This window comes from Ictidomys tridecemlineatus, chromosome 12 (genome assembly GCF_052094955.1).
Source record: "Ictidomys tridecemlineatus isolate mIctTri1 chromosome 12, mIctTri1.hap1, whole genome shotgun sequence".
NCBI classification, from domain to species: Eukaryota; Metazoa; Chordata; class Mammalia; order Rodentia; family Sciuridae; genus Ictidomys; species Ictidomys tridecemlineatus.
In genome coordinates, this window is record NC_135488.1 from 40,899,229 (window position 1) to 40,971,317 (window position 72,089).

The window sequence follows — 72,089 nt, forward strand, 5'->3', positions numbered from 1 at the left end:
CAAAGTCATCTAAGTTTGAACTTGGTCCTATAACTATGGACAATCCCACATGATTAAACCAAAAAGTCAACCTAGAATTGTTAAAGAAATTAAATTATAGCTATGATTTCACATAAGATCCTTTAGTTTGATAAAGATCTCTGTGTGGCTGTACTTCATGTGAACATAAACAAGTACTCCTTGAATGCTTTGAACAAAATCTCTAAGTATAGAAATTTATGAATTCATATGTCAATTATCTTCAAGATAGAATTATACCTCTCCTGGAGTTATCATTCTGTAACTTAATATTTTCATCTTCATAGAAGGGTACATGGCCGACTGAGTAAAATCTGAATACCAACAAAAGGTTGTTTATTGGAAAAATTAACTGTATCTTAAAAGCAAGCACACAGTGGCCAAGTCTTATAGCATCGGAGATCATCATTGTTGAAATTACTAAGAAATGTGCCCAATTATATCAATAGATAGTGGCTCATCCACAATGAAATGTTGGTTTAGTATGAATGACTGGAAGTCCTGCCTTTCTAACAACCCTGTCATGATCATGTGCTACTCTGATCAGCAAGCTGTGACCCACCTCACCACCTCTTTTTATGCCCACACACTTGCTCCTTCCCCTTCCCAAAACTAATGCCCAATTCCCACTTCAATTTGTCTCGAACACATTTTGTGATTTGCACTTCATCTGAATAAACAAATGTTTTTCTTCTCCACCGTCAAATCGTAATGACTACAAAGAGGAACTGGTAAAGTTGATTACACAGTGGATTGGTTGGCTTCAGTTGGAGAAAAAAGAATCATCTATAGTGAACTTGAATAAATAGAATTTTACTCTCATACTGACAAGTACACATTTTCTACTCCAAATAATACTTGAGTCATAACTTCAAAGTCCTAACAGGAAGTCTGTGCTTTGAACTGAAAACACAACAAGAACCACTTGGGGGAGACATTGTGTGTGGAATCCACTTTAGATTTTTTTTTTTTAAAGCCATCTCTCAACAAGTATATAAAATTCTTAAATTAAAATGTGAGCTTAACTGATGCTATCTCAGAAATTTCTAATGCCCTCTGCTGGTTATTTTTGGAGTCCTTTAAAGGTCTAGGAAAAATTTAGACTATATAAAAATTTGGACTATATAAATGAAATGGTTATAATTAGCAGGTTCCCAGGTATCCTTGAAGTCTCTTCCACCATATGTTAGGTTATTCAAAGGGATTTATACGGTGGCTGGGACCCAAAGCAGTCCACATTTCATGCCAATTACAAGTGTCAGCCACAAACACAAGGTGTGATTTGATCAGTGATACACCAGGTCTCTGGCCAAATATCTACACATCTCTTCCTCCCTAGCTACTTCCTTTATGGAAGGTTTGAAAAGCCAGGTGGGTGGTTCTTGCCAACTTCTGTCACTGATAGGATCAGCTTATCTATCTCATTGCTGAGGTTTTCTTTAATCATAGGAGATACATGGTATGCTTTCGCATGGGGCTTATAAATTAATGTGCTAATTCTTTCAACAAATATGCATTGACACCCCCATTCATAATGTAATGTAGCAAACACTTCCCCAGACACAGAATGAATTCTAAACAAGACCAAACCCTTGCCCTTAGGAATCCTTCCTTCTAGGGAAGGCTGAAGAGAGATGTTATATAAATAAACCAAACAAAGAAATGTTTTAAGAAGGGTTATCTTGGAGAAAATAAAGCAGTGTTCAGTCTACAGAATCGTAGGGATGAGGTCCATCAGAGAATGTATCTCCAAGGAGGTGAACTTGAGAAACTTAAGTGAATAACAGTAGAAAAGCTAACGAATGAGGCTGAAGAAGTGGGCAGGAACACAAGGAACTTTTACATGTTTTGAGAAACATTCATAGGTTTGGGACAGGAGAATGACATCATGTGACTTGAGTTGTAAACATATCACATTGATGGCAGCATGGAAGACAAAGTGAGCAGGTGGTGTGAAAACAGATCCGTTCAGGGGGCTCTCCTAACTGTGGCTGGACTGCAGTAGTGTGCAGGGAAAGACTTAGCAGTTGGTTTCAGCAGCTATTTTAGGATTAGTCCTATATATTGTAGAGCAAGGAAAAAGACAGGAATCAAGAAGGACTCCAAGGCTTCTGGTCTGAGTGCAGTGGTTGAAGTGGCCACATTTCTGCCACTTGCCCCAGAAGACTTTGTCCCATATCTATTCCTCCTGAACCATGTACTGGCTCAGTGCAGAACACTCAGGGACAACAAGCACATTGGGTATGAAGTATGAATAAGTGTGGGTGGTGGCTGTAATTTCTGAGCTTTGGTCTAAAATTGTTTTTTCTTCATTCAGAGAAACTTTTTTCCTTGTGCAATCTGCTTGCTCTTCTCTCTTTACTCAGCTCCTCTTCACTTTCAAGGCCTGATTCAATTTTCACTTCATGCCTTCTTTATTTGCACTCCCTCAAACACAGAATAGACCCTGCACACACACACACACACACACACACACACACACACACACACACACACTGCTCTAACCATTTGAGGGGTAGCCAGGAGCTCCACTTAAGTGCACAGGTTGGCAAGGATTTTATATAAATATTTTAATGTCTGTTGGCCTCATTCAATCCCTATCATATATCATTTGGTTTTTTTACAGTCCTTTATGAATCAGAAAACCATTCTTGATTCATTAGTCATAAAAAAACAGGCCAGGGTTGACAACCCCTGGTGAAGAGTATGGTCTATGTAGACTGCTTTGGATCTTGGCTCTGGTACTTCTTCACTTGGGGCCTAAGACCATCATTCAGTCTCTCTGTGCTTCCCGTTTTCTGTTGGGAGATAATTCCGTAAGGGTCACTCTCATTTCTGTACATCTTTGCTCCACGTTATGTTTTTAAGAATATTTGTATAGAACACTTTCTTTATTTTGCTTCTAGCATAAGGAGTGGCTTTGTTTATCATCCATATGATAATGATGGTATCTCCCCTCAGGAAGACAGAAGGTGTGCTGGAGCCAATATAGAAGATTTGGTTTCCTGAGCTCAGTGTTCCTTAGCTATGGCACAAGACCATGGCATGTGTATTTGTGAATCTGAAATCTATGACACATGCTGTGCCTTGAGTAATAAAGTCCTTTGTCTCTGACGCAGAAATCTCACATCTTTTGCCAGGTTTCCTACAACTTGGTAGTTTGTAAGTAAAGCAAAATCCAGACCCTTCACAGTTCTTGACATCCTCATGAAGAGAATCTACCTCATAGGATCATGCTACAGATTAAATAAGCTAATATATTGAAGCTTTCACTGAGAATAGTTGTAGGCACAGTTTAAAATCATGTACATTGCAATTATTATTAACATTATAACTCTTTGTACTTGTACCTTATAGAAAATTATCATAATTCCATTGATATACTCATTTTGTAATGTTTTATTTCTTACTCTTTACTAAATTATACTTTTTGAGGGCAGGAGCCACTAATAAGCATTCAAAATATTTACTGAAAGAAAAAACAAATGTCTCCTAACTTCTGCTCCATAATTTTCAACAATTTGTCTTTCTGAACTAAGTGCTGGGACTTTAATTTGTAGCATATTTTGAATTTGGCCACATCTAGACTATTTATAACTCATTTAAGGTTTTTTTTTCTATTCTGTTTTAATTTTGAAGAATCATTTCTTATTATTTTAGTACTTCTTTTTCAGAGTAGCCCACAATATTTGAGGGTATTATATAGCCTCAATCATTTCTGGGAATACTAAAGAGAATTTAAGATATATGGCTTCCTATATTAGCTGTTTCCTTGGTAGTTATTTAGTGTTGTTGTTCTTAGTTCTTCCCTTACTACTAACAATGTACGATGATTTTGCATTACCTACTCAATTTTACAAATAAGAATTATTTCTAGACAGTATACTGAAGCCTCTGTGTCATCCACATTGGAAAACTGGATAAATGCAGAGCCACAGCCCTGGTAAGAGAACAGCAGAATGTAGCTAGGAACTTGCTTTCAGAATGTGAGACTCTGTGCCTGTTTTGGTAGCGAGAACTGAACTGTCTCTGGCCCCAGTATTCATACTGACGTCCCAACCTCAAAGGAGGGCCTATACCCACAATTAGTTAAAGGCAATGTGATCTCTAACTGCAGCCTGGAGGAGCACTTATTGAGCCTGATGCAGCTTCAGAAATTTTGGAATTAACCACTCCACCAATTGCCCGACAGACGACACTTACCCACTGCCTTCTCCTCCCAATTCTCCTAAAAGCTCTGATTTTGAAAGGTTTTTAAGAGGTCTTTTTCAAAAGTGCCTTCCTCTATTCTATTGTTTTTGAGGGTCTTATGAGTCCACATCTGAATATCAGAGAGAACATTCTGCCTTTGGTTTTGGGGATTGGCTTATTTCACTTAGTATGTTGGTCTCCAGTTCCATTCATTTACCATTCGTTTACTGTCTTGCACTTATTTCTAAATAATATGGAAACTTAGAGGAGTAGCAAATATAAATAGAAGTAAAAAAATTTGCTGACATATTGTCAATCGTTGAAACAGATGATGGATATACATGGATGTGGAGACGTCTGGGATAGAGAAGAGAGATGGTTGGATGTAACGACAGATACATGGATACAGAGATAGGTTAATGGAAGGTATGCCATCTCCTTGGACATGTTACCACAGTGGAACAAGGGCCTAAACAAACAAGAACATAACTTTTGGAGCCACACTTATAAGACATAAGTGAAATGAAAATATCACCTAAGAGTACCTAAAGCAGGAGTGGGTCACTTAGTGAGCCAAAGGGGATATGACAAAATGAGAAGCACTTGCTGAAGTGCAATGAACTGAGGAAAGTCTTCTCTTTACTTCCTTAGACTTGCATTTAATGTTCACACTATGGACATAATGATGATTAAGTGGCAGATTCAGAGGTTTTATAAAGAGCAGCCACAACAAACCTACAACTAACATCCCACTCAATGGTGAAAGACTGCTTCTCTCCACAGATCAGCTCAACACGAGAATATGCACTCACACTCCCATTCAGCTCAATATCAGAAGTCTAAATCTGGGATAAAAAAGAGAAAAGAAGTAAAGCATCCCCATTGGAAGGAAAAAGTACAACTGTCCCTCTTCACAGAGGACACGATTAACTATATCACTATCAGACACAGGAAAATCAATAAGGCAAAGGACACTGAGTCAACTGAAAGGATGCTCCCACAAGGTCATGGTAGACCCTTCCTGATCTGTCAGTTGGATTCGGCTTTTCCATCCCCATAAGAAACCAGGTAGAATGGAAAAACAAAACCAACAAAAAACCACCCTAAGGAAGAACCTCCGAAATAAATCCTCTTACACCTGACAAGTAAGTTTAAAATTTACTAAGGTCACAGGATACAAGTGGTTAAAAGCAATTTTTCATGGAATTCTCACCTTTCTGATCATCTTTCAAGCAGAGGAACTCTCAGGTTTTCATGTGGACAACCTTTTCAAGATGTTATACAACTGAAACACACGGTGCTAGCCATGAGCATAGTAGGGCTTTTCATAGGTCAGGAACTCAAGAAGTTCATTTGATTCTGCCTCAAGCAGTCACCACTCAGCTCTAAACGAAATGTAACATCATGCCTTGTGACCAGCATGGAGCCATTCTCTCCCTCTGCACCATGAACCCATCTTTCCTCCTCCATGTGCTCTGTTCCTCTGCTTTAAAAAGAAGATTGAGGTTTGGGGCAGAGGTTTGACTTTCTGAAGGAAGACTAGAATTCCATATGCTCCCATCTGGATATGGAAGAAAACTTGAAGAATCAAGGATTCAAATTTTCAGGACTGTTGGAAAGACATCTAAACAGCATACCTGATTTCTTGTGGGAATGGAAAACCCAAATTCTACAGTGTCAGCATGGGTTTGCAGTGGAGGAGAGAAGCTGAAGTGACCTTGTGAGAGGGCCCTAGGTTGACTTCATGTTGCTATGTTGTTTTCCTGTATCTGCATGTTATAGAGGAACCTCTAGATTATGCACTTGTACTTTTTTGTCCTATCAGTGCCAATGGGTGAGTCAGGATTCAGTGCAAATGCCTGTTTCCTCAAAAGTCCAAAACATTTGGGCTGGGGATGTGGCTCAAGCGGTAGTGCGCTCTCCTGGCATGCGTGCGGCCCGGGTTCGATCCTCAGCACCACGTACAAACAAAGCTGTTGTGTGCGCCGAAAACTAAAAATAAATAAATAAAAAAATAAAAAAATAAATAAATATTAAAAACGCTCTCTCTCTCTCTCTTAAAAAAAAAAAAAGTCCAAAACATTCACCATGGAGATGGTGTGCTGTACATTGGCAAGTCAGAAGCCCTGAATGCCACTGAGGCTGGCTGGTAAACTGCAGCAGAATCTCTAGGCCTGATACCAAGCAAAGTTTCTTGATGCTATGTTGACTAACACACTGTTTAATCACTCTAGCAGTCAAGGAAAGACTGGGGTCTATTTGCCCCTTACTACCACCAAAAGGGATCTCAAAGATGTTGTTAAGCTCTTGGGGAGCTGAAGACAATATCGATCCATCTGAGATCCCAGTTGGTCCTTTATTACTGGCCGCCCCTTAAATTAGTATCTTTGGAGTGAGGTACAATCCAACAGGCTTCACCGCAAGTGGCATAGCTCTGGCCACTCAGTACTTTGGGCTCTCCACACCCCTCACAAACACTTTGAGACATATATTTCCGTAACTGAGGATTTTGTTGATGAGGAACTCTGGTGAAGGGAGGGAGTTTCTGCCTGGTATTCCCTGGTATGGATACTAGGTCCATCACTTTAGAAAAGCAACTTCCAGTTTTCCATCGGGCTCTTATCCAAATTGAATACCTGACTTATAAAGGCCTTGTGAATCTCCACAAGGTGATTCCCATTTTGGATGGCTCCACTCAGACTCTGAGTGACAATATGTGAAACAAAATGGAATATTCAAGAACACAGCTGCCTGGCCCCACAAGCACTGTACTTAATACTAAAATGAGGCATCTCTCTGCTGAAAACCAGACATCCCAGGCAGCTAAGTGAGTCATTTCACTAACTCGAGGAGGTTCTCAAATCACACTGGACTACAGTAACTTTTCCACCTCAGTGCCAGTTCTGCCAAACCAAAACCATATGTGATACGTCTACTCAGCAGAGAGAATCCAAAGCCCTTCACAGAGCTATGGCCAGTATTCTCTGATGAACTTCCTTACCTGTTTTCTAAGTATTGAACTGGTCTAGACATTTGGTCTACAACTATGAAAACTAAAGTCTGTCAGATTAAAGACATCCCTTCATTCATACCTGTGACTACAGAAAGAAATCACAGTAATTAAACTGTCCAAGACCATCAGGTAGGAACCCATAGGAAGGGCCCACTCTCTGATGAGACTAGCCAGAATCAAGGTGCCCACTGAGTCTACACTGCCTGGCTGCTACTCTCTTGCTGCCTGGATCTATCATCAAACCCAGAAATGACAAGAAGTCTCCCAGAACAAATGGAAGGACTCCACATTTCTGCAGAGGCTGCCAATGAAGGCCAGACTATGGTGCCTGCTCAAAGTTGCTATAATTTTCTTCTGGCCGACTGTTGACTTCAGACTTTGGGCACCTTCCAGACAACTGGTGGTGTTTAATCATCACCATTACTTTTGGTGATGACCAGTACTTTTTTTATATATACTTTTTCAGGTTATGGTACAATCATTTAAGTTTAATCTGTCAACTGAAGTCTATGACCTCTAAAACTATATGTGGCATATATTTGGTATTGCAATCTGATCATGTTACACTTTTTTTTCCCCCAAATCTACTCCACATGGGCTGATAATCAAGACTTTCATGGACCTTCAATGTTCCCTGACATCTGTCAGCATCTAGTGTTATGGACCATTGATGTAACTTCCATCAAAATCAACATAAATAGGTTATTAATTGCCTCCTTCATCTCATGGTCTGTGCACCTTGTTCAAGCATTGGTAACTAAATGCAGCTGTCCCCAGAAAGAGATAATTTCCTTCTAGTAGCCTTTTGGGTAGAGATCAGGATGAACAGTTTGGCAGTTTTTCAAAAGACAAACATATACCCACCATAGAATCCAGCAAATCTCACTCTTATCTATTTATCCTAGAATTAAGAACTTATGTTCACACAAAAATCTGTACATGAATGTTTAGATGCCTCTCTTCATAATCACCCAAAACTAGAAACAACCCCAAATGTCTTTTATTTGTTGTATGAATGAACAAATTGTGATACATCCATACAACAAATACTCAGCAATAAGAAGGAACAAATTATTGATGAAGGAAACAGTTTAGATGAATCTCAAAGGCATTATGCTGAGAGAAAGAAGCCAGTCTCAAAAGTTTATATACTGTTTCAATTTATAGGATGTTCCTAAAAGTTCCAAGCTATAGTGATGAAGAAGAGATCTTGTACACCAGAATGAGGTATGAGACAGGAGTGTGGCTATAGCAGAGTAATGTGGAGGAATTTTGAGGATGAACAAAACTTTTTCTATAATCTGATTGTGCTGCTAGTTGCATGAGTCTCAATGTATATGGAAACTCAAAGAACTGCAAGCCAAAAGAAAAGTTCATTTTACTGTAAGTCAACTGAAAAAACATGAGGGCTGCACTCTTCAAATATTCATTACATAAAAGACCAAGAAAGGCTGAAGCAATGTTCCAATACGGAAACCTGAAGAGACATGTCAAAAACAATACCCAGATCCCACACTAGAAGGGAAAAATGATAAAATGTCCTTTTTATTAATAGAAAAAAATATCCTTGATGTTTTAGTTCTAATGTTTCTCAAAACCTGGAAAACATTGATTAGTGATCTTGAGTTATGGTCTCTTGATCTTTTTCTACATCAGTAGAACAAAGGGCAATTTACTTGTGAGAAGAGACAGGAGGAATTTCTCTTTCCATCTCAGGCTTTGAATACTGTCTGGAAAACCATTCATCCACTTTTATTTAATAGTATTTTCTATTATAAAAATGTTAAAAATTTTGGTGGCTCTTAGGACTTAATTTTTTTAAATAACTAAGATTATTTTTTCTAGTCCCATAGAGAAGTTGCTCATTGTACACACGGTAAAATGTACAGTTTAATAGGATTTTCTCAAGGTGTCTCACTATGGAGAGATTTTTTTTTTAAGTTGGAAAACCCTTCTTTCCCAATTATTCTGTACACTGTTAAACAGAAAATCCCAATTCTGACTCACTTACCAAAATGAATTTGGCTCACTGCTCATAGATGGACCTGGACTCCATCTTCATTCCTCTGTGGTGTCTCTGTCCTGCCTTTTTCCTCTTAGCAATTTTGTCTTCAGGCTGCCTCCTACTGTAGTGGCAAATTCTGCCAGCAGCAATCAGAGCTACTGTGTTTCTTCAACCATATTAAAGGAAAATAAACATTATAATTATACCAAACTATTAAACAGAAGTACCCAACCTCACTGACTGTACATCCTACTACATCTGTTATCCATGAACCAACCACAAACACTAGGGATGCTACATACTGTAGAAGAGCAAGACTAGATGATAGACATCTCCAGTAGTCTTTCTCTTTAAACTGACACTTTCTTTAACTGATATCATTAGCTACCATCTATTTGATGCACATCGTGTGCTGCCTCTTCGCTGAGTTATCTTTCCAGGTGACCTTAGTTATGGGATTGTATGGGGAACACTAATGGAAGGTCTGGGGTGACAGCAAACTCTTTGGGACTTCAGCTGGAAGGCTGCTTGGGGAACTGGAGGGCCCATCAGGGCACAGCGGCAGCTCCAGGGGCTCCAAGGGCAACCTCATGGGCAGCCTGGGCAGCGAGGGTCCTGGGCTTTCTTTTGGTGTGGTTTCTCTTAGGTGCTTAGTCCCAGCACCCCGGGAGAGACTGTTTTCTACCACATCGCTGACTGCACAGGGCCACCACAGGGCAGTGCTACCCTGAGTGTCGTGCCTGCTTGAAGGAAGGTCCCACTTCCAGACCTGAGGCTGGGCCAGACTCACAACATTTGCCCAGGAAAGCCCTCGTCAGCAGCTGCCAGTCCAGGAGGCCCTTGGAGGCGGTCACTCAAAGCAAGGAGAGTGGCAGGCTCCTTCCCAGGGCCCCTGTCTTCCTGGGCAGCAGTCCCGTCCCCCTGGCTGAGAAGCCATTTCCCATGGGAAACTCCAGCATCCAGGGCCCCGTCCACACGGTCCCTGGGCCACGAGGGGCAGCCGCAGGCCTCACTCCTAGGAAGTTGGGGACAGGTGAGGAGGCTAGTTAGTTGCTGTCTCACGTTAGGTCAGCAGCTGAGCTGACAGCCCGGCAGGCGGGGCGCCTAGGGTCAGGCCCTCCGCCTGCAGAGGTGGACCCGGAAGCGCAGCGGAGCCGTCGCCAGGGAGACGGGGGCGGGGCCTGTGCAGGGCGGGAACTTTGAGCCGCTGTCGCGGGGAGCTCCGAGGGGGAGGAGCCCGGAAGTAGCGCCCGCGGGACTGGAGGTCCCGGATGGAGGGTCCGGCTCCCGGGGTCCCTGACAGGAGAAGGTGCGCTGCCCGGAGCGGCCCCGTTCTAGGCGCCCACACGAGGGGGGACCCGGAGGACTCTGCCGTCGCCCTGGAGCCTCGGTCCCGGCTGCCTGTCCCCTGGAGCCGCCGGGGCGGTCCCCACAGCGCCCACCGCGGACCCCGCGTCCCGGTTCTCACCTGAGGGCCCTCCTGGGCGGAGCTGCTGGTCACAGCGGGTGGAGTGTGACCTGCAGGGTCCTGTGCAGGACGCGGTGGCCTCAGCCGTGTGGCCTGGACCTCAGAGGAGAAGAGGTGGCCTCACCGCAGGCCCCTGGAGAGGGGAGGGGGGCCCAGGTGACCTGGGGGCAGGAGGCGGTTTAGAAGACGGAATTAGAGTAGAGGGGGTAGAGAGAGAAGATGGGAGGGGAGGGGAGGGGGATAGTAGGGGATAGGAAAGGTAGCAGAATACAACAGTCACTAATAGGGCATTATGTAAAAACGTGGGTGTGTAACCGATGTGATTCTGCAATCTGCATTTGGGTAAAAATGGGAGTTCATAACCCACTTGAATCTAATGTATGAAATATGATATGTCAAGAGCTTTGTAATGTTGTGAACAACCAATTAAAAAAAAAAAACCCAAACCCACCCCCCCAAAAAAATAGCAAAAAAAAAAAATAAAAACACAGACCCCTCAAGGTATTTCAGGTTTCATTGACACACTCACATGTCTGTATCCTGGTTTTTTTCTTTCTCTTTCTTCCTTAACTTCCTGATTTACAAACCCCTTCTTGTTTTCTTCCTGGTCCTGGCTAACACTGTCAAGAAATCCTACAATTTTTCAAGCATTTAACTGAAGCAGTCTAATTTATGAAGGTTTATGTGTCGGTGCAGTGGAAAGAGCAGTGACTTAAGGTAAGGATCAAGGAACCATCCTGCGGGCTCTGGTTACTATATAAAATTAGAAACAAGAGAAGGGAATCAGATCATTGTTATGGCCCCATGCAATCAAAATGTAGCATTCAGTGAATCCAAATGGTAGTGGTTTATTACTCAAATGTAATGATTGCATGCTAAGTTTATGGCACTTGCCTAAGCATTTCATTTAGTCTTCATGGTAACCATGAGATAGTACTGTTGTTTGTCTCATTTGACAAAGGAGAAAGTAGTCCACAGGAGCTAAGTAATTTTCAAATGTGGTGAAGCCGGTTTTTTTTTTTTTTAGTTAAAGCTGAAATGTTTCCTCTTGATGCATCTTCTTGTTGTAATTGTGCTTAAATTTTCACGTGGCCAGAGACTTTTGTTCACCTTGGAATGGAATGAATTTTACAGCTCTAAGGAATTTTAAGTAGCATTAGTTTTAACCCCTCATTGTACAGTTAAATCAAAACCTAGAAAATGTCAGTTTGTAACAACAGTATGTGTAAGAGGTGGGGACAGCTTTTTGCTTAATAAATAACTGAGAGTGAGTTGAAGTTGCATTTTCTGATTGTAAAATATGGAAAAAGTATGTTGTTTGGTCAACTTCAAGATTTATTCAAGAATTTTTAAATTTTTATTAGACGTTATGCTTCTTTTTGTGGCACACTGGAAACATGAATGAGAACAGGTTGGTGACCCCTCCACCTTTTTTTTTTTTTTTTTGGTAATTGGGATTGAATCCAGGGGCACTTAACCACCACATCCCCAGTCCTTTTTTATGTTTTGTTTAGGGACAGGTTCTTGCTAAGATGCTTAGGGCTTCCCTAAGTTGCTGAGACTAGTTTTGAACTCATGATCCTCCTGCCTGGTCTTCCTGAGCAGCTGGGATTACAGGCATGTGCCTCCACACCAGACAAGTTGGTGACATCTTTCAGCCAGGAACATTGCCCAAGAAAGAGATCATCAAGTTTGCCAAGAAGCAAATGATTCTGTTACAGAAAGGGTGTTATCAGGGTGACCGGGCACAGCTTTGCATTCCTGGAGTCCTAGTCACTCTGGAGACTGACAAGGAAGGATCACTTGAGTCTAGGAATTTGAGAACAGCCTGGGCAACTTAGTGACACCCTGTGTCAAATTTGAAATAATAATTATAATGAGGATAAGTGAGAAAAGAGAGGAAGGAGGAAGTAACTACTATTTGGGCTGAAACAGTTGGACATGTGATGATAATTGCTAAAGTAAGATGATGGGTACATAGAGATTAATCATACCATTTTCTTCTACTATTTTATTTCTTCTACTATTTTATTTATTCCATAAATAAAAAAGGAAAAGAGAAGGTAATATCATTGTATAGGTCAAATTAATATTTCTCTAAGTGTCTCCTTCTTAAATATGTTCTAATTTATTGGTTTTGGAGGGTCTTTTTAGAATGTGTTTATCCATTTAGTATTTTTCATTTCTGGACTGAAATCTTTTAAAATTATTTACAATTGGAAAAAGAAATTTAAAACTGTTGCTGGAGGAAGTGATGATATTATTATGGTAATGAAACAGTTGTGAATATTGCTTTAATTTTTTTTTGCTTAGGGGAAGTATCATATGATAAATAGAATTTCCCTGAGGGCTGTCAGTTAACTAGAGACTACCTGGCTTCTGTTCTGTTCTTCTGCTTCCTCTCTGCCCTTGATTAAGTTTTTACCACTCTAGGTAACTGGAAAAAAATTAAAACGGGGTTAATGACCTCTAAAAGCCTTTCTATGTGAAATGAACATTCTTTCCCCTCTTCCTCTCACAAATCTCCCTTATTATAGAGGAGTCAAGTTGAGATGTTAAAGACACAAAGTTGCACACCCAAACATATAGTAAGAGTCCTTAAGTAAAGTTATAAAAGATGGCCATTCCAGGAAATCTGGAAATCTTAGTCTTTTTCCCATTCTTCCCTGTCCCTCTCAGAGAAGTTGAGCATGCTCAGAACTTTAGTGACCTGTAGATAATATAATCTGCACCTACATTTCCATCCCTAGATGTGACTACTAAGATCTGACCATTCTATCTCCTGCCTGGGGAAAAAAATCCTTACACATTTCACTTGTCGTCTTTTCAAACTGAACATGACCATACCCCCTCCTCTGAGTGAGTCCACAACACCACTGGGTCTTGTGCCTTTTGGCTTCAGAGCTGCTTGAACTTTCCTTTTGCCTTTATCTTCCACCTGTATCCGTCCTAAGACCCATGGTTGCATCACTGTATCCCTCAGTGCGTCCTCTCTCTCTCTCTCTCTCTCTCTCTCTCTCTCTCTCTCTCTCTCTCTCTCTCTCTCTCTCTCTCTCTCCCCATTTCTCTGTCTCCTGCCTCATGAAGCCTCTGTCACCTGTTTTCATCCACTTGTTTGGTCCGCTTGTTTCCTAGGTCTGCCGCACCATTTCCTGTGAACTGGCCTTTGGTGATGTTCTTCTAAACTTCTCCACTGCTTTCCTGCATCACCCCTGCCTCCTCCCATTTGATATAGTGTCTCATCATTCGCTTTCTGGTTTGTCTGTCTCATGTGAGTAAAGCACATCCTTCAGTGGCTTCCTAGCAGTCAGTACGTAGGAGGTAAATTATTACCTTGTTTAGTATTTATAATGCCTTTATTCTATTGTTTGAGTATGGCTCTAGGTTGATATAGAAGTCTGAAGTTTTCTACATGTGTTTTGATTTTGTTTTGTCAAGCAGTATAGTTTCTATTGTTGGAATACTTTCACATAAATGTCCAGAGGAGGGCAGTCCTAGAGCTGGTTTGGTCTCCCTGTGGTGTCCTGAGGACACAGACTTCCCTCCTTTTCTTGTTTCTGCATCTTCATCCTGTCAATCTGGGAGACCAGGGATCTTAAGTTTTAGTTTTATAGTGTCTATTCAGAAGGCGGGCAAAGAAGAAACAGTTGACCCTAGAGGTTGAAGGAAACAGGCTACAGAATATGCCACAAGACTTTTGGAAATGCTGTATAGAATTTCATTTTCATTTTCATTTTCTCTAAGAAATGTCATTGGCTTCTGATTTTTCTACCACTGTACTGAAATTTCTATTTAGTGATTTAAGTGTTTGATTTTAAAGAGCTCACTATTGTTTTTAAATTAATAAATTCTAATTAGGTGTATATGACAGCAAAATGCATTTTGATTCATTTACACAATTGCAGCACACCTTTTCATTTCTCTGGTAGAACATGATATAGTCACACTATATGTGTGGTCATATATATACCTAGGGTAATGATGTTCATCTCATTCCACCATCTTTCCTGTGCTCATACCCCCTCCTCCTGCCTCTTGTCCCCCTTTGCCCAATCACAGTTCCTCCATCTTTACCATGCTCCCCACCCCCCCACCCCATTGTGGATCAGCATCCACTTATCAGAGAGAACATTTGGCCTTTGGTTTTTTGGGATTGGCCTACTTTGCTTAGCATGATGTTCATGCTAACTTCATCCGTTTACCTGCAAATGTCATAATTTTATTCTCTTTTAATGTTGAGTAATATTCCATTGTGTGTGTGTGTGTGTATACATGCTCACACTCATATATACATACACACACACACACACATATATATATATATAATCACAGTTTCTTTATCCATTCATTTATTGAAGGGCATCTAGATTGCTTCCACGGTTTAGCTATTATGGATTGAGCTGCTATGAACATTGATATTCCTACGTTACTATAGTATGCTGATTTTAAGTCCTTTGGGTTTAGACCCTGGAGTGGGATAGCTGGTCAAATGGTGGTTCCATTCCAAGTTTTCTAAGGAATCTACATACTGTTTTCCATATTGGTTGCACCAATTTGCAGATCCACCAGCAATTTATGCGTGTGCCTTTTCCCCCACATCCTCACCAATACTTACTATTGTTTGTATTCTTGGTAACTGCCTTTCTGACAGGAATGAGATGAAATCTTAGAGTAGTTTTGATTTGCATTTATCTAATTACTAGAGATGTTGAACACTTTTTCATATATTTGTTGATTGTGTATCTTCTGTGTAGTGTCTGTTCAGCTCCTTAGCTCTTATATTGATTGTGTTGTTTGTTTTTTTGGGTGTTAAGTTTTTTGAGTTCTTTATATATCCTAGAGATATGTGCTCTATCTGATATGCGTGTGGCAAAAATTTGCTCCCAAAATGTAGGCTCTCTGTTCACTTCAATGACTGTTTCTTTTGTTGAGAAGAAGCTTTTTAGTTTGAATCCATCCCATTTCTTGATTTCTTGATTTTATTTCTTGCACTTTAGGAGTCTTGTTAAGGAAATCGAGGCCTAGTTTGATGTGATGAAGATTTGAGCCTAGTTCTTCCTCTATTAGGCGAAGGGTCTCTGGGCTAATTCCTAGGTCCTTGATCCACTTTGAGTTGAATTTTGTGCATGGTGAGAGAGGGGGGGTTTAGTTTCATTTTGCTGCATATGGATTTTTAGTTCTCCCAGCACCACTTGTTGTTTTTGGTGCCTTTGTCTAGTTTGAGATGATTATATTTATGTGGGTTTGCCTCTGTGTCCTCTATTCTGTACCCTTGGTCTACATGTCTATTTTGATGCCAATGCTGATTTTGTTACTGTAGCTCTGTAGTATAGTTTAAGGTCTGGTATTGTGATGCTTCCTGCTTCAGTTTTCTTGCTAAGGATTGCTTTGGCTATTCTGGGTCTCTTATTTTTCCAAATAAATTTCTTGATTGCTTTTTCTATTTCTATAAGGAATGACATTGGGATTTTAATTGGAATCGCAATGACTGTATAGTGCTTTGGGTAGTATGGCCATTTTGACAATGTTAATTCTGCCTACTCAGGAGCATGGGAGATCTTTTCATCTTTCAAGGTTTCTTTTATTTATTTATTTAATGTTCTGTAGTTTTTATTGTAGAGGTCTTTAACCTCTTTTGTTTATATTTTATTTTTTGTGAAGCTATTGTGAATGGGGTAGTCTTCCTAATTTCTCTTTCAGAGGATTCATCACTGATGTATAAAAATATTTTGATTTATGGGTTTTGATTTTATATCCTGCTACTTTGCTGAATTCATTTATTAATTCTAGAAGTTTAGTGGGTGGAGTTTTTTGGATTCTCTAAGTATAGAATCATGTCGTCTACAAATAATGATAGTTTGAGTTCTTTTCCTATTCATATCCCTTTAATTTCTTTTGTCTAATTGGTCTTGCTAGAGTTTCAAAGACTATGTTGAGTAGAAGTGGTAAAAGAGGGCATCCCTGTCTTGTTCCAGTTTTTAAAGGGAATGCTTCCAATTTTGCTCCATTTAGAATAAAGCTGGCCTTGGGTTTAGCTGCTTGTTAAATTTGGTTTCCTCATGTTGTCCCTGAGTTATTTTATATTCTTTTATTTCCAATATTTTGATTTGGTTCTTTTAAAATATTTCTAATTCCTTATTGAATTTCTTATTCATAGCTTTTATGATGTTGAGTATGTTCCTAGTATCCCTAGATTTTCTAGTGTTTTGAAAGTGAAACGGTGCTGTATTTTGTCAGATGCTTTCTCTGAATCATGTAAGTTTATTGATCCTGTAAGTTTATTGATGCGATGAATTATGTTTATTGATTTCCGTATGTTGAATCCTTGCATTCCTGTTATAAACCCAACTTGATCATGGCGCACTATTTTTTTAAATATGTTTTTGTATGCGATTTGCCAGAATTTGTTGAAAATTTTTGTATCTATGTGCATCAGGGATATTGGTCTGAAATTTTTTTCCTTGATGTGTCTGTGCCTAGTATCATCTATCAGGATGATACTAGCCTCATAGAATTAGTTTAGAAGAGTTCTCTCCTTTTCTATTTCATGGAATAATTTGAGGAGTATTGGTATTAATTCTTTTTTGTAGGTCTTGTAAACTCAGCTGTGAATCTGTCTGATCCCAGACTTTTCTTGGTTGGTAGGCTTTTGATGGTGTCTTCTATTTCCTTGCTTGACATTGATCTGTTTAAATTGTGTATGTCTTCCTGACTCAATTTGGGTTGATCATGTGCCTATAGAAATTCTTGTAAGATTGTTCCCTTACTGGTATGAAGTGACATTCTTTGTCTCTTCTGATTTTTTTGTTTGAAGTCTCCTTTGTCACATATCAGAGTAGCAACTCCTGTTTGTTTTGGGGTTCCATTTGCATGGTATTTCAGTTTATACGTTTTCACTTTCAACCTGTGGTTGTCTTTGTCTGTAAGGTGCTTCTCTTGCAAACATCGTATAGTTGAGTCTTGTTTTATAATCCGTTTCTGCCATCCTATGTCTTAATTGGAGAGTTGAGACAATTACAGGGAGATATTTATTAATTCCTACCATGTTGATTTGTTTATCATATTTAATTTGATCATGTTTCTCATTTATTAGCTACTTTTCAAATTAGCTTTGTTCATTTTTGAACCCCAGGTTTGTTTTTCATTTCGTCTGTGTGGAGTATTTTATTAGGTTCTGTGGTGCTGGTTTAGTTGTCATGAATTCTTTTGGTTTCTGCTTCTCTTGGAAGGCTATTATTTTGCCTTCGATTTTGAAGAATAACTTTGCTAGATATAGCACTCTTGGTTGACAATTCTTTTCTTTCACGACTTGGAACACATCATTCTAAGTCCTTTGGCTTTTGGAGTTTGTGCTGAGAAGCTGGAAGTGATTCTGATAGACTTGCCTCTATATATGACCTGTTGTTTTTCTCTTGAGGCTTTTAAAATCCTGTCCTTGTTCTGTGTGCTAGGTATTTTCATTGTAATGTTTCATGGAGGGGTTCCTTTTAGATCTTGTCTATTTGGGGTTCTGAATGCCTCTTGTATCTTGAGGTCCATCTTATTCTCAAGATTTGGAAATTTTTCTATTGTTATTTCCCTGAATAGGAAATAACAATATTTATTTATTCTGCATCTTACAACCCTTCTCCATGCCAGTGATTTTTAAATTTGGTTTCCTCATGTTGTCCCTGAGTTATTTTATATTCTGATTGTGCTTACTTATTTTTTTTTCTTTAATGCTGTCTGAATGTTCAAGACTGGCCACTTTGTCTTCTAACTCTGAGAATCTGTCTTTAGCATGGTCTACTCTATTAGACTTTCAACTGAACATTTTTTTTTTATTTATAGTGACTTTTATTTCCAATATTTCTATTTGGTTCTTTTAAAATATTTCTAACTCCTTATTGAATTTCTTATTCATACCCCATACTCACTTTTTCAATGCATTCAGTTATTTTTCTGCGTTCTCTTGGAATTCATTCATCATTTTCATAATGATTATTTTAAATACCTTATCTGATATTTCATCACCTTCAATATCTTTATGGTCAGTGCTGGTGAATTATGAACTTTAGGATGTGTCATGTTACCTTGGTTTTTCATATTTCTTGTATTCCTGTGTTGAGTTTTATTCTTCTCTTGGATGGTATTTCTCTCCCACCCTTATGTGTGGGCCATTTTAGGGTACATTCTTTAGTTGCCAAAGTATCCTAGAGTGATCTAGATTGAGACCTCTTAGTAGGTGTGGTATCCATAGCCTTTGCATTATTTCTGTATTTTTGCTGTAGCAATGGATATCCATAGGTGGGACCTGGGGGCTCAGCCATAGTTGTTTCTGCTTGGGGCCTGGTTGTTAGTTTTGGTCTCTGTCTCTTCTATTCTTTGTATTAAAGGATGCTGAAGATTGTCATTAATTTGGTGTAGGGAGCAAGGTGCACTGTCTTTTGATTCAATTGAATTCAGTATCAGAATTTCTACTCTGTGAACTTGTACTGCCCTGTGAGGTTCCCAGCACCCCTCAGAATAGAGCAAAAGTAACAATAGCCACAACTAATGTGAATGATATATAGCATTAAAATAAATAGCCAGTCCCTACTATGACAGCTACAACACTAATTACCACACACACACAAACACAAACCAAGGATGGCAGAGTCAGCAACTGTCAACAGTAAAGACAACAACCATGAACTAGACCTGACTTTAAAGCAAACATCAGGTGTCAATTATGTAATCCACAGCAGTAATAATTGTATTGGCACTAATGGTTGGGGAAGGAGTTATATAAATCAGTTCTAAAAGATGGTTAAAATATAGTTAACTAAGAGAAAAGAAAATGTTAGGAAGGTAGAAAATAATTTGCAGTTTCAAAAAATGAACAGAAACAAGGCAGAAGAGATGTAGCAGGTAATGGTTGCAAGGAAGAAGACGACAAATAGAAACAAAATGAAGGGAAAGAGTGAGTGAGTGAGACAGACAGAGTGAGTGAGAGAGAGAGAGAGAGAGAGAACAAGAACAATAGAATTAGGCTGTTAGCAGGGGAAGAAAAGAGACAACGAGCCATAAAACAAATGAAATCAAAACAAGACAAAACCCCAAAGCATACAAACCAACCCGCCCCCCTTATCCTCAAAGGACAAGGCAAGAAATAATAGGTACATTTAAAAATGGTAAAAATGAAAAAAGAAACAAGTATATATGTCCCTAAGCCAGTCAGCACAGCAAGAACACACACAGACATTAAGCAAGAAAGGAATGAAGGTAGAGGAAATTATTCTTTTATTTATTTATTTAGTTATAGTTAAAAACAATACCTTTATTTTATTTATTTATATGTGGTGCTGAGGACCAATCCCAGGGCTCGCACGTGCTAGGCAAGTGTTCTACCACTGAGCCACAACCCCAGCCTGAAAGGACATTATTCTTAATGAAAAATGAGAGAATCATCTCCACTGATGTGATCAGAATAGTCAATGAGAATGGATGGTCACTGCCTATGTCCAACTCTTTTTCTTTCTGTTTCTTTTTGAGCTATTTACTGAGAACCAAAGTAAGGTCTGGGGGTTGTTAACCTCGTTCTCTTTTGATGTTGCTCTCTGATCTGTCAGTTGGAGTAGCCTCAGACTGAATCTGGTTGAAATAAGTCTCACTTCCCTTCTTATCAGCATGAGGTAGGATGGGATGGGAATCACTATCAGTTGGAGTTTTGTCCTCACAGACCAGATCAGTGCATTCCCAGGTGGGCCTACTGCAGAGTTCTGTGAGTGAGGTGGGGTTTAGTTCTAATCAGGCCTCAGGAGCTTGGTTGGGGGTGTCTCCTCTGGAGAGATTAAACAACACACCCCTAGGGCCTGGCACTTACAGATCTCTAATGGGGGTCGAGATCTCAGAAACCTCCCAGGAGTTCATTGAGGACAAGAGAGCCAATCCTCCACACATTCTGCTGCTGGGGACCAGCCATCACAGGCTAGTCCCTGGTTATATTCACACCCACCTGTTCAGATTCCAGACTCACTTGAGCTTGTTATATTAGCTGACAGACTCACAGAAAAGGTGAGTAGGGCTCCCTTTCACTTTTCCAACTCAAATCCCCCAGGGTACAATATTCTCTGTGCCTGTTTCACTCACCTTCTGCTATGTACTTCCTAGGCCACCTGATAGGTAGGCACTGTAAGGTCAGGCAGTGGTGACCAAAAAAAGGCTGCTGATTTGGTGCCAGTACCATGCTGTTTTTGTTACTATTGCTCTGTAGTATAGTTTAAGGTCTGGTATAGCAATACCACCTGTTTCACTCTTCCTGCTTAGAATTGCTTTAGCTATTCTGGGTCTCTTCAAATTAGTGCAGCCAATTTGGAAAGCAGAATGGAGATTCCTTGGAAAGCTGGAAATGGAACCACCATTTGACCCGGCTATTCCTCTTCTCAGACTATACCCAAAGGACCTAAAAACAGCTTACTACAGGGACACAGCCACATCAATGTTAATAGCAATACAATTCACAATAGCTAAACTGTGGAGCCAACCTAGATGTCCTTCAGTAAATGAATGGATAAAAAAATGTGGCATTTATACACAATGGAATATTACTCAGCACTAAAAAAGAATAAGATCATGGCATTTGCAGGGAAATGGATGGCATTACAGAAGATTATGCTAGGTGAAATTAGCCAATCCCAAAAAAACAAATGCTGAATGTTTTCTCTGATATAAGCGGGGTGACTCAAAGTGGGGTAGGGAGGGAGAGCATGGGTGGAAAATTACCTCTAGATAGGGAATACGGGTGGGAGGGAAAGGGAGGGAAAAGGGGAATAGCAAGGATAGTGGAAGGAGACGGTCATCATTATACAAAATACATGTATGAAGATGTGAATTTGGTGTCAACATACCTTATATACAAACAGAGATATGATAAGTTGTAGTACAAAGATATATTAAGAATTGTGATACAAAAAAAAATAAGAGAGCTCATATATAATGGCAAAAAATAAAAAAAGGCTGCTGAACAAGGCTTTATTGAGATTTTGCTCCCAGGTAAGACCCTCCAGACCAACAGGGCAGGTCTGGGGAGAAGAGTGTGTGGCTCAACTGGACTGGAATTTTTATTGGGCTTAGGGCAGGAAGGGGGGGCTTGGACAGGAAAAGAGTGTTTTTAGAGTCCCTTGTCTTACTAGGGGTTGGTCGGAGGAGCTTGCTAAGATCCAGGATTGGTCTGTAGACCCTGCTGATTGACAGGCGGTTCTGTCAGTGCCTGATTGGTGGTTCTTTCTGCGAGGGTTGCTTGGTGCTTTGTTCCTCTACCACCTCAAACCAACCTAACAGGCACCTGCCAGGACAGTGTGGCAGTGTTTGCTGTGATCTCCCAGCTCCTCAGCAGCAGCTGTAGTGGGGTTGCTTCAAGATGACTCCCATCTCAGCTCTCCCAGGCCTGTTGGGAAACAGAGAGCATCTTTCAAGCACCAGTGCACAGCGCAGCCTCTGGATCAGCTAAGATTGAAACTGGTCTTAAAAATCAGGATCGGGTCCTTGTTCCGGTTCTCATTGAAGATTAAACACCTGAGAAATGCCAGGGCAAAGACAATGGCAATCAATAAAAAATGAACAATCAAGAACAAAGAAAAAAATTTTTAAAAAAAAGGTTTACTTAAAGGATAGAATAGAGAGAGAGAAAAGAGAGAGACTCCTCCGGAAATAAGGAGATCCAGAGCTGGTACCCAAGAGAATGATTTTAGGTTTCTTTTCTTCTCCTGTCCCCTCTTCCCATCCTGCCAAAAGGTGACTGAACATTGGGAAAGGAGCCATCCAGCGGGTACCTCTCCCCATATGCCCAGAAAGGCAGAAAAGAAGATGCCCATGGGGTACTCATTAACATCTCCTTGCTGGGAAGAACAGTTGCCTGGAGGCTGGTAACCTTGGCAACAGGTTTTGAGGAGGAGGAAGTGTTCTGGAAGTATTAGCATTTTGTTTCTTCTTAAATTAGCCCCCTTCTTCCCCAACCCAATCATTTATTATCTATGCTATCTGCCCTTTGCCCCAGTGAAGCAAAGGCAGTTTGTGGGGGAAATAAAACAGACTAGATATAAAATGCCAACCTACCATAGCATAAAATTTGGAGAAGGAATTCAAGGCACATGTATACTTCCTGAAGAAAACTAAGACTGGCTATTGGTTACCTGCAATTGTTGTGGAGTATAGTATTAAATACTAATCTAGACCTTGAAAAGAAGTAGAGGGGAAAGAATCATTGAGCACTGAAAATCAAAAGGGTCCAAATGAAGGAAGAGGGTGAGAAAGAAATAAGTGAAATAGGGCAAGTCAAAAGTCCCAAATGTCATGTTAGAAATAGGGGCTGTGACTGTAGCAGAGCTCAGTTGTTGAGCATGTCCATAGCTTGTTTGGGGTCCTGAGTTCAATATACAGTAAAATAAATAAGTACTCATCACAATAAATAAGTGGGTTAAATTCTACAGTTAAGGCCTTAATTGTTCTTTTAGAAACAAAACAAAATTCAGCTAATACTCATTATAACAGACATATCTAAAGCACTCAGAAAGATTAAAAGCCAAATAAAGAATAGATAGACCAGTAAAGTATTAACAAAACAGAGAGGAAAATTCAGGCCAAAAAACAAACAAACAAACAAACCATTACTCAAAATAAAGAAATTTGCTACATAATAATTCCATTCACCAGGAAAATCTATCAGTTTCAAATTTGTATACACTACACTATTATGTATCATCCCATAATATACAAAGCCAAATCAGCAGAATTAAAACAAAACATGATCAAAATCATCACCAGAGCAAGAGTTCTTAGTAAATGCTAGAATGACAGACAGAAAACACACACACACACAAAAGAAAAAAATACCGCAGTAAGGAAAAAGAAATGTGAATGGTAAAGCAATGCAGTTTGAATTGAGGGACATGACTGCATTGCATATCTGGGAAAGATATTTTTTTTTAAGCACACATGGAACAGTGCTGGCCATAATACACTTCGAAGGGTCCGCATCTGACAGACCACGTTGCTTACCATAGTGCAATTAAGTTAGTAAACAAAGAAAGATGATTAGAAAAATTCACTCACTTGGAAATTTAATAATACAATCAACTCATAGGTCAAAATATAAATTATGATCGAAATTGGGAGATTTCACCATCTAATTTTTCACATCAAACTCCTGTGGCACAATACTTGAAGTATTAAGTGCTTGTGTTGGAGGGTGGGAAGGCTCAAAATGGAATGTGAAAATAATTAAAATCAAAGACCCACAAAAATGGAAGAAAAAGAAATAAAAACAGAAATTTGTGAAATAGAGAACATAGACAAGGTGTCAGCAAGGCAAAAGCTTCATTGGGATGTGAATCATCTTTTAAGGGGGCAGAAATAAAACTGAATGGAAAAAAAGAACACAATCACACATACGAAGAAATACAGACAAGACAGAAGAGCAACACTTCACATACTTCAGAACTTTGGTATCGTGGATAACATCCTAGAAAAATAGAAGTAAATAAAACAGACTAAAAAACACAGATCAGAATAATTCTTTAAATGTAAAAGAAATGTAATCAATAGTCAAAATTTTTCCCAAAAAGAAAATACTGCATCCAAATTCCTGTATCTGAATTCAGGAAACAGATAATTTCATTCTTACCACTGTAACAAAAATATTAGCAAAAACACTCTGAAATCATTTTATAAGGCCAGCATATCCTTCACACTCAAATAGAGCAGAAAAGAATGAGAAGGAAAGCTATGGGCCAATCTTATTCATAAGTGGTGGATGCAAAAATTCTAAATCAGTGTTTCCAAACCAGATCCAGCAATGAATGGTAGCACATACCTGTAATCCCAGTGACTCGGAGGCTGAGGCAGGAGGATGGCAAGTTAAAGGCCAACCTCAGCAACTTAAAGTCTTAAAATAAAGAAAGAACTGGGGGGTATAGCTCGGTGATAGAACACCCCTGGGTCAAACCCATAGTACCCCTCATACACACACAATATGGTTAAATTACAGAAATTCAATTACTTAATTGATTAATATTAGATTTTTTATTAATGAAATTCACCATATTAACAGATTTCAAAGGAAAAGTGACATTTTCTCAACAAAGAAAACCCTTCCATAACCATATAGAACATAAATATTTTTTTCTTAGCACATTTTTAGAAGTAAATTTTCTTACCTTGGAAAGGGGAATGGCACTGGGTAGTTTTAGTGGTCGACTTGAGCAAACTGCTAGTCACCTTGGACATGGTAGAGCATGCTTGTGGGGTATATTTTTGAAAGTGTTTCCCAAGATAGGCATGTGGATCTGTGAAGTGAGTGGGGAAAACCTTTCTGAATATGGGAGGCCAGGGCCTGGATAGAACAAGAAGGCAGGAGAAAGAGGGAACACAACAACAGAAGAAAGAGAGAACTCCCTCCAACCTCTAGGCTTTTCCTTCTAGAGGGGGCTAGTTTCAGTTGCTACTGCCCTTGGACACCAGATACCGGGTTCTTTGGCTTTGAACTCTGGCACTTGTACCAGTGGCCCTCCATAGGCTCTTGGGGCTGCTGACTTATGATAGAGGCTACATTATTAGCCTTCCTGATCCTGAGTTCTGGATTCTTGGACTGAGCCATGTAAGCAGCCTCCCTGGCTCTCCAGGGTGCAGGTAGCTGGTGTGGAATGTTTCATCCTCTCTGGTCATAAGAGCCAATCTAGTGTGTATGTGTGTGTGTGTGTGTGTGTGTGTGTGTGTCCACTCACGTGTACATACAAATGTTAATTGCCTATTGGTCTGTTCTCTGGAGAATACTGAACAAAACAGACATCTACAAAAAGCAACCAGCCGACTTAGCTAAAGGAGAAGCATGGGAAGAACTTCCTTAAGATTAGAAGTAAAAGATGTCTTCCATCACCCTCCCATTCTTCTCTTGAGCGTTGCTCTGTGCTTTGGGCCAGCCCTCTCAAGAAACAAAACAAAAGCTGTAAGGATGAGAATATAAAGTGGTGGAGCTGCTGTGGAAGACCATATGGCTATTCTTACAGAAAAATTAAAATAAATTATCATAGGATTCTGCAATTCCAAAGAGAATTGAAGCAAGTTGTTTTGGTCAGCTTTTTTCCCCCTGCTGCGACTAAAAGGATCCAACCAGAACCATTGTAGGGAGGAAAAGTTCATCAGAGGGCTCACAGTTTCAGAGGTCTCCAGTCCATAGAAGTCCAGCACCATTCCTTTGGGCTCCAGGTGAGGCTGAACACCATGGTGGAAGAGTGGGGCATAGGGAAGCAGCTCACAGGATAATCAGGAAGTAGGGAGAGAGACTCCACTTGCCAGATACAAATATATACCCCAAAGCCTCGTCCCCAGTTCCCACCTCCCCCCGCCACACCAAACCACTTCAGTTATCACTCAGTAATTCCTCTCAGGGGTTTAATTTATTGATTGGGTTAAGACTTTCACAACCCAGTCATTTCTCCTCTGAACTTCTTGCACTGTTTCACACTTGAGCTTTTTGGGGACACCTCACATTTAAACTATAACATTCTGCCCCTGGCCCTCACAACCATCTCACAGCAAAATATATTTTGTCTATTTCCAAGAGTCTCTGAGGCTCAATGCAATCTCTCATTGTGAGCTCCTGTAAAATTAAAAGCAATTTACAAGTATCCAGTATATAAAGATACAGAGTAAACATTTCCATTCACAAAAAATGGGTCATAGAAAAAAGGGATGGTACCAAAGCAAGACTGAAATCCAGGTAGGCAAAAAAAAATCCTGTAGTTCTGTGTCTGGCCTCTGGAGCACACGGCATCGTGATGTTCTCTCCAAAGGGCTGTGTGGCTCTACCCCTGTGGCTTTTTTGGTTGCAACCCAAGTGGCCTTTCTGTTGACTTGTCTCTGCTTAATCCCTGCAGCTTTCTTAGGACAGTGCCCCACATTATTGGCATTTCTTAATTTCAGGGGTTTCCACTGCAGCTTTGGCTTCCTCCTCAAAACTCTATATCTTGTCTTCTCAGGGAGTGCCTGCAGGGACTCCGACCCTACTGCACTCTGCCTTGCTTCAAAGCCTTCCTTTGAAATCTTGGTAGAAGCCTCCATGACCCCCTAACTCCAGCATCCTGCATTCCTGCAGAACCAGTACCACCACATGGTTGATGCCAAGGTCTGCCGCCATCTTGAGCAGTAGCCAAGCCTCCAGAGACCTTAGCTGCAGCAGACTCTGGGTGGCTGAGCACATTGAAAAAACTTTCTAGGCACCTTTGTGCAAGAAGGATTTCTGACTGGTCTCTTCTCAAGAGAATTTTCACTTTTACTCCCTTGAGCCTGAGATAGAAGTGGTCTTGCTCCTTCTGAGATGCCCTTAAGCCATTTTTCTAATTGTCTCTGGGCAAAATCTTTAGCATTTCTGTAGTGGCAGTAATGTCTTTAACAACTGCAACTTCCTTAGCCCCAGTTTTACTCCTGCCTTTCAAGTTCAGGTTTCTCGAATCTTTCTGCTCTGCTTTCTGCTCCTGAATATCATAGTAACTTGGCTAAAAGCTGCCAGTAGTACCCATAGCACTTGCTGAATGCTATACTGTCCAGAAATTTCTTCTGCCAAATAAGAAGTTCATCACTTTTAAAATCAGCCTCACAGAAAGTCTCAGGACATGGACAAAATGCAGAAACAAAACAGCCAGAACAAAACAGGAATGGCCTCTAGTCCAAATTCCAATAGAGTCATTCTCTGAAGCCTCTTGGGCCCTGTCTTCACTGTGCATGATCCTATTGGCATTCTGTTCTTCTGAGCTCCCAGTAGAATCAGCCATTAAGCTCCACTTACAACAGTTTAAAGCATTTCCAGCTGGCACTGGTAAGCATCTCAAAATTCCTCCCACCAAATGCAAAATATACAAAAAGCTTCTGAGCCATATGGTCAGGTTAGTCACAGCAAGGACCCCACTACATAGTACCAATTTCTGTTTTAGTCCGCTGTTTCACTGCTGTGACTAAAACATCTGACCAGAACAATTTTAAGAGAGGAAAAGTTTATTAGAGGCCTCACAGTTTTAGAGGTCTCAGTCCATGGACAGCTGGCTCTATTCCTTGGGGCTCAACATGAGGCAGAACTTCTTTGTGGAGAGTGTGGCAGAGGGAAGCAGCTCATATGGTGATCAGGAAGCAGAGAAAGACTGCAGTTACCAGATTCAAATATATACCCCAAAGCCATGTCCCCAAGTCCCACCTCCTTCAGCCACACCCTACCACTTTAGTTACCTCTCAGTTAATCCCTATCAGGGGGTTAAGATTGGGTTAAGACTCTCACAAGCCTAATCACTTCTCCTCTGAACTTTCTTGCATTGTCTCACATGTGAGCTTTGGGGGACACCTCACATCCAAACTATAACACAAGGGCACAAAGACATACTAGTGTACCCATTCTCGTTGCAGCATGATTCATTATAGCCAAAAGCTGGAGGTGACCCAAGTGTGCATTGACATAAGTGGATAAACAAAATATGGCATAGATGATGGAATGTTATTACACCTTCAAAAGGAAAGAAATTCTGACACACTACAGCATGATGAACCTCAAAGGCATGCCACATGAAATAAGCCAGACACAAAAAGACAAATATTGTACATTTCTGCTTGTGCCAGGAACCTAGATTAGTCACTTTCATAGAGAGAGTAACCAGGTGGTGGTCACTAGGAACCAGGGAAAGGGCCATTTGGGGAATTACTGCTTAATGAGTTTCAGTTTGGGAAGGTGGAAAAGTCCTGAAGATGGATGGTGATGATATGAATGTACACCTAAAAATGGTTAAAATGGTAAATTTGGGGTCATCCTATATTATCACAATTTTTTTTATAAAAGTCATATGAGTACTCCCAAGAAAGAAACAGATGGACTTTAATATGTAATTGCCCATAACCACTTGTGCTGAATCCAGTGTTTCCTGATAAATCCAGGGTTATTATTTTTAACCTAAGGTTTATGAAGGAGAGTGTGTTTCAGAGGCAATAAACAAATTTGGCGTATAGAGTCTTTTAGTGGAAAAGGAGGAAAAGGCTTTCATTAGATTGTCACATTCCCCTGGAAGTGTGAGAGTGCTTCAGAGTTGGCCCTGCCAAGCTCCCATCTCCTCCCTGCAGGCCCTCTGCAGCTCTGCCTCCTGTGATGAGCAAGGGCTCAGGTCCCTCACTGTCCTCCCCCGCTCCTTCCCACCTCCTTCCTCCTTCCCTTCCCCAGCCCCATATTTTTTTAAATATAATATAAATTATATTCTTTAATCTTCTTAAATTCTTTGAAAAAGTTTGATTTTTTTAATTTTTAGATGAGCATGGCACTTAAATCAACTTAACTTCAGATAATTTTCTATTGCTCTTCATTTCCTGAATGATCTAGCTTTGTTTCCTGGGTTGTCCAGCTGTGGCTCAGGGGCTGGAATCCAAAAAGCCTTCAATGCCTGTGGAATAATTAGAATTCTACAAATCAAGTCTTGTAACTGGAAATCATTTTCAACTAGATTTTCTCCTGGTTTTATATTTTGTACTTAGTATAGACTGCATTTTAATCAATTGAAGAACTCTTTGTTCATTACAGTGTCTGCCTGGGATGTGGTAAAAATTGCTATGATCATAATGGCTCTCAAAGGATGCTTCAACTTTAAAACATCAGAGGAACAAGAATCGGCACCAGCTTAATTTTCATCCAAATAAATTCTGAGACTTCTATTTTTGACAAAATGCTTTTATTTCCAGTTTTAAATGATATATTGTTAGAAGCTTGCATGAAATATCAAAAGGCGCTAAGTCACAAAAACTGTCTTAAAAAGATCCACTGAAATAAAGCACAACAGAAACCGCATAGAGTAAGGGACTGTGAGATTCCTAAGGGAAGCACCTTGGGTTTCGTGTACATGTGTGGCAGTGGTGGTCAGTAGTCATCATAGTTGACACTGGCTCCATGCCTAAAGCTATGGGGGCTCCGGGGTCCAATGGCAGAGTCTTCATCATAGTGACGTTGGTAGTAATCACCATAGTAGTCATGTCCATTTCGGTCTCTATTTAGCCAATAGGTGATGTCATCTTCAAATTTCTGGAGGAAAAGAGAAAGAATGATGGAGAATGGATTTAAAGACACACAGTCCCCTAAAAATCACCACTTACCAATGGCTTTTCTCTATGGTGGATTTTCTTCAATGATTAACAATGCTTACCATGAATAACTATCTCCTTCTAATGTTCTTATACACAGATATCAACATGACCAGATACCAAAAAGGGGTATTTTTCCTTAAAAGATTTTATGTCTCCACCTTAAAACTTTTGTTGTACTAGTTGTAAATATACCCAGACCCAGCACCAGAAAATAGACTAAACCAAATAGCCATGTCTCATTTCTTATGTCCTATTTCCCCAGCCGGCCTCTCTCCCCACCAGTCCACCCTGCAGGAAAGTGCACCCACCGCTTCGTCAAAGCCTCTCTCACCAGCCCACCCTGCAGGAAAGTGCACCCACCGCTTCGTCAAAGCCCATGTAGAGGAACTGCTGGTACCACTGCTGCACCTCTGGCCGAGTCCGGTCCCACAGCTGCCGCTTCTGGCGCTTCATGCTGCTCAGGAACTCTTTGGCTCTATTCTCATCCATGGCCACTTTTGTCTCAGTCAGAGCAGGTGCTGAAATGAGCAATTTCCACCCCGAAATTGCAAAGAATAATTTTTTTAAAAAACAGCAGTTTTTTTTTTTGTTGTTGTTGTTGTTACTAGAATCGTACTGTGGGTTGAACTACTTTTTAAAATTTATCCATAGTAATTGTACATATTTATGAGGTACAGTGTGATAACTCAGTACACATGCAATGTATAATGATTCAGTTGATAATTAGCATTACTATTTCCTTAACCATTTATTATTTCTTCATGTTGGGAAGGTTTGAACTCCTCTCTTGGAGTTCTTTATAAAATATGTAACAAATTGATATGAACTATATCACTAGAACATTAGAGCTATGCTGTTGAACATTGGAACTTACTCCTCCTACGTACTTGTCATCCAATCTCCAAGTTTCCCCTTTCCCTGAAGAATGTGTAATAAGAATTGTAATGCAAAAAAAGATAGTACATGTATAATGGCATAATTTTGGTGTGAACATACTTTACATACAGAGTTACAAAAAATTGTGCTGTAAATGGGTAATAATGAGTATAAGGCATTCCACTATTGTCGTGTATGTAAAATACAAGTAAGTAAATAAATAAATAAAAAGTAAATAATTTAAACTAGAAAAAAATGAATAACTTTTGTTATTGGAGTGTAGCCACTCTTATACACCGCATCGTGTACAGGATGGCTTTGCCTCTTGATTATTCTTTCATGCATCTGAGAAAATACAGCTTCATGTCATCAGCTCCATGCTCTTTGCTCACAGCATTTTCTATATGTGTATAGCCACTTAAAAGAACTGGGACTCACTTTCAACATGTAGCTTTTCAGGGTAGCAATGAAATTCAGCTCATCCCCTGAAGATCCCCTGAAGCCCAGGCCTCAGCAGGGGCTGGTGGCTTAACCCCTGGCCTCTTCATTCAGGAAACAGAAATGGATATTTAGTGCCACACATGCTTAAAGTGTACGTTCATTTCATATATAAGCAGGGGAATGTAGTGCTTGTTTAGGGGATGAAGTAAGAAACCCACCTAGCAGTGCAACAGGTGTTCGTCTCAGGCTGCTGGAGGACACAATGTCCTATGGAGGCGTCTCTAGGCCTCATTGTCTGATCACTACCCATTCTGTTGCATCTCAAAAGGTTCTAACTTTTGCTTGAACTGCTTCCTTTAATGTCTTCCCGTCATAGTCTCAATGTCTTAAATGGTACCACTTCAGTAGGATGTGCCTAGGAGACTCGGTGTTGTTAGGAAGAACTTATGGGATAATGAAACTAATATCATGGATAAACATCAGGGCTTGTTGCATGGTCTGTACACAATAGGTGCTTAATATGTGTTTCTTGGCTTCATGTGAATAAGATTCAAAGATACACACCCAGGAGTCACGATTATCTCAGCAGTTTGCTCGCGTCTGATAGGCTGGCGCTGTGAGAGCTGCTCACCCCCAGGCATCTGTGAGGTGATTCTGTTATGACCAACCAGCCTAGGGAGGGGACATTTCTTTCCAAATCAGAGATAATCCAGGGCCCTGCGAGTGGCCAGAACGAAGCTGACAGCCCCCTCCCAGGACCTACTTTCTCTGGGAGGGGTCACCTGAACTCCAGGCACCTGTAGGGGATCCCTGAGAGACAACTGAGAACTATGGGAACAAGTGATTAAGGGCCTCACTTTGGAAGCAGACTTTAGCCTATGAGAATCTTCTGTAAACCAGAAGGGGGAGAAAGAATAAGTGATCAAACTTCGTGTCAGAAATGTGGTTGCACTTTTTAATTTCTAGGATAATTTTATAGAATATACTGGCTGGGAGAGGAAAAATGACATTCATGAGACCACACAATGGATCCAATTGACCTGGCGGCAATAGGCCCAGAACCCGTATTTTGTGACTATTTTAACAACATCTTGCTGCTGTCTACAATATTCATCTTAGGAGCACTTCTTCCAGCAGAAATTGGCAATTAAAAGGTATCCCTATGGAAATGCCCTTCCACAATTTCTAATTACAGAGAATGCCACAACTCTGCAGTTCTAAGCCCATTCCTGCAATGACTTCACATGCTCTGAAGGATATGCCCAAGTTTAGATACAAGTCTAAAGTTCTTCATGGATCTAAAATAAATAGCATTCAGTTGACACTGTTGCACTGTTTTGTCTATACTGACAGCTTTCCAAAAAAGAACCTACACACATTTACCAGCAATAATATTTATCTAATCAAATACCACACCACATACCCACAGAGTAAACCCTTCATATCTTCAAATCTTTTAAGAAGTAAGTACTCTTGATTTTCCAAATACAAGACTGGACACATTCAAGATTATCATTTCATTTCCATCCAGTTAAGAATGCATCCCTTATCCATTTGGGGCATATTTACCTTCTCGTTTCTGAAGCATCTGCTTGAGTTTATTTGCACTTATGCCGCCTAAAGGAATAAAAACAGAAATCAATTTCAGAGTTGCACTGAATCCTTGAATTTTCAACTGTAAAAATAAGTTGGTAAAAAATAATCTCAGACCCCTGTCTTGATTGCTAGCTTGGTAGTGTTGCATATTTAACACTTTTTGCACTCTGATTATTCAGGAAAACAATCTGGGGTTCCTGAAGCTAATGTCAGTGATGACTATGGCTGACCAAGGACATTACAACTGGAACTACTTCCTGGGATAAGTGACATAATTCTCGGAGGCCTGGTGTCTAATCATGAAGGACAGCCATCTATCATGTGTACCTTCCTGAAATCATTTACTTCATGGTGTAACTCCTCCATCCAATGGATTCCCTCAAGTTCCTATTCATCCCAATCTTCAGAATATGAGATTATGTGGAAGTATGGTTTTGCAGAGGAACTATGTTAAGGATCTCAGAATGATTATTATTCTGGATTCAGGGTGGGCTCTAAGTCCAGTGACTGGTGTTGCAAAGAGAAAAGGAAAAGAAAAAAAAAAACAGGCAAGGCAGAAATTAGGACTTGGGCTGCCACAAACCAAGGAATATTCTTTAGCTCTCTTAAAAATCAGCCCAGTTTTGTACTTTGCTCTGATCATCCTATAATCAAGCTTTTTTTTTGGGGGGGGGTGTCTTTTTCATTTTTTAAATTTTTTTTAGTTGCTCAAAACATTACAATGATCTTGACATCATATATTTGATTCAAATGGGGTACGTAATCTTATTTTTCCACGTGTACAGATTGCAGGACCACATTGGTTATACAGCCATATTTATACATAGGGCCATACTAGTATCTATTTTATTGTGCTGCCCTTCCTATCCCCCCTCCCCTCCCCTCCCCTCTTATAATCAAGCTTTATTAAAATCATTTGCTATTTCATTTATTCTGTTTTTGAAAGAGTTTCTAATAAGACCAGTTATTTTAATAGAAAAATAACATGTCTGTCCTAAAAGAAAACCCACCTCATTGACCGTACAGAAGAATTTGATCCTTAACTGCACTTGTCTCATGAAAGGTGGACCCAAAGCCTCCAGAGAAAACACTTGAAGCATCCTGAGTAGTGAGTAGAGCATCTTTAGGTGTAAGAAACTGGAAACTAGGTGCAGAATGCGGAAATGCCTTCTTGACAGGGTTCTTAACCTCAGTCCATGGACAGATTCTAAATTGTCCAGAGAAAGAAAATTGTGCCTCCGTCTGCAAAGGTACAATTTTGGTGGACTAGAAGCCAAATGCTCAAAAGTATCTGGGGTCAAAAAAAATTAAGAATCTCTGCTTTGAGCTGGGGGTGTAGCTCAGTGATCGAGCATTTGCCTGTCTTGCACAAAGCTCTGGGTTTGATCCCTAGTCCTGGTGAAAAAAAAATTAAATTCCTGTTTTATTTGTCAATAATACTTTAATAAAACCAGGGGAAAATTTTTTTAAAAAGAATCCCTGCTTATATAATTGACAATGTAGCAGAGGAAATATGTCACAAGAGTCACCAGCTGGCTGCTCACTGCTCTAAGCTGAACTGTATTATTAGTGTGCCTGTGCTTACAAAATTTGAATGTAAACCTCTCTGGACCACATTGCTCACACAGCCCATGGTTTCTAAGCAGCCTCCTCACCTATTAACCCCTGTAGGCTTTGGGATCTGGGGGTTACCCCCTTCCTTTCCAATAGTTTCACCATCCAAGGAACCTACTGGCCTGGCCTCTGGGATGGGATAACAAGCTTCTAGAACTTACTAAACTATTTTCTCCCAAGCATTTCTGTCATAACTCATGGGTACAGTGGCCACACTTTCTAGCTCTCCAGGGGCAGCCTTAATTTATACCAATTGTCCTGATCAATTCATGACAGTGCCTCCTTTTGCTCTCCAGAACATTCCATTATGGATGATGCTTATATAACCATCCTCTATTTGTAGAGGTTGACTGACATGGAAATGGCTTGGGAAGCATCTCTAGAGACCGCACTAAGGGGAGGGGGATAGAAGTGTTTCTTGTCCTCTTGTCTTGCGTAGGAGGGCTGGGTGTCTGCAGCAACCTCAGGGACTGCTCTGATATTTGATTCCGTCCACAACCTCTCATTTGAAGAGGTCATGAAAAACATGGAGTGGTGGTCAAAGGAGAATGTCCAGGGCAGACTAGGGCCCAAGGATGTGTAATAGGAGAAAAAATTGAAGGCATTTTGGTATAAACCTATAAACTTCTGGAAGGAGGACTAGGATTTGACCACTGGATCCTAGATTAGGGCATGAAGTAACGTTTCCAATGCCTGGGCAGCCACCAAAAGATGACACAAGTGGCCCGAGAAGTTTCTGTTAGGAGATACTGAGAGCAACTGAGCATAAATCCACAGAGTTGAGTGCTTGACCAGGCTACCATAGAGAGAATTATTTGATTAGATGGGGTGAGGCTACTCTTAAAGGCTGAATTTCCCTTCTAACCTTAAGAAGCAATGAAGAAATCTATGAAAATATTTGCCAAGCAGATTGATACATTTCTTGGCGCTAAAATTAGCATTCATAGATGGCATAAGACTTGTCAATCTCTGAAAACTCTCAGGTAGTGCATACAGAATTATCACTCCTCCATATGTTTGCTTTCTGTGAAAGTGCTTAACAATTAATGAGTGAAATGTGGTCTTACATTGAAATAGATATGGGACTTAGGTATTTATCATAAGGCTGCAATTTCTTGCAGCGAATGTCTGTTACTACTGTTCCAGAAATGAGAGTCCCTCCAAATCTCAGCTATGCCACTGAACGGAATAAAAAACAAATAATGGATGTGATGTATTTTCTGTAGACATTTTTTTTTACCCCAACATCATCAGTTATTATTTCTAGGCTGTGTTAATAAGCACTTTAGTATTTATCAAATCTAGTTACCTGGAATCAGATTGCCTAGCAGATTCAGAATTACAAGATGCCCCTTTGAAGGTGCTACTATTAATAAATTTATCAAGAAGGGATCATTTTCTGCATTAAATTTTTTTGGATCTCATAAGGAGTCACCTTTGGGATTCCTTAGAGATTTTCATTTTCCGTCAAAAGACCTCCCACATGTGTTCAACTTAATGAGGATAATATTTTAAATGACTTCTACAGCAAAGTTCTTGGCATGGACTAAAGGAAATATGAGCCCTGGAAATGAATGGCTTATAGCCAGCATTCACATGACTTATTCAGATGTGCTTCTTTAAATGTGAGAAAGAGGAGGGGGTACATGCATCATGTGATAGGAGATTACTGATTAGCTTCACCTGTGGTTGTAGTTTAGAATAACAACCTCCCCAGCCTGAACACTGCCCACCCCCCATTCTAAAGATTCTAGGACCCCCACCCCTTGCCTGTGTCCCCTCAGCCTGGAGTTTGTTTTGAATAAGCAAAATACAACAAGAGAGCAATCGAGTGGGCCTTCTATTTCCATTAGATAGGGCCCAGCTCCTTTGTGACAGAACAGGCACCAGTCTCAGGTGCTTGGGCAAGTCAGTCACTTTGTGCTTTCTGGCCCCAGGTCCCTTAGCAGTAAATCTGAGGTTCCAATACCTGAGTTGTAGCCTCAAAGATGCTACAGGAGGTCAGCTGTGACCCATAAAGGATCCAACCAGGGGAGAGTGGTATCTCAGGACAAAACATATACTTTGGGATTGAGGCTCTTAAGGCAGAATCTGTGGATCAGGAAAGCTGTGCCTGCCCACTTCCTTCATTCTGAGTGTGCCTGTGAAGGCACTTTAAATGGAAAATGGCCAGGGAATCATCCACACTTTCAGCCTGTTCTCTGAGAGATCCAAGAGATGGAGAAGGTAAAGCATTACTGCTTGGAGAGCAGCTCCCTCTCTGGGGTGAGGCCTGCCCTCAGCCTTGCAGACTGGAACCATCATAGTAACTGTCTCCCAGCGCCTGCCTGGAAGGGCATCCTCCTCAGGATGCCATCAGCCTCCCCCTCGGTTCCCTCCAAGGACAGACACCACCCCCGTTAAAACCCCCAGAGTCCCTTGCATTACTCCCCGAAACTCCTCCTGGCTACCTTTCAGACCTCTTTTCACAGGGGTGCCTCTCCAATCCGAGACCCTCCGCCCGGGATCCTGCCTCTCTTTCTCCGCCTGCTGGAGCGCACCACTTCTCACCACTTTGGCAGAAATTTAGAACTTGTTCTGCTCCAACCTCTTGGTCCTGTTCAGGCTGAGGCTGGGCCCCAAGGCCGCATCCATCTCTGCCAGTACCCAGGCAGCGCCTCCCTGTGTCCGCCCCACCCTGGGACGAGGCTCTGTTCTCCGCCTCTCATGGCCCCCTCACCTGGACCAAGGCACAGCAGCAGAAGCAGCGCCAGCCCGGTCAGGGCCAGGACAGCGGGCCGCGTGGAGGACGCGACCATGGCCGCGGAGGGTAGGCAGGAGGGCGGGGGCTGCACGCGGAGCTGCTGCACGGGGAGCCTGGGCGGGCGGAGAGAGAGGAGCAGGCTGCCGGCGCCGCGGCGGGAGCTCCGGGTGTCCTTGCCGGGGGCGGGACCCGCCTGGTGGGCGAGAAGCCAAGCGGGCTCCAGGCCCAGCGCCACCGCCACCGAGGCCAGTTCTCCCTTCCCGCCGGTGAGACTCGCTGGAACAGAGAGCCCAGTGGCGTGCACAGCCCGCTGCAAAACTGTGAAGACCAGTTAGGTTCCCCCCAGCCAGGGAGGGGCAGAAGGCATCCACGGGATGCCCACCTGCCAGCCAGGCTCCAGGGGCTCCGGACACCGCCTCAACCCCACTCTCCCCGCCCTCCCAGCAGCTCAGACTGCTCTGTGGTTCCTGCTGGGCACAAATCTTTTTCTATAAGCTTCCCCATCTCGGTTCTGTCTGGGCTCCAGACCCTGCTCCTTCCTGCCTTGGCTTGGAAGGTCACCTCTGGAATTTCCTTCATTCCTGAGCTGCATTTAAAGATGGCTTTGGCGGTGCTGTGTCTTGTGATATATGAAAGACTCCTCAGTCTGGGTCCAGAGCTGCAGCTCAGGAAAACATCTAGCCACTCCTCTGAGAAACCAGAGCCTCTGAGGCAGCAGCCCTTAGCAGAGCTGGGGCTCCCCTTTGGGCCCTGTTTTCCAGGCCCCCTAAGCCGGCTGTGTGAAAGGGCAGTGATGAGAATGCCAACTGCCAACCCGGTTCCAGACCTGTTCACTGTGGAGGACACCGAGAAGCCAAGTAGGACTGGGCTGGAGCGTGCGCAAAGGTAGAGCTTTGGATTAGCCTGTCAAGGCCCTGGGTTCCACCTACCCCACAGCAACAAACAAAAGCAAACCTAAATTCCTTGCTGGCCTCTCCTAGGTCACCTCAGCTCTCTCTAGACTTCTTCTCCCAAATGATGGTGATGGGAAATTAGTCTTTCCCATCTGAGATCTGCCTGAGAGGCAGCTGATGACCTGTGATCTTCATTGACTTTCTTGTTTTTTAAACCTCCCAGTGGCTGAGTGCTTGGCACCTCTCCCTGTAATGAGCTCTCCATGTTATGCAGTTGCCTTTCTCTAGCAGGCAGGAGGGGGAAAAAAGTCTGTTAACGTGAGTTCACAAAGACAGATGGGGGCAACTAAAGAAGAAAAGTGCTTAGTGAGCCTCAGAGTGACAGGACAATGACTCCAGAGGGTACAGACAGACAGCCTGCAGTACCAGAGAGAAGCAGAAAGAAAACATGACACATCAAGAATCTTAGAGAATGCTGGTAATCCCTTCAGGAGACCAAATTTATGAAAAGCAACTGGGTATAGATTTAATTTCGCCTGAGGACAAGAAATTTATCCACTAGGAAGAAAATCAAAATGAGGTTAGGAGCCACCTTCCTGGAAGATTTTTCTTTCTCCATCTTTTAGCATCACACTTAACATTTCTTATCCTCTCAACCCCTCCCTTCCCACTGACAGTTAAAAGTGCAGACCGGTGGTTTTGTTGGGATTTTGTTTTTGTTTTTGTTTTGTTAATTCAAAGATTCGAAGGGGCAAAAAGTCAGCATTAATTAACTCACATAGTTGTAAGACTTAAAGATAAAAATAAACATCAAATCTCAGTTTCCATGGTCTATATTTTTTAAAAAAAAAACCTTGATTATTATTTTGAGTCATATATTGAATTGATGAGACCATCAAGGCTCCCACAGAAAAAGAGTTTTAAATAGCTACAAATAAGGTGATAAGACTATTTCTTGAGAATTAGACCTTGTCTCCTTTCCCCAGGGAAGGAATTCACCTGCCAGGTACAACCTGCTTAAGCTGACATTGGTGGGTGTGGGGACCAACAGAGCAGCCATATTCTCCATGGAACAGCAGTGATGAGAAGATTGTACTTCAAGTAAATCTTGTCAAAGCTAAGTTCATACTTTCTAAAAAAAGTGAAAATGATTGCCATTTGATATAAAGGATCTACTAGGTATCCCCTGGGGCCCCAATGTTCAGTAGCAAAACAAGAATGGTTTGTGGGAGACTTTATAGACCCCAGTTAAGTGGGACATGACACATCCAAAATAATTACTGAACTCTCCAACGCTACCAAGGGTATGAATGCCCTCTATAGTAATGCTTTTGTTGGAATAGATCATCATAGGGAAAAGCACAGCAGTCAAATGCACCATGATGACTGAGAAACAACCCGATCAGCCGCTGTTTCCATGTGCAACACAACAGTGCAGTTTGGAACAATCCTCTTCCGAAACATTTCATCAGTGTTATAAAAAGAAAAAAAAATACTCTTAAAGAATCATAGTTACCAACTGGAAAACATTCATTAATGAGAAGGCATGTTAAAGGGTAGGAATTATGCCTGTATCAGTTTAACCCAATTCAGTTTAATTCCATGTCAATATCTGCTTCTCAAAATGCTCAGTGAACACCTTTGCCTGGATAGCATTTCAGAGAAAAATGCCTTGGGCCCCACGCTTCTTGTCATATACATCATGAGCCCCATTTTACCACCACCAAGAAAATTGGGCACAGGGCTCTCTCGTTGCCTATATCATTCTCATTTTTCATGCCTTCTCATTTGAGCTGGTCTGGGGTTATTCTGGTCCCATTCTTGGAAGATTTCTTTTATGTCTCACAATTTTAGAGGAGAGTTTAGGTCCTAACCCTTATGGGTACTTCTTTAATTAAGAGGTTCTGAGTTCGATAGTGTCCCCCAAGTTCCACATGAGGAAACAGCTCTGCTGGTAAACCACAAGTGTCCTGTAGCAGGGGGCAATTCACTCTACCTTAGAGGTTCTCCGGTGTTCTGCTGAGAGACCCTAGGAACTGCTAAATGAATTGTCTTTCATTTACGTATTTGCTCAACAGTATTTGCTCAGCGTCTTAATCTGTTCAGGCTGCTCTAACAAAATATCACAGACTGGGTGGCTTATAAATAACAGAAATTAATTTCCCACAGTTTTGGAGACAGGAAGACCTAGATCAAGATGCTGGCAGATTCAGCCCAGTGTCAATGTAGCTCAGTGGTAGAGCACTTTCCAAACATGTGAGGCCGTGAAAAAAAATGTTTTGTCATCCTCCCACATACAAGGCCCTCTCTGTAAATCTGGTCTGATTCTGTACTCCATTGTTTTTAAAATTTGGCCTGAAAATCCCCAGGAGTTTATTTGCATGGTTTCTTGGGTTATACTGCTGGAAATCTGATCTACTAGGTCTTGAGTAGAGCTCACGAGTCTGTAATTCAATAAGAAAAGACAAAGAAGAGGAGAAGGAAGAGGAGGAGAGAAGAAAGCGTATCTGATGTGAGTGGTGCTCAGTGGTTATGTGAGAAGCTCAGCTCATTTTCTCCCACCAAAACTTACCTCTTCCCCTCAGTCTTTACCTGCCTTTAATGAGACACATATTTTCTCCCCTCATAAGCCACACCAAATGCAGGGACCTCATTTCTGTGATTTAGCAGGGACAAAGTCCTTTAATTCCTGTTCTTTCTGCATCACCTACTGCCTGTGATCATAAATCACCTCTCCTCTCTAGGCCTGGGTCTGTAAAATGGGGGAAGTATCGTCTAGCATATAGAGAAAAGGCCACGTGGATAGAACCTCGTATACATTTAGCATTCAGTAAATGTTAAGAATTGTGATCATGACCCACCTCCCCTCCTGCCTCTGTGTCATGACCCTAGTACTCCTCTACTGTGGGCGGTCTTCCTTTCCCCAGCCTCACAGTCCAGGCCCAGTGCTCACTCATTCTGGGCAGATCCCAGTCCACCCCACAGCCATGTCACACACTGTCAAGCTTCTGAGACACCACCTGGGCAGAGGAGCATGTGACGTGAATCATCCCATAGGGGTGCCATCAGCTGAGCACACCTGGGAATTTCTGCAGGAAACACAGCACAGGACAGAGGACAGCGTCTGGTGTGGAATCGCCACCAGTCACAAGAGGCCCCAGAGACCATAGACCTACGCGGTGCCACATCCAAGTTGACAAAGCCAACAGTGATCTTCGTTTTAGATCATGAATTTTTTTGTAGGTGTGAAAATGGTATTGTGGTTACTTTTTAAACCACTTATCTGTTAGGACTACATTCTGGAGTAAAATGATACAATGTATGGGACTTGCCTTAAAATATTTCAGGAAATGATTGACATTAATAAACCTTTTTTTTTCCAGGAAACCATTTATGCAGTGCTGGACCCCAGTTGTGAAGTGTACACTTACTATGGTCTGAATCTTGTGCCCCCCCTCCCAAATCCACATGTTGAAATCCTAATGCCCCAGGAGGTGGGGGTCTTGTGAGATGATGAGGTCATGGTGGTAAAGTCCTCATAAATGGAATTAGCGCTTTTATAAAGGAGATTCCAGGGAACTCCCACAGCATTTCCACCATGGGAGGACACAGTGAGAAGGTGGTATCTGGGAACTAAGAATGGAGCCCTCATCAGACACTGAATCTGCTGATGCCTTGATCTTGGACTTCCTAGAGCTGAGGAAATTAGTATCTGTTGTTTATAAGGAACACAGTTTATGGTGTTTTATTATAGTATCTCAGACAAAGCAAGATAATCAGGGATCATTATTCTATTTTCTGCTTCTATGTGTTTATAAATTTCTATAATAAAGTTAAAATATAGGGTCTTAGTGGCACCCCATAACCTATAAAGTAACCTACACGTGAGTTTCAGCCTCTTTCTTTAGCCTTTATACATGTGCAACACTATTATTTTCCCTTATACTTACTGTAGTTTCCCCAAAACTCGTTTCTTGATTCATAGCTTCTTGGCTTCACTTACCCAATTCCCACCCTCGAGTTGGTACCTCATGTCTACTAGTTACTTTTTCAGTTACGCGGTCACTGTTTCAAAACAATTATTTCATTATAGTCGGCAGTTTTGTAGTTCACAAATTTGAGCAGGGCTCAGCTGGGTGGTTCTTCTGCTCCATGTGGTGCTGAGGGAGCTCTCCTGCAGCACTCAGCTGGCAGACGGACCAGCCTGAAGAATCACACACAGTTCTGTCTGGTGCCATGGCAGGGATGGCTGGAAGGCTGGACTCAACTGAAGTACCTGCATGTGGCCTCTCCTATGTGGCATTTTGGGAAAGAAATTCCAAGAACAGGTGTTCCAGAAGACGAATTCCAAGATGAGGTGTTCCAAAAGACAAAGAGTGAGCTGCCAGGATCTTAAGGTCTTGGACAGGGAAACTCTCACAAGTGGATGCCATTGCATTCTATTGGTCAAAGCAGCCATAAAACATAACAGCATTCAATGGATGGGCAGAGACCCCATTTCTCAATGGCAGGGCATCAGGGAATTTATGGCATTCTTTAATCCACCACACCCATCTGTCTTTGGCCACGCTCAGATGCTGCTTCCCTCTGCAGGCCTGAAGCACCCAGCCTTTCTTTTGAGTTCCTATGATCTCTCTTTTCCCTTAATCATTTCATAATTCTTAGATTTATTTGTGTCCCCCATGCCTATTTTTTCCCTTAGATTTTAGGATTTTTAGCTCCTTCATTTGTTTGTTCCCTTTTTAAAATTTTAAAATTGATCAGTGAATACATGTTACCACCTAGAAGTGAATTAATCTGAGATTATGCAAATTTGGTATAAATGAAATAATTTCATATGACCCCCTTTTTGTTTTTCGAAGTTTGATATTAGAAGAGGATATGGCATGTAGGATGGCAGCTCGTCACAGTAGTGAGGACCAGTAACGAGCAAAGACCATGGTGTGGAGAAAACCCTGTCAAAGGCCAGCATTGGGTTCAGATTAGCCAAGAGGACCAGCCACCATGGAGTTAATTTCATGCTCAGTGGTGGGTCCTGGAAACTCATTTCCTGTTTATTGAACAAGTTTCCATGTTGCAATTTTAATAACTTTTGCCATTTGAAATTAACTAACTGTAGCCAAAGGTGGGAAAGAGGGAAAGTTTGCTTTCAGCCTAAAAAAATATTGAGAAGCACAAAGTCCTTATTGTGCAAGTCTCTAGTTCACAGAAGGGCTCTGTAGAACAGGACTTATGAGAGGTGCCTGGGACTCCAGGGTAGATGTGGCCCCTTAGTGTCTATGCCCAAGACCCCGGGGCAGATCTGGCCCCTTAGAATGAGTGTTAACTCCCAGTGGGATCTGGATGTAGCCAAAGGAGCTCTGGGAGAAATAGCCTTCTTAACTTCAAGGCATTTGGTTCGATGAGATATTATTAAAACAGATTAACACATCTAATGAGGTCAGTTTCCAATCTTCCAAACGTTAACTTTTAGAATTTTAACCAAAAAATACTGAAACCTGGCTAGACACAATCTAGACTACCATGACTGAAGAGTAGCACGGTGCCCCACAGGAGGAAACCCTGAATTTCCTGAATGCCTTGCACCCTGTGAGGTGGAGGACCACAGTGGTCCACAGCTCCACCAGCTGGACACAGGTGATGGTTCATGGCAGGAGCTTATAGCTCCGTGGGTGGGAGATCCAGCCTGAGGGTGCTGGCTGCATCCTGCCCGAGATGGTCCTTCCATATTCTAGGCTTCTCAGGAATTGGGAAAGACAGGAACTGGGAGAAGACAGCCTTCAACTGGCCAGAGATGAGGCAGGCAGGGGCCACAGGATCTGACAGGCTCCATAGAACCTAAGTGATTTCTTGCCTTGTGAGTGACCCAACAGGCCTTCAACTTTTGACGGTTTGTTGAATCCTAAAGAGGTGGGAAAGGCTTTTGGTAATAACTGTGGTCCTGGGCCTCCTGGGGCCTCCTTGGTAGGTGTGTCTCAGCTCTTTGTAGGGCCAAAAATTAGAACTGGTTCTTCAACTAAGTGCAGACAACACCCTCAACCATCTACAAAGCTCCCCACCCCGATTTCTGTTTGATATATTTTTATTCTTCAAAAATGTTTCTTTTTCCTTCCCTTCCTTTCTTTTTCTTTTCAGTTCTGTTTGTTTTGAACTTGAGTTCCTATGACCCTTTATCATTTCATAATTCTTAGATTTATTTATTATAAATAAATAACAAATAAATCTAAGAATTATGAAATAAATAAATATAAATAATTCTTAGATTTATTTATTTATTTTGCACAAGATTTTACAGATGTCATGTAAATGTATTATCCCATAGTTAGTGTCAGAGATCTGTCCTCCTAAGAAGGCATTGTATCACCAAGGCACTTTGTTTAAATAAATGTACCATAGAGGATACATACTAAGACACCCTGGATGCCTGAAACCACAGATAGCACCAAACTCTCAATTACCGTCTTTCTTATGCACACTACGGTAATTGTCAGCTTTTCACTTAAAGGGTGCACATTATGGCTTCTCTTTGGCTTTGCTGATTGTAAGAATCACTGCTCTTGCAGGGTACAGTGGTGTATGCCTGTAATCCCAGCAGTTAAAGCAGGAGGATCACAAGTTCAAAGCCAGCCTCAGCAACTTCGCAGGGCCATAAAGCAACTTAGTGAGAGCCTGTCTTTAAATAAAATATAAAAAAGGGCCAGGGATGTGGCTCAGTAGCTGAGTGTCCCTGAGTCCATTCCTCAGTACCCTCCCCCTCCAAAAAAAAAAAAAAAGAAAAAGAAAAAAAGAAAGAAAGAATCACTGCTCTTATGCTTTGAGATTAATCATAAAATAAATAAAATAATGAATGGTTCCTTGAACACAAGCACTGAGATGCCATGATAATCAATCATGCAAAGGACTACTAAGTGACTAACAAGTGGGTACACATATAGCATCACCCACTGGACAAAGGAATGATTCATGTCCTAAGAAGTGTAGAGCAGGAAGGCCTGAGATTTCATCATGCTACTCAGAATAGAGCACAATTTAAAATAGGAATTGCTTATTTCTGAAATTTTCCATTTACTATTTTCAAACCTTGGTTGGTTGTAATCGAAACCAATGAGAGTGAAAGTCCAGATAAGTGGATCCTACTGTATGCTTGGTAAAGTGGAAATACAATAGCCACCATTCATTGAAGGGGGGAAGACGTAGAAAAGGCAACATCCCTAACAAGTGTTGTGTTCTCTAGGAACTCCCCAGGGAAGTGGCTGCCCCTGGTCATCCAAAGCCTGTGGTTACAAGGTGCTTCATGATTTCCAGCATGATCCCCTCGGTCCTGCAGAGTAGAAGGAATGGAGCTTTCATTCCATAGATGAGGAGCCTGAGGATTCGATGTGTTGAGGGTCAGTTGTCAGTGTTCACCAGCATCCATGATGTTTGAACGTGCGTGGTTTTGAACCATCAGCCCTGCGTTCTTACCCTCTACTCCAGGGATCCAGTCCCCATCTTGGGGCTGTGCAGAGGAGCAGAGTCTGAGAGGCCTGGTTGGATCCTGCCCTCAGCAGGTTGCCAGTCTCCCTGGGAATCAGCACACATACAGTCAAGTTCAGACTGGATTTACATTGGGAAGCTGCTTGAAAGCTGTCTCAGAACAGGCGTTTTATTAAGGACAGAAACACTCAAGATGAGTTATTGTTTTCTAAATAGTATTGGCAAAAGATGTGTATAACTGATACATAGTTTCTAAAGTGTCTTATATAAAGTTCATCATCTCAAACTCATGGTTCCAGGGTGAGGAAAAAACATGCTTCTCCATCTTAAGATTCTGCTCAAGCATCTTGTCTCCTCTGGGATGTTTACACAGGACACTTCTTTCCCTGTTGGTAGTGAGAATGCCATTCACATCACACCCAAATATTAGTTACGAACAGTTAAGGAATGTCCCATGTGAGAATTAGTCTTTGCTCTATTTCTTTCCCACCCTCCTGTGTGTGTAGAGCAGAGGTAGTTGTTTTTCATGTTGCATGTTTTGGAAGCTGCAGGCTGAGGACATGTCCCCCTGAGTCACTGTTTACAGCCTCGTCTCCGCCTTGCACTCTTGCCTGTTGGTGCAGAAAGGGGTGAGGTAGCTGTGGTTGCTGGAGAGACTCCAAGTGCAAAGATTGTGCCACAGAGGTGGCTCCCTGAGATCCCTTCCATTAGTCTTGTCTCTACTTTGAGGGTCCTAGGAGTGGGGGAGCTTATGCCCCATTGCATGAATGACAGGTATCACAGGGCACCGCTGCACCGGGGCCCCCTGCAGCCGCGGTGGGTGAGCACTGTGACCTTCCTTCCCTCCATTAGAATCAACCCTGCACGTGGGTCAGTCCAAACACAGTCTGGGAAACCAGACCACGAAGAGAAAGTTACATAAATGCAATTATTCCTGTTTTTCTCAACTCTGCCATTACTTCAAAATAACTCTGAACACATCTACAGTTTCCAATGACTTTATTGGGGTGTAATTGAAATACAACCAACTGAACAGAAATCTGCCATTTAACAGGTTGGAACAAATGACTGCAGTTGTATGTGAAACTCACAGCCAGGATATAGAACATTTCCATCACCCCCAAAAGGCCCCTCATTTCCCTCTGAAGTCCTTCCCCTCTTTCTACCCTCTGCCCGCAGCAACCACTGGCCTGCTTGCTACCACTCTGGCTTTGCCTTTTCCAAAATCTCTTCAGGATGACCTGTTTTGTGTCTGGCTTCTGTATAACCTAATGGTTTCAAATTCACCCTGTTTTTGTATGTATCATTCATGTCTTCCTTTTCTTGGTGACTTTTAGTGGTGATTCTATTGCATGGATGAAGTGACATTTATTCAGTTATTCACAGATGAGTTGATGTACATGTGGACTGCCTCAACTCTTTGGTTTTCACAAATAAAACTTCTGGGAACGTTTGGATCTGTGTGTCTTTGCCTGAACACCTTTTCATGATTACTCAGTAAATCCTTAGGTGGGTGATGATGGCTGTGTCCCTGAGGAGGGTCTCTGTTTATCAGATTTCTCACCTCCATAGTACAGAGGAGTGATTCGTGAGACCATCTCTCCCTTCACAGATGTGCATTGAATCGATACCCTGTGCCAAGCATCAGGGGAGGCACCAGGAACACAAGGGCCAACAGCTCTCTCTGCTTCCCGGGGGCTGACAGTTTTGCAAGGCAGCCATATCACAGTCAAAAGCACCACCACCTGGAAGAAAAGAGGCTGAGCTCTTCCCAAGCATGTCTTTCAACCTCCCCAGGGCAGGAGCCTCTGCAATCCTCTACATGCACGGTCCTGACATGGGAGTGAAGGCCCTTTTCAGAAGTCTCTCTGGGTGTAATACGCTGTGGAAGGCTCCAGAATCTACCTTTGTGGCAGGGGGTGCTTCTGCAGAGGTGACCATATGTCATCGAGTCCTCTCCTTTGCACTAAACAGAGCCAAGCTACAGAGAATGCCCCGAAGCCTGCTGGACCGAGACTGTGACCTGCTCCAACCTCCACAGCCACAACAAGTTTAGAAGACACTACCAGCCTCCCTCAGCATGTTGGGTTCCTTTACCAAATAGCCCAAGAGACCTGGTGCTAGCCCTGAGCTGTCTGGTCTTCCTCAATGTCAGAATTGGGTCCTCTCCTTCCTGTTTGACATCCCACCTCTTATCTCTAGTCTGCCCCTGGGACTGCTTTGCCCAATCGCAGGATCTGCAAACCCTGTTCCACAGGTGAAATCTGGCTGCCGCCTGATTCTGTAAATCAAGTTTTATTGGAACCCAACCAGGTTCCTGCATTGAAGTATTCTCATCTCTGGCTTGTTCAGGGCTGTCACGGCTGATCTGAGTTCCTGTGACGGACTGTGTGAAGCTGCAATATTCACTAGCTGTGTCCATCACAGGAACAGGTTGCCATCCTTGCCAAGAGAACACAGAGAAGTGATGTTCTGGGACCTCCCAGCTTTAATAGAACCAGCAGCTCTCCCCCCCATTCTACCCCCCACCCCCCATTTGGGAAGTCCAACCACCCTTCCAGAGAGCCAGCCACATGAAAGGAGGCCTCTGGTGTTCTGTCCAAGCCAAACTACCAGCTGAATGCAGCTGCTGCTTGAATCCGGAAGAGTCCTGAGGCAGAATCATCCAGCTAAGCTTCACAGCACACGGAGATTGTGACCATAGCCTCAACTGTCCCCTTTTCAGATCTGAGTGCCATCCCCAGAATTAGACAGCACCACAGTCTCAGGGAACATCCATGAGGCACATCCGTGAGGCCCAGGCCTGGGAGGAAGACATACAAAGATGAACGGGGAACAGAGTCAGAAGAAAGGCTAAGAAGATCCATGGAGGGAAAAGAGAATACCGAGCACTAGAGGAAAGAAAAGCAACAGAGGTATATTAGTCTGATTTTCATGACTATAATGAAACGTCAGAGGTAAGTTAACATCCTAAGGAAAAGAGGTTTATTCGCTCACAATTGTAGAGGCTGAAATCCCAAAGAGCTTGGCACTGGCTCTGGGGAGAGCCACCTTGGATGTGTCACCTTGTGACAGATGGCAATGATGAGAGCATGTCTGGGAGAGATCCATCACCTTGCCAAACAGTAACTCTGAGAGGCTATGGTATGACAATCCCTTCTGAGGGCATGCCCCCACCTGAACCAAGGACCTCCCACTAAGCACCACCTCTTAGTGGTTCCACACCATTTCCCAACACTCCCCGCCCTGGCGACCAAGCCTCCAGCACATGAACCCCTGGGGAACAAGTATTATCCAACCACAGCAGGAGGGGCAGTGTTAGTGGAATGAGTGAAGGATATGGCCCTGTGTGCGGAACACAGAAGGGCATAGACCAAGAGTAGGGGTGCACACACTGGGAGAAGCCTCCATTGAGACTTGCAGAAAAGAACAGAATCCATGTGTCCATGCTTAATGATGGTATTTTTACATGTGAGAAATCTTGAAAAACACGGTAACAGTGACTTTTTTATTTTTTAATTTTTTTATTTTTTTTTTTTTGTTCTGAGGATTGAATCCAGGGGCCCTCAACCACTGAGCCACATCCCCAGCCCTTTTTGTATTTTATCTAGAGACAGGGTCTCCCGGAGTTTCTCGATAAGTCGCTGAGGCTGGCTTGGAACTCGCAATCTGCCGGCCTCAGCCTCCTAGCCACTGAGATTACAGGCGTGCGCCATCATGCCCAGCTAACAGTAACTTTTTCCTTCTGGATATAGTACTTTTTTTGTTTTGTTTTTTCATTTGCTGTTATTATTATCATTATCATCATTTTGCAATGTAGAGATCAATCTCAGGGCCTTGTGGGTGTCAGGCAAAAACTCTACCACTGAACTACATCTCCAGCCGTGGATGTGGTAAATTTTGATGTTCAGGTGTCTTCTTACCTTGGTAGCAAGCTTGGTATATTTTTAAATTATTTTTTGTGATAATTGGTAATTTAGTGTCGGGTTATAAAAACTTCGAAAAAAAAAAAACACAACTCGATAAAATCCTAAATATCTCACAGAAAGTCAGACCACAAACACATTCCAGTCTCCTCTAGATGTGCAGTCTGTGCTCACAGCGCAGACTCCCTTGGAAACTCTGATGTAACTGGTTAGCCCCCTAAATAGATCCCCTCAAGCCCTGGTCTGTCTGAAGCACCCCAGTCCTTCAGCATAGTGAATCCCTCACCAGTTTAAAAAATAAGACATGGTTAAGTCCATTTTATATCAGGGTTTAACCACTTGCTCCTGTATCTTCCAGGGACAGTGGGTCCCTAGCAGTTTCCTTGGATTTCTTGATCTTGATGTTGGTAGAGCACTTTGTTCTAAGCATTTAATGCAGTGAGCATTGATAGAGTGTCTATGTGTGCAGGGCACTGTTAGGTGATCCTTCCCAACTCTGGAGGACCCTGATTTCATTTTGCATTTTACTACATCTCTGATCTAGGCAGTGGTGGGAGATTATATAACGGAAACCACAGTATTCTCTTTCTCTTTCCATGGTGGGGGAAATTTTGGATGGTAAGAACACTGCTCTGTTTGGGTTTCCAACCATTGCTACGGTTTGATTTATTGTGAGCCATGAAGCCCATATGTGAATGGATTGGTTCCCAGCCTGTGGTGTTATTGGGAAGTGGTGGAGTCTTTAAGAGTTGGGGCCCAGGAGAAAGAAGTTAGGTCACTGGAGGCATGCCCTTGAAGAGGATAATGAGACCCCAGCACCTGCTCTCTTTCTCTAGTTTCCCAGGCATCACAAAGTGAGCAGTTTCCTCTTTGCACATATCCACCATGATGTGCTTTACCACAAAACAAAAAGCCCATGGACAAAGTCACCATGGGCTGAATCCTCTGAAAACATCAGCTGAAATAATAAACCTTTCCTCCTTATAAGTTGTTTTGTCTCAGGTATTTTGTCACAGTGATGGTATTTTGACACAGTCAAAATTGACTAACACAGCCATTCATTGATGACCATATGAGAATGATATTGGATCAAAGAGCACAGAGAACTGTGACCAACCAGACTTGAACTAATGGTGGAGAGGGAAATAAACACTCAGGTTCCAAGTGTAGTGAAGAGTTGTTCTGTCTGACCTGCACGTGCTCACTGGTATTCCCTTTTCTCATCTACCAAGAGCACTCTCCTGTTCCATAAAAATGTTTCCCTCTCTTTGGTGACCTGCTCCCTAGACCTCAGTTAGTTGATCCAGGAGGGGACAACTGATCAAGTCCCTTCTCTGGGTCAGCTGGGCCTGTGTCAGCAACAGTGTTGCTCAATGTGGCTGAAGGTGAGTGAGGGGAAGTACAGGAACCATTAGTTCTAACCATTAGTCATAGAGGAGAAGCAGGCACGTTACAGACCTGGGTGGGCCCCGAGACTCTGTTGTCCATGCCTTTCCTGATCCCTCATAAGCTGTCCACCATCTTTCCAACTGTTTCATGCCCTTGCTTAAATCATTTAAATAGCCCCTGGTCACTGGAGACCCCAAATCTTATACATATCACTGATAAACCAACATTTTCATAGAGATGGACTATTTATGAGTCAATACCTACCCCAAAACACTATGCAAAAAGTGAAGGTCATCCCAAAGAGCATTCCGGTTATAGTTCACCTGTTTGTTCTGGGGCCAGAACCACTTTGCACTTCCTGACTTACGCCCACAGGGTCTGGCATCTGGGAGGTTCAGATACTTTGAACAGCATATGGACAGCAATGCTGGAATCCGACCAGAAGAAATGAGAATCCATTTCCATTAATAAGAGACAATAAGGCTTCCCATTGAATGGCTGGGGTCTTCATGTAATTTTAACACCAATTGTTTGTGCACAAGCCAGGTAGTCTATCCTACCAATTGTCCTCCCACCCTTCACACACCCAGACTTCCATTCTCAAGGTCATGCCGTGCAGGACCTGGATATATTTAACAGTTTTGTCTCCTTTAAGACTCCACATCTTTGAAGTTCATGTTGAATATAAGGAGCATTTTGGTTTCTTACATTAGTTGCTTTTTATGTGGAGCAAATCATACTTTGTACAGCATCGAAGAGCCGTAAGCACGCAGATGCTCTGTGAGAATAAAACGTTAATGCTTCTTTATGGCCTGCTTCTTGGTATTGCACGAGTCTTCAAATAAATATCCTTTGAAGGAATTTCAGGGCAAAACATATTGGCTAAAATTTGCATGTCAGATAATTGGCTTCAATTCCAGAAAGTCTAAAATCTAAACCAGCCGAGTGTTTAGTTGTCTCAAGATGAATTGCCAAACATAGGATGAAAAAGCCTCTGGTTCAATCCCACTGACTGGGCATTTGAGGGAAAGTCAGCATTCCTTCAAAGCTTTGATGCAAATATCTCCTTTTCTGGGTCAGCTTTTTTTTTTTTCCATGAAAATTCCTGGTGATGGGAAAAATGCAAAGAGCCCACAATGGAAGACTTCAGTCGCGCATACGCCGCTACTGCAGATCCAATTCATACTGCCCCAAAGAAAAGGCCTTTCTATTCCCCACAGAGACATGAGCCATTCAGGTGTGTGTGTAGGGGGGCTTCGTCTGACACCAGTCAGTACAGTCATCCGGGCTCCTCCCTTCAGCTCCCTGCGTCCAGAAATGGGGGATTCTAAACTTGCTCCTGGATGTAACCAACTCTGCTTGGAACAAAAGAAAGGAAAAATCTCCAGGATGGTGAGGAAAGCCACTTTCAGGACTACCGTTTTGAGCTTCCAAACGTGTTGTTAGAGGTACTGCTCTTAATCACACGCGTCTCTTATCCTTTAGTTTTAAATTGAAATTCTGCAGGTTCAGTTGGTCCCTGAATTCAGTGTTAAGATGAGAGGGGTAGAGACGGAGAAGGGATAGAGAAGCTCCGGGCAGAACAGTTCCCCAAAATGATTCCTGGGTCTAAAACTCTGATGGGGAGCCGCTTCCTTAGGCTTCCTGCTCGGTGCCCCTCCCTCTCATAAGGAGCTAGGTATGTCAGGCAACCCGCTACCAGCCAGGACCCTGGAGGATCCGGCTGAATTTCCAGGGGTGAAGCTGCAGCTGGGAACACCTGGAATAAGGAAGAGTCCAGCTTTGCTGGAGAAGAGAGAAGAAAGGCTGGAAGTAAAGGCCATTGCTTAGGCTCACTCAGAAGCTGTGTGGACAGGTCACCATCCCCGGGTGGAAAAGGGAGCCAGGCTCTGGTACTAGAAAGGTCAACAGACAAAAGACCATAGGAGGAAGAAAGTGGACAGAGATCCACGAATAAATAAGCACAGCCAACCCCCCCCTCCATTTTCAAACTAGAGAAAATGCAATAAGCAAAGCCATAATGGGAGGCAAAAGAGAAAAAAAAACAACAAGAACAAAAGAGAGAAAGCTAATGGAGAGGCAAAGATAAAAGATCAAATCAGACACTCCAGGGAATGGAAATGTGGGAGGGAATGTAAGTCAATAAAGGAGCACTGGGTGGCAGGGTGCCTATTTATTTATTCACTGATCTTTGTCCACGTGTCCTTAGGCCTCGGCTGCATTTCAATAGAGCTGCTCATGGATAATAGAAGAGTGGGAACCTTCTCATCTACATAGTAGGACTTTCTTCCTCCCAGGGTCTTTTGTCTCCACTGTTGTGGAGGATGATAAGGGTGGAATGGTGAGCTTCAGAAAAACACTTTTTATTGTACAGGTCTGTTGTAGCAAGATAATGCACTGGAATGCAATCAGACCTACATTATAAACACGAACACACACACATACTAAAACAATAGTCAAAAATATTTTTTGGAGGGGGGGGTACTGGAGATTGGATTCAAGGGCATTCAACCACTGAGCCACATCCCCAGCCCTATTATGTGTTTTATTTAGAGACAGGGTCTCACTGAGTTGCCTAGTGCCTCACCATTGCTGAGGCTGGCTTTGAACTCACAATCCTCCTGTCTCAGCCTCCCAAGCTGCTGGGATGACAGGTGTGCGCCACCGTGCCCAGCTAATCAAAAATCTGAATGGGAAAACTTTATGCAAATTAAAACTATAGAACAATGTGGATAAGCAGGTTCAAACTATCAAAAGGAGGTACTTGTCCCATAAATGTTTTTATAGCAGTTATAAAGTTTAAAGAAATTGTTTTGCATATTAACACGTCATAACTGATTCCCAAAATTGAATGCCCTGTGACACCTGGCATTGTGCTTGGGATCAGGAGGAAACTCAAATATTTCTTGGCCTCTGGGATTGGGACTACGGAGGTTACAGAGACTGGTGGAGTCCTAACCCTTACATCAGAAAATGCTTCAGGTGCCTCTGCTTCTGAGCAAGATAAATAACTGGTCCTGGAAGTACACTTTTGCCATAAGTACCTAGGAGACTGGATACAGTCTGGAAGATGATTATTTCCAGACATTGGACAAAGCCAGCACATCTCTGTGATCACCATCAGAAGGGGAATAAATAAGGAAGCCTTACAATCTCTCTGATTTTCTTCTTAGAGACATTTTTTTTTTCAAATTGTAAAGTGGGAAAGGGGACCTAAACAGAAAATAGCAATCTCACTAACGTGAGGAGACAGAGTCTGGCGTTCGGTGAGGATGAACTGGTCAAAATGTTCAGACCAGAGTACTGGAGAGGAGCGAGCTGCCAAATTGGAGATCAAAAACTGTGCCTCGGGTCCTTTGAGTCTTTGGTTGAATTTTAAATATCCCTTTTTAAATATCACTTTTTAAGAAAGTGAACCTCCATGGGGCGGTGCAGAGAACCAGCAGGGAGTTATAATCTGGAAACCAAACTTTGCACAGAGATAAGACACATCGGCAGTTTGGCCAGTAAAAATGGAGACAGATCACTAAACCCCTGGGACATTCAAGAGTGGCCCCAGATTGGTCATGCCAGAAAATAAGACTAAACTAAGATCCAGCATAAAGGCCACAATAGACCTGGAGTAACAATGCTTAAAAACAAGCTGCTTTTTTGAAGATTTTAAAAATCAAACTGATCTGTAAATAACTTAACTTCTTGCTGAAGCAGAACTCACTACTCTTTAAAGGAGGATAACAAAGTCTAATTAACACCACAAACCAAAGCTGAGATAATTTATTGGTAGAAGACTTCTTACGATAAGAAATATCGAAAAACATTCTTCAAATTTACAAAAAAGTATTCCAGAGGGAAACTCAGATTATTAAAGAGGAATAGAAAATACCAGTAAGGGCAAATAGGTGAGTAACTATTAGATATATTTTTCTAAATCTTTATTAAGAGAAAAATTTAATTTCAGTCCAATATTCTAGGGCTTATATAAAGCAGTGAAGTGTTTGACCATCATAATCCAAATAGTGGGGAGGGAGGAAATGGAAATGTATTGTCGAAAGCTTCTCACATTCTTTCTGAAGGGTGAGGATATTTCAACAACAAAACCCCAGAAGGTTTTTAGGTAGAAATGGATGAGCTGGCTATACAGATTATAAAGTAATGCAACCAATCCAAATTAATGAAACAATTTTGAAAAAGAAGAAAATGGGATGAATTCAGGATGTATTACAAAGGTACTATATGCAATAAATACAGTGGTCTAAGGACAGATGTGTAGTTCAATGGAACAGAATGAGTTTCCAGAATTAAACCTCCACATAATGTTGATTTTCAACAAGTCTGCCAAGAAAATTCAATGGAGGAAAAAAGAGGTGTTGGGTTTGTTTTGTTTTGTTTTTCCAATAAATGGCTCCACAACAACCATTCACTGGGAAAAAAAAACATCAACACCCAAGTGACCTCAAAATACATAATAATCCTAAATAAAAAACAAAATTAAAAAAAATATATTAAAAAGTAGTATAAATTCTTTAGGATTGGGGTTATAAAGAAGACTTCTTAGATAAAAGACAATAAGTATTAATCATAGGAAAACAAATGATGATGCCATTAAAAAAAAACTTGGGGTTTTCAAAAGATATTAAAGATGATAAAAAAGGATTCCAAGCAAATGAGAATGGATTAAAGAGAGAACTGACTGCCTAGGACAGGAGACAGCAGGAAATCTCTCATGGAATATATGTGAGCAACTCCAGTGGTTTAGAGGAAAGAGGCCAGGAGGGCCCAGGCTGGGACACTTCGTGACATCACAACCCCTTCCATAGGTTTCACTTGAGCAAAAAGAGTATCACAACAGTGATGGGTTCAAGAGACAAGTGCACCACTGTGGGGACAAATGCGTGGAATACTGAATACATGGCATACATTAAGGGTGTCTGAGTGGCAAACCACTCCCCAGTTCGAAGCATGTGAGCATTAAACCGCTTACCCCACAGGTACAGCCCTGGGCGTGGGGCCACGTTTTGCAGTTCCTGCGCTTGCTCCATGGCCTGCTCCTCGATTGGTCACTGCAAGGACAGTTGGCCAGAAATTGTATTGGTGGCTTCTTGTAATTTGCTTAGCTACTGCCTGAATATATATGCATGGTAACTGTGCAATATAATCAGACCTGCTTCCTGATTGGTCTCCAGAAGTCTTGATTAGCAACTCCGTAGCCACGCTCTCCTCTCCTCTGTTCCGTGGACCTCCTCGCTGGACGAGAGAGCCCACACAGCTGGTGCCTGAACAGGGACCTGAGGTAATCCTATAAGACAGGGTGTGGCCCCTCATAGAGCGGTGAGGAAGGGGAAATTGGGAACTTACCGAGTTCTACCAAAGACTCACAGCTGCAAGTACTGTGCACTCTCTTAGATACTAGAGGTTTAACCCTGAATAGGAGAGAAGCCCAGAAGTTAGGGGATGTTGTGATTGCTACTAGTCCATGGATAAGTGCTTTGATGTTTTTGATCATAGGACATGGGACAAGATAATGGCAAATGCACAGCAAGATGATGTGAGGCAGGGGTATACTTTACCACTACATTTTTTTTCCTATTGTGGCAGCCATTCAGCAAAGCTTAGGGGACCCCGGGACAGACCCTTGTCATATAATAGTGGCCCTGAGGGAAGATGAGGCTGAGAAAGACAGGCAAGGGGAAAAAGTGGGGGTGACAATCTACTTCAAAGCAAGCAATTGCACATCACCTGGTATCTGTCTTCAAGGAGCAGGCAGCTCAGTGAACTGACCTCTGCTTTCACTGAAAGCAACATGATGCCCACATTCTCCTGTCCCTTCTTCCTGCTAGGGAATAATCCAGCAGGTGAGCCCACAATGAAGTGCAAAGTGGAGCCCAGAATGAAGAATTACCTTAGGTTTTTTGTTGTTGTCCTTGTTGTTTGTGGTGCTGGTGATGGAATGCTTGTCCTCTTGTTCTAAGCGAGAACTCTACCGTTGAGCCAAAGATGATCAACCATTTGAAAGGGATTGTCACCGTGAGAGATGACCAACTTAGAAAAATTCACATTTAGGGGAACTGAGTTAATAGAACAAATAAAACAGAGTTTTGAATAAACATAATGTATATCCTCCGAGGAATCAGGGAAACATTCAAACAAGAACTAATTGAGTAGGTTGGGAACAAACTGTTCAATAGTGAATCCTTCCACTAGAAGATTAAGCTAAGGAATCCTCCCAAAAGACAGTATAAGGGATAAAGGAATAGGGTGTGCGAGGGGAATCATCTTAGTTATGCTTTGGGTTTTCTGGACAGGAAAGGAGAGGACTGATTGGGAAGAACTGTAACAGTCAGCTGGCACATAAATTCCGGGAGTCGCCTAGGGACCTTGCTGTGATTTACATTGCCCACCCTACCAACCTGATCCTCATGGTCATATGGGCATGGTATTCAGAGGTGGGTCCTCTGGGAGTTAATTAGTATTGAATGAGATTGTGAGGACAGCCCCCACGATGGTCTCGGTGGCTTTAAAAGAAGCAGAAGAGGACCTAAGCTACCACACTTGCTCTGCCTCACCACATGATGCTTCAGACTGCCTGAGAACTCTGCAGAGTCTCTATCAGAAAGAAGGTCCTCACCAGATGCAGCCCCTCCAACCCAGACCTCCAGAACCATTCTAAAATGAATGTCTTCTTTTCTGTCAGAATTAAGCCTATAATTTGAGTTTCTCAATATTGAACAAAAATATATTTACTATAACCTAAAACTGAAACTTCACCATGTGTGGTTGGGTGGAAATCATTTTAAGAAACAAAACCGCGTGGATAAAAGGTAGCCATTTTGAAAGCCCCAACCGTTATCCAACCCCAATTTTGAATTAGCCAATCTTATAGATTGTAACGGTGAGTTCCTCCTATCAGAGCAAGGGGCAGTGCTACGTTATGGATAAAAGCAGGTAGAGTGACTGCCCAGGTGTGCTTGCTTGCTGGACTCTTTGGTAGCACGCTCCGTCTGCAGAACCACTTTCCAGTACGTGTCTGATTCCTTGTGGCGCCCCAGTATTTCTAACACCATGGAGGGAGGTAAACTACCGTGCTTTATGAATTCCCTGGCTTACGGTCTTCAGTTAGAACAACAGAAAATGGACTAAGACCCTGTTGCTAGGAGAGATGTGGAATTCAGGGATGGAGAAGTTCACAGAGAACTCAAGGACATTTAGGCAGCAGAATCCATGAGACACGGTGAGGGATTGTGCAAAGGAAGATGGAGACTGAGCAAGATGTTTCTAGGTTTCCGATTTTGCAACTGGGTGTCTGGTGCCACCTTCATAGACAGGAGGGGACAGAGTGGAGCTGGATAGGATGGAGAAGATAGGCAAAGGTTTGAACACTTGAGTTTGCCTCCAGAGACACACCCAGCAGAGCTGCCCCCTGGGCTGCTTGGTGTCCCCTGGTGGGTATGGAGCACAGGAGAGAGATGGGCTGGAGACAGTTTGGGGATCCATCTGGGTAGATAGATCTCTGACCCTCCAGAATCAGAGCTGTTTACTCAAGGTGATGGCAACAAGTGGCAAGTACCTAGAAGAGAATCTAGAGGAACAAACATTTAAAAGAGAAGCCTAGAGAGGTCATGGAGCTGGAGAGTGTTTGGTGCTTTGTAGACATTGAGATATTCCTGGGAAGAACAAGTTTCTGACTTTGGGGTATAAAAGTGTCTACCAACCTTTCTTTTTCTGAGAGGAAAAGGCATGAATACCTTAATTATTAAAATGGAGGGGATGGATGAAGTAGGAGTTAGAGGGTGCATGGGAGACAAATTCCCACCCTGGCATTGCTCTGCCCAGAAGCAGTAATGGTGATTCAACACAGTGCTAAGAAGACAACATGTTCAATGAGTTGACTCTGTCTGTGATGAGCTGCACTCCTCAATTATTAACATGTTTGATGTTTATGCTAAGTCATGTTGACAAGATGAACTGGCAAGATGCAGGATTCACCGTATTATACATAACCAAGTTCCTAAGATGGGGTCTGAGGTGCAATGATGCAAGATTGAGCCTGTTGAGTTTAGGCAAGAATTCCTGAGAATACTAATTATATAATAGTAGGTAATGCATTTGAAGACACATCCTGCAGTATGTAGCATGATGTAAATAATATGGTTTCTGTGACACTTTGTGTCAAGCAGTTGTGCCAACAATGTGTTTGACTAAACTGAAGGTCAGCTGAGTCTGCCTGCATAATTCACTTGATCATCAGCAAGAAGAGCAGATGAGCAAGTTAGAAAAAGAATGATCAAGGAGGGAGAATAAGGCAGGAGATGGAGAAAACCAAAGAACTGAGAATCTTCTATGTGTCCACGCTGTATATGCTTAAAAGTGGTTCTCCCAGAAAGTGCTGACTTTCTATGGTGGCTGCATCAGGTGGACACAATTATCTCTGTCCACCAAGCAAGGACCTGAGGCTCAGAGACCCCCTGACCCTACTCAAAATACAGGGATACATAAAAATTACTGTCAGGTCTCCCAATACCAAACCCCCCAGTTGTCCACTGTTGTGTAAAGAAGAGTGTTTTAAAACCACTCGATTGAGCCTAGTCTGAATGACACTGAACGTTTTTAATACCTTCCTGAGGACTTGAAGGAAATTACACAGGGAAGGTGGGTAGGTGAGGAGGGATTAAGAATTACGAAACACGCCTTCCCGTCCCCAGCAGTAATCAATCCTCTCCGGTCTCCACCAGGTCCCAGGAGGTTTCCTCCCCCAGACAGCCACAGCCTCTGAAAGGTCAAACCGCACTTGGTCACCCCACACAGGTGGGTGTGAGGAAGATGTCAGACCGCCCCATCCCCGTGGTAGATCCTCTTGGTAATTTTTTCAAGGAGAACACCTGAGACAATTGGGGAGCCGAAGTATGCCTCTCCAACAGCCACAGAACTGTCTCTAACAGTTTGTACAGAAGCCTGGCGGGAGCTGTATTTGTTTTTGAAGACTCATTTGACAGCAAATGGTATGTAAGTTTACCAAGGTTTCTAGGAAATTGGAGAAGATCAAAAGAGACTGCAAATTGCAGAAAGTAACTAAAGGAGTATATATATTCCGGTGCATAAGTGATAGGAAAGATCTCTTAGTATAGAGTTGGATTTCTTAGTATAGAGTTGGATTTCTGTTTTTTTTATCCCCTGTAGGATACTTTTTTTGTTGTTTCTCCCCCCCACACACACATTTTTATTGGTGCATTATACTTGTACATCACGATGGACTTTTTTGTTAAATATTCATACATGCACACAATATAACAATACAATTTGGGCAATATCACTCCCCAGCACTTCCCCCGTCTCTTCTTTGACTTTCACGAGATCCGCCCTACCTTTCCTTTCCCTTTTCCTCTTGAGTTTCTGCATAGAAAACATATGACCCGTGACCTTCTGAGTTTGACTTATTTCCCTTAATATGATAGTCTCTAGTTTCATCTATTTTCCTGTGAATGACATCATTTCATTTTTCTTTATGGCTGAATCAAATTCCGTTGTGTATATATTTCACCTTCTCTTTACCCATTCAACCACTGATGGGCACCCAGGCTGGTTTCCATAGTTTGGCTCTTGTGAATTGTGCTGCTAGAGTTGAATTTCATTTATGGTCTTCCTTACTATTTCTGATTATTATTGCGTAACCACCTTTCAGCATCTCATTTCCACCTCCCTTGATTTTTTTGTCCAACAGTTTGTCCTGAACGCTCTTCTGTTCTCACTCTTGCTTTTTAACCTGCCTGACAACCTGCTGGTTTTACATATTCATGCTTTTTAAGTGTCCAGAAATCATGAACCTGCCCTCTAGCTCAGCATCGGGGACACAGGCTATTTTAAAGTCAGTAACTTTGGTTTGGGCTTGGCCTCAGCATTGGGGATTATGACTGCTACACTCTCAGGAATCACACAAGTTCCAAAAGAAAAAAGAATGTGCAGGGTTAAGGTCACCTCAAGGTGCTTCGTGGATACAAGACTTCAGTCCAGTGCTTGTGAAGGAACAAAGGTAGGCTTTCAGAGTGAAGAAGGACTAAGTGGCACATTGCAAGAGGGGGAAGACAGCTGTCTCCAGGTGACTGTCTCCATGTGGGTATGTGTCACCTACACACAGATAGGGAAGTCTCTGCCCCCTGCCTTTCTTTCTGTCCCTGTTCTCTCTCTTACCAAACTCATCTTCTTAAAAGGCTCCAATTTCCTTCATGTCTGTCAAAGGGAATTTATCAGTGGTCAGGCTGAATCCAGAGAAGATTTTGCCGAGTTTATGATCATCTGAAGTGTGTTAAGTCAAAGGTTGAGATTAATTTGTAACCCTATGACTTGGTTTAAACAGAAGCGTTGGAGTATGCTGGCTACTGTTTACAACAATTCATTATCAACTTAATACAGAACTAGAAGAGCAGAGACCAAAGTTTTCCAACACAAAAGAAGTAAGTGTTAAAAGAGAGGAAAATACCAATTGCCCTGATAAGATCATTACATATTTCATGTCTATGTATCAAATTAGACTCCCCATAAAGATGCACAATTATTGTGTGTCAATCAAAATGGTAATATTTTTTTAAAGTTGTGGAATTTGAGGGAACCAAATTAAAGGGTATGGAATCAAATAAAAGAGTCACATAGGAGGCAAATGTACTAAGATCAAAATATCGTCCTGTCTACAGACAAAGTTAGGCTGGAAAAAAAAAGAGACAGATATGGTGACAGATGGATTTGCTAACACTGAATCCAAGTTGAACTTGCTCACCCTGTCGTGGGCAGCCCTGGAAAACACAGGTCTGCCTCACTCAGGTCTGGGTAAGTCTGATCCCTTCCCAGGACAGAAAGTTCTATGGGACAGAGGTCAGGGAGGGGAGAGGAGGCGGTCACAACTGTGTCGTGATAGGAAATCTGGGAAGAGGCCTACAAATACTGCTATAGGTAAATAAACTAAGAAGCAACTTCATGATTGGAACTGGCCAACACCAGAAACTTCTAGAAACAATAAGTTATTCTAGGGTCATGTTTATGAAAACATCAACCGTTTTGGAAATACAGTTAACTTTGGAAGAAATAAAAAGACAGGGTCATAGAACCGTAGAAAATGTATGAGTACAAATATAGACAGATGCCTGATGAAGGATTTACCCTTGTCCCCTACAATTGTTGTCAGGGGACAGTGGTTGAAGGAGCAGGGCTGTGTTCGAGTAGGTGACCACACTCAGAAAGGCCTAAGTGGACATGGCAGAGGCTACAAGTGGGACCAATGTGAGAAGGAGGCAAGGGCATAGAATAAGATACTGGAAAGTTAGCAGGTTTTTAATGCCAAGAAAAGATTACCTGAGAAAGACGGATGTCTCAGGAGTGCTGCAGAAGTGTCTGTGAGTGCTGCAGGTGGTTGGACTACACTGGTCCTTCTCAAACCATGTGATCTTGGCATCTCTGTATGCTATTAAAAATATTGATGGGCTGGGGATGTGGCTCAAGCGGTAGCGTGCTCGCCTGGCATGCACGGGGTGCTGGGTTCGATCCTCAGCTCCACATAAAAATAAAATAAAGATGTTGTGTCCACCGAAAACTAAAAATAAATATTTAAAAAAATTCTCTCTCTCTCTCTTTAAAAAAAAAAAAAATTGAGAAGCCCGAAGAGCCTATTTATGTATGTTATCTCTACCAATTCTTACTGTGCTCAAAATAAAAATAGACATTATTGTTTTCATTTAAACCACAACCTGTCTTGATTTTCTAGTTGAGTGGAAGACAACTGGATTCTCCTCTCTCCTCCTGCTTTCCATCTGTTATTATAATGGGTTGTTTTGGTTAAAGTGCATGAAAATCATGTAAGCTCACTAGATCCTTAGTTGGAGCATGGACAAGCATTTAGATGCTCCTTTACAGATGCCTGTGGATATTCTTCCTTGATATTACACCAAGCTCCAGAGTGGTCATTTTTTTTAAAGGTTAGTTGCAATGAGAAATCTTAAATTGTATCAATAACTTTTCATATGTAACATCAAAATCCATTGATCTATTGCATGTCTCAATACATCTTTTACCCATTCATGATTTGGTAAAATCATGCTTAGCATTATATGAGGATAGTCTGGTTTTGCAGATCCCCAGGTGTCTGTGGTTCCCTGCAGGAAACTACAGATCCCTCTTTGGGGATCACTGCACTAGATAACTTTCTCAAATTTAAGCACCAAAATACCATGAAAGAGCCCTCAGGGTGTCTAAGGAGTTTGCTCCACAGGAGAGACTAGTCTCAGGTTATATTGAAAGAGAACCTCACTCAAACCAGCTCAGGCAAAAAAAAAAAAAAAAAAAAAGAAGCCAGCTGAAGTTTACTCTAGGCGCACTCTCAGAAATTCAGAAGTCATCGGACCACCCCAAAGCTGGGGTGATTGAACTGTAAAGACTGAAACTCCTCCCTCACCCTGAACAAACTCAGGTGGCCTCTCTTGCTGCCCAGTGTCTTCCAAGTCCTGCACCTCTTCAAGCGTAGCCTTCCTAGTGGTGATGGTTCGTCTGCTCTGGGATAAATGTGGCTTTGATTCATCCATAAAAGACTCCAGCTCCAGTTCTCAGAGATATTGATGACAAGCAGCCATCTTCTCTCAGTTCTCAGATTGCTGACCCCCACCCCCTGAGGGAGCCAATCGGACTGGCTTAGCCTGATTTATGACTGGGGCAGGGGTCAGCCCCTTGCCCTAACTGGCCAGGAGCAAACGTGACCCCTAAATGCGTCTTCTCTATTAGGTCTTTGAATTGTGTATAAAGCAAAATGAAAGGTGAAAATGTAGGAACACAGGAACATCCGTAACAAGTGACATGCTATAGCACAGACAAAAAACAGGAAAAACCCAGTAGTGTTCAGTGTGGTGATGTTGCGCTACCTGATATTCAGCAGGAGCAATCCTACTGGTTGATGTTTTCTGGGGATCTTTCAGGTGGCAATCGTCTTTGGAATAGACTTTCCCCATTAAAAGGGAAAAATAACCCTAAATGTTATGCTCTACTTTCATACCTAATTTAGCATAAATATTAAGAAGATGTCCTTAGAGCTGAGCCAATGGAATTTCTGCAACTATACACCTTTTTGGGGGGGGGGGAGGTAACTGAGGATTGAACTCAGGAGCACTGGGCCACTGAATCACCACATCCCCAGCCCTATTTTTTATTATTATTTTTTATTTTTTTAGAGACAGGGTCTCACTAAGTTGCTAGCACCTCACTTTTCCTGAGGCTAGCTTTGAACTCAGGATCCTCCTGCATTAGACTCTGGAGCCTCTAGAACTGTATGCTTTTTGCCTATGGAACATCTCATTGTTTCAGATTTCACTCTTCTCTGACGTCAGTGTCTTCTGGTGAACAGGAAACAGGGTGTGAGTTGGTGGGGCTGTGGGCAGAGTCTCAATTTCATTCTTCACATCTTGGTGGACATTGCAAAGACTGACAAGGTGTGAGAGGTAAAGGCTTTGTTTGTTACGAGAATGGGAACCTGGATTCTGGGGAATCAAGTCCCAGCCCTGCCATTTCCCCATTGAATGACCTTAGGCATGTTTCTTAGACTCTGCACTTCCTTTCCCTCACCTGGAGGAATTAAAGAATCAGCCTTGCTCACAGGGTTCCGGGGGTCACACACACTGTCTGCTGCTGCTAAGGATGAGCAGAACTTTCCATGGTCAAAATGAGGCTAGGGTACGAGCACATCTGTGCCACTCCGGCCCCTGGAACACACCAGAATATCAAACACAGCCTTGATGTTCACAGTTTTCTTCCCCTCCTAGAGAAGCACCCATCATTTTTCTCCATGATGTTCTGTTGCCCGACCCATTTCAAAGCACTGATTGGCCCAGAGCCTATAAAGTGCCACCTGTTAGAGGGTCAGGGTGCAACTCAGTGGTAGAGGAGATGCTTAGTATGTGTGAGCCCCTGGGTCTGCTCCCTAGCACTCTGCTCCCTACAAAATGTTACATGTCATTTAAACCTAAACACTGTGCAAATATAAATTATAACTAGCTACTTCCTTTTTAATAAAAGTTGTCCGAATGACACTCCACCTTCTTGCCCCTCAGAGGGGCACCAGAGGCAGCACAAAGGTTGTTGGGGAGCTGGAGTCTCCTAACCATAGTGGGATGGAGTCTTGACCCCCACCCATAATCTGTTTTCTCTCTCTCTCTCCCTCCCTCCCTCCCTCTTTCTGGGTTCCCAAGGATTGAACTCCGACTGAGCCACATCCCCAGCCCTTTTTAAAATTTTTTTTTATTTTGAGACAGGTTCTCTCTAAATTGCCTAGAGCCTCACTAAGTTGCTGAGTAGGGCTTTGAACTTGCCATCCTCCAAGGAAAACCCCAAGCCACTGGGATTAAAGGCATGCGCCCCCATACCCGGCTGGCTTTGCCTTTCTTGCTCTTAAGTTAGCTCTTCAAGCTGGCAGATCCTGCAGGCTTTTCACAGGTCAACTTCCCACAATCAGGGTAAAAAGCCTCCCCTCCATCAACCAATGCTTCTACCAGTTTGTGGTGGCAAATGGATTATTTCTCTGCTTTGCAGCATGTGGCCGACCTGCCACTGTATAAGGCACACATGTCTTCAGAGGGAGCCTGTAGGTCATCACTTTACATTGGAGAACAATTTGCTGGATGGCTCCTGTCCTTTGTGTGACTTGCAGAAATGATCACGTCTGATCTATGACAAGTTGTGCTCTGTCCAAGGGACATCAGGACAAGTGCTGCCTGGCTGAGGGGAACATGTTTAAAACCCTTGGGCTCCACGGCCTTGAACTTCTGAAAGGCAGTTTTGGTCCAGAATCTTCCACCTTGACTCCTTTTCTAAATGCCTCCAAAAGCTTTGAAGGCCCTGGTTGTGGGGAGAGGAGTTGGAAGTGTCAGAGAGCCTGGCTCCCTGGGGACAGTGATTGCAAGTGCATGTCCTGGCGAGTTCTGAGCATCAGTGATTTAATTCCTGCTGATGGAGGGAGTGAGGAACCACGGCTTAGGAGGGAAGAGGCACTGGAATAATTCCTTGCAGGTGGCAAGCAGAAAGTCCGTCATTATTCTCAAAAAAGGAAATGGGTTTGGGGGACGTGCTGAGCCCATAGAGGGGCAGAGCTAGAAAAAACAGTGACAGAATCCTAGACCTTGGGCTTGAGTCATGGGCTGCCAATCCAGTATCCATGGACAGAGGCCAACAGCACCTCCTCACCTGTAAAACGGGAATATTACTGATGCCTTCCTTGCTTAACAGGACTAGGAAGAGGATGTCAGTTGGGAAAACATGCTGGAAACCCCATGCATGATTTCTGATTGCCTCTTGCTCTTTGTCTGTGTATGTGTGGGGCGAGGGGGGGGTGAGCAGGGGGGTGGTGGGGAATAGCAGAGAGTCAGAACGACACTTTTAACCTAGTGAATTCCCTCCCATGTTCAGAAATGGCACTTGACCTCTGATCATCCGGATAATTTTTAGCTTGAGCCAACATCTGAAAGAACATGTACCCCAATGTCATCTGGGGTCCTCTCTGCCCCTTTACGTATAGGTCCCAGGGCCTGGGTGACTCAGTGCCCCCCTGAAGCTTTCTGTGAATTTCCAGGGAACTTGAATCCTGTAGGCACTTAAAGTGGCTCAAGAGCTTTGACATCTTTGATTTCTCTTTTCTTCACCCCAACGTGAAACTCAGCCTCTTCACTAGTATCTATTAAGATGTCTAGAGATTCTTTCTCCATTTATCTAGATTGATTCTCTATTTTCTGTGTGTATATGTGTGATAGTAGGAGCAAATGTGACTCCATTTTGTTTTATGACTTCATCCTGTAAACAACCATGCCAAGCAGAAGAGTCATGACTGGGGCAAGATGTTCTTTTCCTTTTGCTATAGAAACCTTTAAGAACAAGGAACTACCTAATAGGGCATTGTTTCTGTAGCTGGGGTGACTGGGCTAACTGTGATTGGTTAGGCTTCCCTCCACTTGACTGCACTCTCCCGCTTCTGTAACCTGGCTTGCTTGCATTGGCTAGACCCCCTGAACATCCTTTTTGTGGTTTTCAGGCTTATAAGGAGTGCCCTTGCAATTGTTCGGGGCTGATCAGGGGAACAGCTTTATGTTCTGGTCAGCCGCCACCGGTGTGCTTCAATAAAGGCTCGATTCGATTATACGTGAGTGGTCTGGAAGTCAGCTTATGAAACCCTGGGACGAAGCTTTAACTATAACATATGCACACTGTGATATCATTCAGCCACGAAAAGAATAATATCCTATCACTTGAATAAAATGGCTGGAACTGGAGGACATTATGTTCAATAAAAGAGATCAGACACAGAAAGACAAAGATCACATGTTCTCTCTCATATGTGGTTGTTGAGAAAGTAGATCAGAATATATAATGGTCATTACTAAATCGTGGGAAGAGCCAGAGAGAAGGAGAGGAGAGACCAGATAATACCCAAACACAGTGAGACAGAAATACTAAGCTCTAGCATTCTACAACCCAGAGGGGGGACTAGAGTTAACAATAATCTATTGTGTATTTTATGAATGACTAGAAGACAGATGCTCAACGGCCCCAAACACAAACACAAAATAACAAAACCCAGAAACATTAATTACCTTTGTGTGATCAGGATATATACTGTACCCATAAATTTATGTAATTGTTACATCTTAACATTTTTTAAATGTTTAAGGAGATGGCTATGTTAACTTTCCTGATTTGATCATTGTACACTAAATACATATATCAAATATTCACACTTTACCCCATAAATTTGTATAATTAAAATAATAATTAATAAAATAATGTTAAAACTCACCTTTGCCAAGAGTCTCGTGATTCAGGAGATTTGGCTGATGAGGAAAGGTTTCTCAAATCTCATCATGATTTTCTTGCCCCAGGTCTCAGTCTTCTCTCCCCTACCTCATTCTATTTGGATCCCTCTCACAAATAGAATGTGCCCTTTTACCAAAGTATCCCTCTCCTAATGTCTTACCCAAGGATGTGGATTTACCTCTTGTAGGTGGAAGCATGGAGGGTCAGCTTGCATCTCAAAAGCATGCATCAAAGCCAATTTTCCAAATGTATCTTGAAATTTCTGATGTAATTTCAAGAAATGCAAGTGAACAAAAATTTTTTTCACATTGGTTTAAGTATGAACTACACTTATTCATTCCACTTCTAATAAACTTTATATTTTAGATGTACTAGAAGTTGCAAAGCTACTACAGAGTTCCCACAGTCGTTTAATATTTTAATTTAATATTAAAAATGTTAATACCTTACCTTTACTGTGGGACTTTTCTCATAATTAATGAACCAACATCAAGGCATTGCTATTACAGGTTGAGCATCCCTAATGCAAAAATTCTAAATCCAGAATACTCCAGAATCTGAAACTTTATTAGCCCTAATCAGTTGACACAAGTAGAAAATTCCCTATTGTGAAAACTTTGTGGAAGTATTACTATTAAAATGTTTAGGGCTGGGGTTGTGGCTCAGTAGTAGAGTGCTTGCCTAACATGTACGTGGCTCTGGGTTCAATCCTCAGCACCACATAAAAATAAGTAAAAGGTATTGCATCCAACCACAACTAAAAAAAATACTTTAAAAAATGTTTTAAATGTTGCATAAAGCTACACTCAGTCTCTGTGCATAAAGTATATATTAAACATAAATGAATTTCAAGATTAGACTTGGGACACATCCCAAAGAAAGCTCATTATGTAAATACAAATATTCCAAAATCTGGAAAAATCCAAGATTCAAAACACTTCTAGATGCAAGCACTTCAGTTAAGGGAGACTCACTCTGTATCAAGTAAGCACATGCTTTATTAAGATTTCCTTCATTTTTACCTATGTCCTTTTTGGTCCCAGGATCCCATCCAGGAGATCATATCATATTTGGTCACCATGTCCTTAGGATTCTCTTGGCTGTGACAATTTGTCACAGTTTTTCCTTGTTTTATGTGACCTCTTTAGTTCTGAGGAGTGTGGGGCATGTATTTTGTAGAAAGCCTCACAATTTAGATTTGTCTTGTGTGTTTAGTATGATCAAACTGGGGCTATGGGTTTGGGGGAGGAAAACCACAGAGGTCAAGTGCCTTTTTTATCACATTACATCACAGGTGCATACTACCAACATGACCATCACTGTTGGTGTTGACCTTGATCACCTGTCTAGGCAGTGTTTACTGTACCACCTTCCCCACCCCACCTTGTCCCATACTGTGCTCTTTGGGGGAAATTCACCAAACATAAGCCCACTTAAAGATAGGGAGTTATATTCCACCTCCTTGAGAGGTTGAGTACCTACATAATTTTTTTTAAAAATTCTGAACAGGAGGTTTGTCTATTCTGTATTTGGTTATTTATTCAATCATTTATTTATGTAAGTTAGGTTACTATCACTATTTTGTACTTTAGGTTATGGCCCAGTATTCAATTACTCATTTTGTTTTTCAAATTGTTCTGACTTTACCTTGGGGATTCTTTCTTCAGGTCAGTTATTTCGAAATAACTCCATCATTTTGCATTTCATTTTTTGGCATTATAAGATGTCCCAGGCTCATTTCCAGGTATATTCCCTGCCTCAACCTTAGATTCAGCCATTTCTCCAAGGAGCCCTGGTTCCTGGTTGCTTTGATTAGAGAATGGCTTTAGAAACCAAGGTAAGGGTGCTGGTGTGCAAGCTGCTGCTGGAGTACCCTTAATTCTAGGCCATCTGGACCAGCAGACCTTGGAAATAGATGAGTATGTATTTACCTTCATGCACACATATCTGGAATTATTTTAAAATTTTTTTGTTCTAAACAAAAGTACACACTGATGCTTCCTACTAATGCCCCTGAAGTCCCACCTGGGTCCTTCCAGGCTTTCCCCTTGCATCTGTGTAACGCCATTCCAACAGTGAGAAACCTGGTTCCCACGGTCTACCATCTTGAATTAATTCTTTTACCCAAAGGTACACCTACAGACGTATCAGAGTTGCTAACTGTGTAAGGAACAACTTTATCAACTAGAGTACAGTATTTATGGACAATTTCTTTACCTTTAGTCTTACAAATGCCCATAATTTCCAAAGCTTCTCAGGTCAGCACCTTCCCCCACCTCCTTCAGTGAGGTTATATCATACATTTTTTAAAATATTTTTTTTAGTTGTTGATGGACCATTATTTTATTTATTCACTTATATATGGTGCTGAGAGTCAAACCCAGTGCTTCACACATGCTAGGCAAGTGCTCTACCACTGAGCCACAACCCTAGCCCTATTTCATACATTTTTAACACGGCCACAACTTTTGTCACAGACTGAATTCTATCCTGAAATTCCCAGAATTCCTAATTGATTTTTTTAAAATCTTATAAGTACATTAAGTTTCACTCTGTGTGTTGTGAGGTTTCATGAATTTTGATAACCACATAAGTCACCACAAAAATATAGTACAAAATAGTTTCATATCCCTAAAAGACAATCCCATGTTTTCCCCTACCCAATTTTCCTCTCCATGCCCTTGTTGAAGACTAACCTGTTTCCCATCTCCATAGCTTTCCCTTTATCAAAATGTGATATGAATGTGATCATGTAGTAATGCAGCTCTTTCATACTGTTTTTTTTTCCTTTAGCAATATGCATTTAATACTCATCCATATTCTTGCTTGGATTGATGATACATTCCTTTTAGATTGTTGAATAGCATTTTATTGCAGAGATGTACCACAGATCATTTATCCATCCGTGTATTAAAGGATATCTTACTTGCTCCCATATTTTAGAAATCATGAATACAGCTGCTATAAATATTTGAATGCAAATTCTATGTGGACATAAGTTCTCAAATCAGTTGAGTAAATACCTCAGTATGCAATTGCTGCATTGCATGGTGATAGTATTGTTAAGCCTTGTAGAAACTTTGAGACTCTTCCAAAATTATTTTGCACTCCCACCAGCAACGATTGAGAGTTATTATTGCTTCACATCTTTGCCACCAATTGCTATTTTCAGGTTTGGGGATGTTAGCCATTCTAATAGGTATGCACTTGTATTCCACTGTTATTTATTTCAGTTCTAAAATCCATATTAAATCATGGCCAATTTGGAGCATGGAAGAATTTTTTATTGGCCCTGGATTTTACATTATTTTTAAAGAAATAATCTGGGCACAGCCAAAAGGCTTAATAGAAAGCAGCTCACCGAATCCCTCTGTGAACCAGATCCTGCAGAATTTCTTAGTATGAAAACAGAAGCATCAGCTTGCTTAGGAACTTTAAGGGGTACCTGAATATAGAAAAAATACAATGACCAGAGAATGGAGCAGAATACATAATCAGCTTTTGTCAAAACAAGAAAAAAAAAACTGTCTTTAAATGCTTCATTAAGAAGTTAAGAAAAGTGCAGGGAAACTGAGTACAGTGGTGTGTGACTGTGGTCCCAGAATTCAGTGGGCTAAGGAGGATAGCTTCAGCCTAAGAGTTCAGGGCTAGCCAGGGCAGCATAGTGATGTCAGGAAGGAAGGAAGGAAGGAAGGAAGGGAGGGAGGGAGGAAGGAAGGAAGGAAGGAAGGAAGGAAGGGAGGGAGGGAGGGAGGGAGGGAGGGAGGAAGGAAGGAATGAGATAAAGAAGAAGAGAAAAGAAAGAGAAAGTACAGATACAAGAGGCAAAATATCCGTGACTGATGGGAACATGTACTTGGTGCTCTTCGCCAAGTACAGCACCATTTGTTTATAAACAAAGATTCAAAAGGTAAAAAGTTCATCCTTTATCCCTTCTGAAATAACCCACAATTACAGCATTCCTTGCAGTTTGCTGCAAGTTGGAAATAATTTGATACTGGGAGCAGATGGGAATGACAGCTGGGGACGGGGAGTTGTAGCCCATGCCAATTCCAGGTGCCCTTGGTGGTGAATGATCAGCCCCTCACTGGTTGGGGACCTAGCTTGCCGTTTATTTGTCTTGAGTTGTATAGATGCCACTTATTTCCAAGGCTACTTACTTGGGTCAGCTAAATACACGTATTCAGCAGGCTAGGCAGGACAGGCACAGAGACACTGCAGGCAGTGACGGCTCCATGCCAGGTCATGCTTCTGTTTGCACTGCATCCAATTCTCAGCAACGCGTGATGAGTTCTCAAGAAGGCCTCTCTGAAGGCATTGCTCCTCAATTTCATGCAAGTTCTTCCTGTTTTCCAGCAGGCTCTGGATCACTTGGCTCCCCTTCCTCCTTCCTTACATTCCAAGCTCAGATCCGTTTACACAACTGTACTTCATCTGGAAAGAACACTATCTACCAGAAAATTCAGAACCACCAATTCCCCGACCTAGCTAGCC

At 42.0% G+C, this 72,089-nt stretch overlaps 1 protein-coding gene and 2 long non-coding RNA genes across 3 annotated transcripts; 1 reads left to right on the plus strand and 2 right to left on the minus strand.

The window, feature by feature from the left end:
• Positions 1 to 5,138: 5,138 nt before the first annotated feature.
• LOC144369578 (uncharacterized) lies at positions 5,139 to 10,367 on the minus strand. Its single transcript, XR_013429363.1, has 3 exons — positions 10,018 to 10,367; positions 9,234 to 9,393; positions 5,139 to 6,201 (listed from the first exon to the last, which is right to left on the minus strand). It is a non-coding gene; the product is annotated as an uncharacterized LOC144369578 (long non-coding RNA).
• Positions 10,368 to 11,168: 801 nt separating this feature from the next.
• On the plus strand, positions 11,169 to 30,183 carry LOC144369294 (uncharacterized). The gene is made up of 3 exons (XR_013428765.1): positions 11,169 to 11,412; positions 13,831 to 14,016; positions 30,080 to 30,183. It is a non-coding gene; the product is annotated as an uncharacterized LOC144369294 (long non-coding RNA).
• Ecrg4 (ECRG4 augurin precursor) lies at positions 29,387 to 37,352 on the minus strand. Its single transcript, XM_078028723.1, has 4 exons — positions 37,064 to 37,352; positions 32,704 to 32,751; positions 30,178 to 30,335; positions 29,387 to 29,755 (listed from the first exon to the last, which is right to left on the minus strand). The coding sequence occupies exons 1-4, from the start codon at positions 37,140 to 37,142 to the stop codon at positions 29,594 to 29,596; spliced, it is 447 nt and encodes a 148-aa protein (XP_077884849.1). The 5' UTR covers positions 37,143 to 37,352; the 3' UTR covers positions 29,387 to 29,593.
• Between the last annotated feature and the right edge of the window lie 34,737 nt (positions 37,353 to 72,089).

Bases quoted from the DNA above. Each gene is read 5' to 3' on its own strand.
- Ecrg4 (XM_078028723.1), bottom strand. From the start codon at position 37,142: ATGGTCGCGTCCTCCACGCGGCCCGCTGTCCTGGCCCTGACCGGGCTG. The intron at 32,752-37,063 runs GTGAGGGGGCCA...TTATTCCTTTAG, and splicing joins GCTGCTGTGCCTTGGTCCAG to GCGGCATAAGTGCAAATAAA. The intron at 29,756-30,177 runs GTGGGTGCACTT...CTTTTCCTCCAG, and splicing joins ACATGGGCTTTGACGAAGCG to AAATTTGAAGATGACATCAC.